This window comes from Girardinichthys multiradiatus, chromosome 1, assembly GCF_021462225.1.
Source record: "Girardinichthys multiradiatus isolate DD_20200921_A chromosome 1, DD_fGirMul_XY1, whole genome shotgun sequence".
In the NCBI taxonomy this organism is placed as follows: domain Eukaryota; kingdom Metazoa; phylum Chordata; class Actinopteri; order Cyprinodontiformes; family Goodeidae; genus Girardinichthys; species Girardinichthys multiradiatus.
In genome coordinates, this window is record NC_061794.1 from 40,834,989 (window position 1) to 40,906,430 (window position 71,442).

The following is a 71,442-nucleotide window of genomic DNA, read 5'->3' on the forward strand; positions in this document are numbered from 1 at the left end:
TGATGGCCTCCACAAGCAAATCCAACTAACAACCACCTGAAGTAGCTAAAAATCACTGTTCAGCTGAAAACTGATGATTTATAAAAACTCTTATCAAGTTAACTTTTAAAAATAACTGAGGTGGCTCTGTGACGTACAATCTTTTAAAATTACTTAAGGAGTGTGTGAATGTAAAAATATGGACACACACACAAGTTTCTATGCTAAAAATGTTTTGGCTATAATAATCACTTAGAGGATTAAGGCTAATAAATACTGCAGTTATGTGTTGTTGGTAATATGAAGGCTAATATTTTCTGAATCAAATGACATTTTATTTATGTCTTTCAATTTATAATTTATACATATAATTTAAGACAAAGCGTCAGCATGAATTAGTCACTGGTAGGTTAATTAGTTGAAGTTTGAACATAACAGAATTTGATGGTTTTATAAAAACCGTGTAAACCCTACAGGTACCTTTCAGCATTCCACCTCCTCCTGTCCTGCTGTCCTATAATTATCTAAATAAATGTACATCTCCATATATTGGAGTATCATCAAAAGTTGAAGTGAAACTTTTCTATAGATTTATTAAACACAGAGTGATATATTTAAAGCATTCTCAGAAAATTGCAATATTGCATAAAACTAATTTTAAAATGATTTTTAAAACAGAAATATTATGGCCATAGGATAGGTTATACCATTAGGGGTGAGATTTCTGACTGGACTGTTGTCCAGTAGGCAGTCAGACACACTCCACAAGGAAGGTAAGCCACATACGGTCATTACTAAGAAAGCTGGATGTTCTAAGTGCTGTAACATAAGAATGGAAAGTTGAGTGGAAGAAAAAGTCTTAACCACTGTCTTGCCCATTGAAGAATTTGGTTGAGATGTTAAGAGGGCATGAACTACACAGATGCCTCCAGGACATGGGTTACAACTGCAGCATTCCATGTGTTAAGCCACTCTTAAGCCAAAGATATCATCAGAAGGGTCTAACGTGTCTAGTCGAAAAATGACAGGACTTCTCAGTGGTCCAAAGCATTTCTTTCAAATGAAAGAAAATTTTGCATTTATTAAAGAAATCAAGCTCCCTACGTCTAGAGGAAGAGTGGAGAGATCAGAATCCGACCTGCTTAAGGTCCAGTGTGAAGTTTTCACAATCAGTGAATTTTGGGAACCATGTCTGCTGGTGTTAGTCCACTAAAGTCCAGGTACCAAGTCCAAAGTTTGTGAGGTCAAATCATGACATTTTAGAGCTCTTCCTGTACGCATCAACTGATGAGCTTTATAGAAAAGCTGATTTAATTTTCCTGCAGGACTTGGCAGAATGACCTGTTTTTATTTGATTCATAACATTTATCAAATTACAACATATAAATGCTCTGACTTCTTTAGATGTGTCTATGTATGATAATAGGAGTTTTGGGGATGGATGTACAGCTGCTGTGTAAACAAATAAAGCAAAGAAAATCCACACTAAAGAGTTAGGAGATTAAAATGTTAGACTCAGTGTTAAATGAGTTCAACAAGAATACTGATCAGAAAACATTTTCTGATTTGGGAGATGTCATAATTCAAAAAACAAAACAATCTCAGTAACAGGACTCATTCATTAATTATAGGTTCTTCTGTTTGAGCCTTAAAGAAAATTTCAATTATCTGTCTCTTATTGTCACATTGTTCTTCTGAGGTCACACTCATTTTGATTAGACTTCATATCATCTCTTTTTACTGTAAACACAATGCTCAATGATGAGGCTAACTTACCAATCAGAACAATAATCCCTGGTGAAAGCCCATTCCCGTTGTCTATGAAAGGCAAGACATAAGAACAGAGTCAAGAGAGAAAAGACCAATCAATATTTCATTTTTCATTTTTGATCTTAGGTATAGTTATAGTTAGTACTATATTTAACTGTGTGTTCTCTAAGAATATGTGCGACCAAAGTCAAATTCCTTGCTTATGTGCAGAAACCTGGCCAAAGAAGCTGATTCTGATTGTCAAAGCATCTCTAGTTCTGGAGATGTTCTGACCCAGTCATCGCAATATGGCCCTTGTCATACTGGTTTAAATCCTCAAGCCCATTTTTTCAGCTTCTAACATGTCAACTTTAAGGACAACATTCACTTGCTGCCTATTACTGTTTAACCCAACCCACTAACAGGTGCCATGATGATGAGATAGAGTCATTTACTTCACCTGTCAGTGGTCATAATGGTGCACCTTATCAGTGTCATTGGGTTTTTTTTACCCTTCAATTAGAGCAGCTACATTGCAGCTCCCACATTCACATCTCTCTCGTCTATATCAAATCTCAAAATAAGAGGTTGGGTTTTTTCACAAGGAACTTTTAAAAGTTAAGCTTTGTACCTGGGGTAGGAGTAGCAGTAGTCGTAGTAGGCATAGTTGGCCCACGGTCTTCTACAAAAACAAGGGCATCAATGTTAGTGTACACATAATTGCTGGCATTTCAAAAAATAAAACAATCTAGGCTTAATAGCCTGGAGTTCAACATTTGAAGCACCGACTAACCTAGCTTAAAACAAAAAACAACTCACAAAAGGTCTGAAATTCTCTTACCAAGTTCTTTCAAATAGGAAAAATCAAAACTCAAAATAAGAGGTTGGGTTTTTTCACAAGGAACGTTTAAAAGTTAAGCTCTGTACCTGGGGTAGGAGTAGCAGTAGCAGTAGTAGGAGGAGGAGTAGCAGCAGGAGGAGGAGGAGGAGGAGTAGTAGTAGTCGTGGTATTAGTTGTAGTAGTTGTAGTCGTAGTAGTAGGCATAGTTGGCTCAGGGTCTTCTACAAAAACAAGGGCATCAATGTCAGTGTACACATAATTGCTGGCATTTCAAAAAATAAAACAATCTAGGCTTAATAGCCTGGAGTTCAACATTTGAAGCACCGACTAACCTAGCTTAAAACAAAAAACAACTCACAAAAGGTCTGAAATTCTCTTACCAAGTTCTTTCAAATAGGAAAAAGTACTTCATGCAACAATCATACAATTCAGTAAAATTATCAAACCGACTCATCTTTGCCTAAATCAAACTTCAAATAAAGCTGTCAAAACTCATCTGTTCTGCTCTCCTGTTGACAGCAAATTTTAATCCATAAATATAAATTACCCAAGAAATAGAAGTTTTATATTTTCTACAAATATATGATTTTGAGCAGTTTTTCTTTAAACAACTGGCTCACCCGAAGCTCTAAAAATATCTGTACTTAATTATTACTAGTAACAAATATTTAACAAAGTTTAAAAATAAAATTCTGCTATATTTCTGTAATTCTTTTCTTTCAGTTATATATCGTATCATCGGTTTTTGTCGTATCATCAGACCTTCGGCCGCATGTTTTGGACACTCTGGTGAAGAGAGGGGCTGAGGTGTCCACTGATCATCACCTGGTGGTGAGTTGGATCCGTTGGAGGAGGAGAAAGCCAGACAAACGTGGCAGGCCCAAGCGCATAGTGAGGGTCTGCTGGGAACGTCTGGCGGAGCCCTTGGCCAGGGATGTATTCAACTCTCACCTCTGGGAGAGCTTTGACCAGATTCCGAGGGATGTTGGAGACATAGAGTCAGAGTGGACCATGTTCTCCGCATCTATTGTCGTTGCTGCCGCCTGTAGCTGCGGCCGTAAGGTCCGCGGTGCTTGTCGCAGCGGCAATCCCCGAACCCGGTGGTGGACACCGGGAGTAAGGGATGCTGTCAAGCTGAAGAAGGAGTCCTATCGGCTGTGGTTGGCTTGGGGGACTCCTGAGGCGGCTGACGGGTACCGTGAGGTCAAGAGTGCTGTGGCCCGGACGGCGGCAGAGGCAAAAATTTGGGCCTGGGAGGAGTTCGGTGAGTGCATGGTGAAGGACTACCGGTTGGCCTCGAAGCAATTCTGGCAAACCGTACGACGCTTCAGGAGGGGGAAGCAGTGCTTCGCCAACACTGTTTACAGTGGGGGTGGGAGGCTGCTGACCTCGACTGGGGACATTATCGGGCGGTGGAAGGAGTACTTCGAGGATCTCCTCAATCCTGCCATCACGCATTCCCTGGAGGAAACAAAGGCTGGGGACTCGGGGTTGGACTCTTTCATCACTCAAGCTAAAGTCACCGAGGTGGTTAAAAAGCTCTGCGGTGGCAGGGTTTCAGGGGCGGATGAGATCCGCCCTGAGTACCTCAAGTCTCTGGATATTGTGGAGCTGTCATGGTTGACTCGCATCTTCAACATTGCGTGGCGGTCGGGGACAGTGCCTCTGAACTGGCAGACTGGGGTGGTGGTCCCCCTTCATAAGAAGGGTGACCGGAGGGTGTGTTCCAACTACAGCCTCCCTGGTAAGGCCTACGCCAGGGTATTAGAGAGTAGAGTCCGGTCGGTAGTCGAACCTCGGCTTCAGGAGGAGCAGTGTGGTTTTCCTCCCAGTTCTATACCCTCTACAGGGTACTTGAGGGTTCATGGGAGATTGCCCAACCGGTCCACATGTGTTTTGTGGACCTGGAGAAAGCATTCGACTGTGTCCCTCATGATGCCCTGTGGGGGGTGCTCCAGGAGTATGGAATCGGGGGCCCTTTATTAGGGGCCATCCGGTCCCTGCACGAGCGGAGCAGGAGTTTGGTTCGCATTGCCGGCACTAAGTCGGACCTGTTCCCGGTGCATGTTGGGCTCTGGCAGGGCTGCCCTTTGTCACCGGTCCTGTTCATAACTTTTATGGACAGGATTTCTAGGCGCAGCCAAGGGCCGGAGGGGGTCTGGTTTGGGGACCAGAGGATTTCGTCTCTTCTTTTTGCAGATGACGTGGTCCTGCTGGCCCCCTCTAGCATCTATACCGGATGCCTCCTGGACGCCTTCCTCGGGAGGTGTTCCAGGCACGTCACCAGGAGGCCCAGGACACGCTGGAGGGACTATTTCTCTCGGCTGGCCTGGGAATGCCTTGGGCTCCCCCCGGAGGAGCTGTCTCAGGAGAGGGACGTCTGGGTGTCTCTGCTGAGTCTGCTGCCACCGCGACCCGGTCCCGGATAAAGCGGAAGACGACGAGTACGAGAATATTTTAAGTTTAAGGAATGACTTTTAGAATCTCTATTCAGATTCTAATAAGCATTATTTTATTAACCTTTTTTATGTACCCAAGTATTTTTAATGCTTGACTTACTTGTGCATTTTGGTAAGGGCGATGACCACTGACTGTTTAACAAGCACATCAGAGTAGAGGTTCCTTCAATCACATATCCAGGTTTACAGGAATATTTCACTGAAGCCCCGTATCTGTGTGGAGGCCGGGAGCCTTCAACAAATTCAGCATTTTCAATCACAGGATCTTTACATTCAACCCCTAAAGCAAATAGAAAGAAAAATATTATGGTAACTACAGTAATCAGTCATAATGATGGTATCAAATGTGAGAGTAAAAACAGGACAGCACTAACAGACACAGGTTGGAGGGGCAGGGTGGAATGTCCCATCTTCAGAGCAGGTTAATTCTCCTGATCCATTAAGAGTCACGTCTTTGTTGCAGGAGTACTGCACAACGTCTCTGTAACTATAGAACTCCTTTTCTGGACTAAATGTGCCGTTTACAATTCCTGCTGGTGTAACACACTGAACCGCTGCAAAAACAAAAATACGTTTTCTTTAGACTCAAAACATATTTCAGCTCATTTTCATTTCTAATACGATGAGAAAAACACAAAGATCACTGACCTTCACAAACTGGCAACCTGCCTATCCATCCATCGACGTCGCATCTGATTACTACTGACTGCCCAACTGAGATGTAACTAATTAGTTAGGGGGAAAGGAAAAGCAAATAAATGAATTTGCTAAATTAAAGTTACCAACACTCACAGAGAAGCACATAGAATGAACAGTCACTTTGATCTCACACCAAAACCATTCTTTAACCTCTCAGGTTTTAAAGGCATACATGTACATTGTCAGATTTCAGAGATAAATACATGTTTTACAGAGTATTTATTTAACAAAAACATTAAATGCTGCCAATTACTTACCACCATCAAGCGGATTGAGCATCAACTCAGTCGCTACACTTAATTAATCAACATTAGATGTTTTGACTGGAGATTTTTCTATAGCATTTAGGTGCATGTTAACACAATGACAAGGAGGAAAGATTTAAGCTATCATCTTAGTGGAGTTTGAAATCCATGATTGCGCAGTAAAACAGATTATCAGCAAATAGAAAACACCTAAAACATGTTAAGGTCAGACTGTACAAGCCTCAGAGCTCCTTCTCAGACTCCGATTCTTTGATGGTATAGTTATAAAGAAAAAAACTCTGAGGCAAAGTATTTTTGTAGGGATAAGACTTAAGAGCAATGGATGGCTTATTATCCTTTGTGCCATAATTGTTTAAAGAATACACAACATATCCAGACAAACAGAGCACATGAAATAACGAGGCCAGCAGTAAGAGCCTGATAGTTTGAACTTGTTTTACAGTCACCAATCTTTTACACTTTACAGTCATTGAATTAAAGTCAAACTTGTATACTAAGATATTTAAAAGATGAAATGTAGGACATTCTGTCTGACAGCTCAAGCTTAGAGGTATTCACTTAGAGCACAGAGCCTGATGTTGGCTCAAGAACCGACCTCCGACACAGCAAAAACTCCACAAGAAAGCAGCAGAAAAGTTAAAGAATCAAAGTGCTGCAATGACAAAGTCCAGACCACAACAGACTACTATACTGTGGCAAGACTATAAGAGATCTGAGCAAAAGCAATTATATCCTAATGTAAAATGAAAATTGCAAACTGAAGCCACCTTGTAGGACAGAAGTAAGTAAAACTTGCAACACAATCACTTAAGACTGAAACGATCATACAATGACAATGACTGAAAGGGTTATACGAGAGATTATTCTACAGAATGGTGAATCATGGATGTTTTTTCAGACTGGTTCGTTTTACATTTCGTTTAGAAACATGTATAGTAAAATTTTACTGCTTACAGATACAACAGGTACATTTTCTTAGCTGACTGTCAGAACAAAACAAGTTATAACTTTGCTACTAACCCTTGGTTACAAATGACCACAGCTGTATCACCAAACTCAGTCCCGTTCCTATACTCAATATAACCATTATTCACATCTTCAAGAGCGCCACAGTTCTTCCCTGGAACAAGAAAACTCAGGCAATTACACTCTTAAACTGCAACATTTTAAGAAAAATATTTAAAATGAATAAAGTAGTAAGTAAAACAAATCAGCACTTTTATGTTGGTCCAATATAATTTACTCAAGTGTTTGACTTTTGAGAATATGTCAATTTAAAATGGTCACTAAAATAGTTGTGATACTGCATGCTGTAGAATTGCAAGGCGTAATTAGACAATAATATTCACTCTCGCATCTCAGCTGCACAGGACTCCACACGCCAGCACTGCATGTGATCTTAGAAGATCCTCCAGCAGATGTGTAGCCGGGATTACAGGCAAAAGAAACAACGGTTCCATTTACAAATGTGTCCTGGTTAATGAAATCGTCCTTCAAACTCATGTTGGCTTCACCGACGGGTTTAGAACATGATTGAGCTGGAAAACATTTTTATAAATGGTGAAATTAGTAGAGAAAATGGACGTCAGGATTGAAAGCACTTTAATTACTGACAGGTTGCGCATGCTCAGTGTACCCGTTTGAACTCACCTTCAGCAGTGATGGCAAAGCCAAGAACGCTCAGTAGAAAAAGGGCAGTAATACCCATGGCAGGATCTGTTACAGTAACCCAATGACAACAGGCTCTTTCTGGAAAAAGAAACAAGCAAAGTAAACTGGAAAGAGGTCTAACTAAAAACGATTAGACAGCGTGGCTTGGAGGTACAACAACAACATTATTTGCAATTAGTTTCTGTCCATTTTTAAAAACTCTTATCTGTAACCTTAATTACTCTTTTATAGATTAAATCAAACAGATAAGTTTAATTACAATAGATTCGGACTTACCAAAATTAAACACCTCGCTGGCAAACACGAGTCAGTATTCTGATGGCAACTTCCTGTTGGTGTTGGTGTCTGTGTTACCAGGTGAGAAATGTAGGATTATCGTACTAGATACATACAATTATCGTATTTTGAGGGAAATTACCGTACACTCGTCATAATCAAAATAACAAGTCTGTTGATGTGTTGAATAGCGTCTAACAAGCACTCACAGCTTTGTGGCGTCAGTACGGAATAGATTTATCAACAGGTGCAGCCCCACACAGCGCCATAGAAAGAGAGAGAGTTACGACACTCCCATTGTCTTCTATAGGAAGAATGGAATCCGGAAGTCACGTGGGTCATGGACCTGCCGGCCCTGTCCCAAATCTCCAGAGTCGTCCTTAGCCCCGCCCCATTTGTGCCCCACATCCGCCCTTCGGCGAAGCCGCATCTAAGCGGACTTTGCCGAAGTATATTACCCATAATTCACTGCTGCAGTTTACGTTCTGAGCAAAAACCAATCACACCCATCAACGTAACCAGCCATCAAATCAGAATAATAAGAATTGCGTAAACTTTAGGCAGCAAGCCGACAAATATATTTTTTTACTGGTTTTCCAGGCTCAACATTGTAAGATACCACTGGGTTCAGGGTGAGTCTGGGCAGTCAGTAGCCCATAAAACTGAAGTTACCTTTCAAACAAACACTGGCGCAGCGAGAGTCTGTTGTATAAGCCTCCGTCACTTCCTGCACTTTCTTCTCCTCAAAACAATTGCTTGTTGCAGTTTTAAATAGTTGTTTTAGCAGCAGGACTGTGGAAACATCGCCGGTTCCCGCCCTTTTTGATGTTGCAGTTACGATGCAGAGGTGCAAGTCGATGACATAACCCCTACTGTCCCAATTCTCCAATTTGGCACGCTTGTAACCTGCGCACTTCAACCCTTACATGCACTTGTACAAAGTAAACACTTCATAGAGGGGCGTAGGGTGTAGTGTGGGAATTGGGACAGGGAGTAATAGTTCCAAACACCAGCAGCTCCCTTCGTTCTTTTCCCATGATTCATTGCGGGTCGAAGTGGTTTGGTCAGCGCCGTAGAAAGAGTCACGACACCCTTTGAACTTGCCGATAGGCGGTCACGTGGTTCATGTAGCTCTCAATAGTTCCAAACATCTCAGTGGTGTCACTCAGGTTGAACGGTTTCAGGCGCGACATCACGCAAAAAGCGACTTTTTTCACTCTTTCCTGTGACTTTTGGTAATTAAATAATAATGAACTGATTACTGGCTACTAAATCATAATTTGAAAAGCCTGACAGAAGTAACAATACCTATTATAAATGCTCTTTCTGATCTCCTCCGCATGCTAGCACATGCTAGCATGGGAATGCTATAACTATTCTGTGCCAGCAGTTAAGAGCTCTGATCAAACTTACCTTCGGATCTACAGGTCCTTCTCAAAATATTAGCATATTGTGATAAAGTTCATTATTTTCCATAATGTAATGATGAAAATTTAACATTCATATATTTTAGATTTATTGCACACTAACTGAAATATTTCAGGTCTTTTATTGTCTTAATACGGATGATTTTGGCATACAGCTCATGAAAACCCAAAATTCCTATCTCACAAAATTAGCATATTTCATCCGACCAATAAAAGAAAAGTGTTTTTAATACAAAAAACGTCAACCTTCAAATAATCATGTACAGTTATGCACTCAATACTTGGTCGGAATCCTTTTGCAGAAATGACTGCTTCAATGCGGCGTGGCATGGAGGCAATCAGCCTGTGGCACTGCTGAGGTCTTATGGAGACCCAGGATGCTTCGATAGCAGCCTTTAGCTCATCCAGAGTGTTGGGTCTTGAGTCTCTCAATGTTCTCTTCACAATATCCCACAGATTCTCTATGGGGTTCAGGTCAGGAGAGTTGGCAGGCCAATTGAGCACAGTGATACCATGGTCAGTAAACCATTTACCAGTGGTTTTGGCACTGTGAGCAGGTGCCAGGTCGTGCTGAAAAATGAAATCTTCATCTCCATAAAGCTTTTCAGCAGATGGAAGCATGAAGTGCTCCAAAATCTCCTGATAGCTAGCTGCATTGACCCTGCCCTTGATAAAACACAGTGGACCAACACCAGCAGCTGACACGGCACCCCAGACCATCACTGACTGTGGGTACTTGACACTGGACTTCTGGCATTTTGGCATTTCATTCTCCCCAGTCTTCCTCCAGACTCTGGCACCTTGATTTCTGAATGACATGCAGAATTTGCTTTCATCCGAAAAAAGTACTTTGGACCACTGAGCAACAGTCCAGTGCTGCTTCTCTGTAGCCCAGGTCTGGGGAATGCGGCACCTGTAGCCCATTTCCTGCACACGCCTGTGTACGGTGGCTCTGGATGTTTCTACTCCAGACTCAGTCCACTGCTTCCGCAGGTCCCCCAAGGTCTGGAATCGGCCCTTCTCCACAATCTTCCTCAGGGTCCGGTTACCTCTTCTTGTTGTGCAGCGTTTTCTGCCACACTTTTTCCTTCCCACTGAGGTGCCTTGATACAGCACTCTGGGAACAGCCTATTCGTTCAGAAATTTCTTTCTGTGTCTTACCCTCTTGCTTGAGGGTGTCAATAGTGGCCTTCTGGACAACAGTCAGGTCGGCAGTCTTACCCATGATTGGGGTTTTGAGTGATGAACCAGGCTGGGAGTTTTAAAGGCCTCAGGAATCTTTTGCAGGTGTTTAGAGTTAACTCGTTGATTCAGATGATTAGGTTCATAGCTCGTTTAGAGACCCTTTTAATGATATGCTAATTTTGTGAGATAGGAATTTTGGGTTTTCATGAGCTGTATGCCAAAATCATCCGTATTAAGACAATAAAAGACCTGAAATATTTCAGTTAGTGTGCAATGAATCTAAAATATATGAATGTTAAATTTTCATCATGACATTATGGAAAATAATGAACTCCTGTACATCCTATACTACGTGGAAAGATCTATTGCCTATGTATTTAAAAAAAAATATCCAAATATTACAGATGGAAAATGAACAGAATTACAATTTTATTTAAAGATTAAATAATTTTTAAAGGAATGAGGAAAATATGTAACTATGAAAATATGACTGAAGACCTAGGATGAATTCTTAATTTTTGTAGAAGACATAACTATACTATTTTTTGCTGTCATGTGAACTGAGTACTTGTATCTATAACAGAGTTGATTGTGCCTGTAGTCTGACAACTGTTGTAAAATTGTCATTTGTTGACTAAAATGTTCATTTAATTGAAAATGTAGTTAAAATCGTATTAGATGACAAAACAACTGAATTGTGCAAAAATAAATGACCAAACAATTTATTGTAAGATATGTAAAATGCAAAACTAGCTTTAATAAGTACTTGCACTACCATTTATACAGTTTATTAATTACATCTGCACCAATAAACTGTATCTGATCAAATCTGGACAAGGTAGAAATGTGCCCAAGTCCGAATGAGGGTTCATCGTCCTTGGCATCATTGGCAGCAGCTCCTTTTGAAGTCAGTCACCACATCTGCTGACCTCCCAGAAAACAATACAGAAACAGTTTAGAGGACTCAGAATCAATCAATATCATAGCTAGAAGGCAAAAAAAAGTTAATGTGTTCCTCTGTAGGTTCAGCAAGTTACCATGGTTGGGTGTGCTGCATTTGGATGCACCAATGGGTCAGAGAAAGGAATCCGTATGTATGGCTTCCCAAAAGATCCTGAAAGAAGGAACAAATGGTTGGTTCAAGTCAGTAGAAGCAACCTCACCATCACCAGAGGTCACAACAACAGGAAACTATGTGCTGTAAGTTCAATCTGCACACTGCACTGGAAAATGCACAAGGGCCTAATGAAATGTGCAAGAAACTAAAAAAATAAATCACTTTACAGGCACACTTTGAAAAAGGACAGTTTTTGAGGGCACAGTCAGGCCAAGTGAGACTGAGGGCTGATGCCGTTCAAACCCTTTTTCTTCATCGCCCAGAACCAAAGAGGAGGAAGGATCCTGCAATGAGAAGTCCAGCAGAACTTCCACTGCATGTTGATCCACTGACCAGTGATCACACATATAGTTCTAAAGTAAACTTTGGTACGAACCATGTTAAATAATACGTCTCAAATTTTTTACCTAATCTTTATGCTAACAGTGCCATTATAATTTCAGAGATGAAGGAAGGAAGAAACAGAAATGAGGCAAGTGAGATGAGGGAAAGTGAAGGGGAAAAAGAAGATGAAATTGTAGCCTCAGAGGACCGGGACATGCCAGGAACTGATGAGCCAGGGTCAACAGGGCAAGAAGTATGCATCAACAGGGAATACAATCAGGAAACCGAGGTGAAAGAGCTGAGGGAGGAATTAGAAAACCAAAAAATTCACATAAGAACAATAGAACTTCACAGACAGAAGAAAATTAATGCAGTCCTACAAAAGAAAAAATTAACAATGGAAAAGAACTTTGGCAGCATTTTCACAAAAGATCAAATGAAAGCTATTGGCATGAAGAGTAAGAGAGGCATTAGATGGAGCAAAAACACATTAAAAAAAGCCATACAACTTTGCTTTTCTGTGGGCTCAACAGGCTACAGGCTTCTTCAGGACATGAGTCTCCCTCTCCCTGACATCAGAACCCGGCAAAGAAGATTGCAACACATTAAGCTGGAACCAGGTGTGCTAGGAGAAGTTTTCAACATGCTCCAACTAAAGGTTGACAGTTTAACAGAGATGGAAAGAGAATGTATACTTACTCTAGATGAAATGGCAATCACCCCTAGTGTGGAGCTGCACCTAGGAACAGGGAAGCTGTTTGGGGATGTGACGCTGCCTGGTCACACAGGAGCTGCAACACATGCATGTGTTTTTATGTTGGCAGGAAGTACAACAAGATGGAAGCAAGTTGTGGCTTACCATTTCAGTGGCAATTCCACAAATGGAGCTAATTACAAGCCAGTCATCCTAGACATCATTGAGAGAGCAGCTTCCATAGGTCTTGTTGTGGTAAACATCACCACTGACATGAATAGCAGCAAAACATTTCTTTAATGAAAGAAAAAAAATTCTGGCCAATGCTGGACATCTTGGAAGTAAAAGCCAGGCAAAAAACACGAAGAAAAAACAATGTCAAACCTCATCTTGCACCCCAACAAACAAGCCCTAAGCAAACACCTTGACTGTTACCACGGACCTTTGATTGTTTAAAGGTATTTTTTGTTACTGTTCTACTGTGTATTGATGCTGATGTGTTTCAATAATAATTCTTAATTTCTTTTTCTGTCTTGAGATAGATTCTAATATCTACTTCAACTTCACCCATGACTGTAAATACCAACTTTGTGAAGGTCTTAAAATCATTTTGTTCAGACATCTTGATTCAGTTGGAATTACAATAAAAATTAGAAAATTAGCAACGCTAAGAATGTAAGCTGTAATGGACATTTTAAAATGCTGAATCAGACACAATGAGATAGACCCGTGTAAACCCGCCATGCTTGCAATGAGCTACTGCAGTTAAAATACAACAAGCGTTAACATGCTTAATTAACTAAACCTGGCAATATAAAATATTATTTCTAAACTGCGATACAGAACAGTAAACTAAAGCTTCACAATATCAAGATAATGTTGTATTTTCATCAACTTATCGTAAAAAAATCCTTACGAAGCACCGAGAATGAACTACGTCCAATGCTGGAGCTGCTGGTGTTTGGAACTATTAGCAGCTCCATGAACCACGTGACGTCCGCATTCCATGTGAAGTTGATTGTCAATCAGTGTTGCTTCCTAAGTGGACAGTTTGATTTCACAGAAGTTTGATTTACTTGGAGTTATATTGTGTTGTTTAAGTGTTCCCTTTATTTTTTTCAGCAGTATATATATATATATATATATATATATATATATATATATATATATACACACCACCAGAACATGACTACTGTATGCAGGCAAGTATAATATTATAGATGTGATTAATGTTTGAGGGGTATAACTAATTGTCATATTTTGTGAGCACCATCTTCTAATTCTGCATATTTCTGATTACATCTTAGTGATGTGGTCCAGCCAGCCCTTTAAACTTGATGACGTGGACCACAGAAAGAGGCATCACAAACATCTGCAGACCACCTGTGTGATGCTTCGTGATGCTTCGCTCACCATCCAGAAAGACAAACCACAGGTCTCAGTTGCAGCATCCCATCCAAGTCTCTGACCTTGCGAGAGATTTAGCCACACCGCCAGAGACTTTCTGTTCAGAAAGACATCTGCCTTTTTGTTCTGTTGAAGAGGTTTTTCCAGGAACCGGTCACTCAGGTTGATCCTGCTGTCGCCATTGTAAATACTTGTACATACTTTTATTTTATGCCTTTTGTCTTGTAATCTTGATCTGTTTGAATGTTGTTTTTTTCCACATTCTGTTTAAAATGCTATTTGTAATTTTCAAAATAAACTGTGTTTAGAAATTTAAATGAAGTTGATATATTGTTAGGTCAAATGGAAATTGTTGAAGTACCCGTTTAAAGAGGCCTTCTGCGTGTTCATTTATTCACCGTAACCTGGAGGAATTCACAACACATTAGAATAAATCACAGCTGTATGTTATTCAAAGTACCTGGACCAGGGGAAACTCTCATGTGATCAGGACACACACCGAGACGACTTCGGAGCTTCTCACTGAGCACATTGCTTTTATTAAAACACACATTAAAATGGGCAGCGCCCTGTTTATAGTTTTTTCTCACATGTAGTCACGTACACAGTTTTCCGGCTTTACCATATTTAGACAGTCATTGTTCCAGCACCTGCACCCCGTATCTACTGATATAAGCAGGGAGTAAGTCAGTCTCTACTTTTCACACACTCCTTCAGTTCTCAGTATTTTTCTGCTTCACCACACTCAAGGCCAAGTTTGTGCAATAACAATTCTGCAGGCCACAATATCTTATACTCACACAGGTTATACATTTTATTTCCCACACTGGTTATGAACATAATAATAATGATGCACACACATAATATATCTCCATAATTTCCCCCTTTTGAAGTCTCCTAAGACTTCACCACTAATTGGAGATACTGCATAAAAGATTTTAACAATCATTACAACCTGTGGAGCAGAAGGAAATGTTTGTCATCACGCTTTTTGACCCTGCCTCCAACGTCACGCCATGTGCCCAGGGACTATTGCCTGTCCGGCCTTTGTAGTCCCAAGGATGCTTACAACCTTCTAAGTCTTGACAGGGAGTATTGACCCCTCTAACTGGAGGGTGTCTATCCGTGCTTTATTCCATAGTCTGTCCAAATATGCCAATGTAATATTCTACCATCCTTCTGCTCCCTAGACAGTAATAAACATCAGACGCCCTGTAATTTACTCTTACGGGTTAATCTTCGTCTTCCTCCTCGTTAGCATCCACCGCAAGCAAAGGCATCATATGGGAAGGAGGAGGTGCGGTTTTCCCTTCAATGGTTGTAGTAATAAAGCGAACAATCAAAGATCTTATACATGGTACACAGCAACATCCACAGGTAACCATAATAGCTACAAAAACAGCAATAGAAATAAACAATGACATAATCAACCCTTTCCAGTGTCCAAACATGCCCGTCATCCAGTCTTCGAACGGATTGTCTATTCCTGAGTGCTCATGCATAGTGGCTGAAAGTGTTTTTAACCCTTCTAAAGCTTTTGAGACGGAACCATCAGGGGCGGTATTATTGGGTATGAAAGTACAACACATGTCTCCAAACATTGCACATACGCCCCCTTTTTCAGCTAACACCATGTCCAGGGCCATCCTATTTTGTACTGCCATAAGGGATGTGGGGCCAGTTTGTTCAGCTAGGCCCTCCACAGCATCTCTAGTGAGGTTGGCCATTCGAAGAACATTGTAATGTATGTAATTAATGCGGTCCACATTTTTATTGGGAGTTACCGGAAAAAAGGCTGCAATAATGGGAAGGTTTTCGAAACCTGCGGAGACTTGGTCCGCCAATTTAAACTCATTGGGTACGCCTCGGGGGACTCCAATTGCGTCAATGTAGGTGGGCGAGCCTTCGGTCAGGTCAAATGGTCTGCTGTAATATATAGTGTTTCTCCACCCCCTACCGCACAAAGGGGTGGGTGTGTCTGCACTTGTGGACTCACAGTGTGTGGAGAGTTCAACATTAGCGCATAGGTAATAGTGAAGCCTCGTCAACCATGTGCTGCCTGAGATTTGGTAAGAGCTACAATTAATAACGTCGCAGAGATCAAATTGGAAAGTCATGGTCGCACCGAGAGTGTAATTTAATTCTACGCCTGGAGGCATTTATCTGGACCCTGGGGTTTGGATTGTCTTTTATTGATCCTGGGATGACTGGAGCATGTCTGGAAAGGAAGTTCACAATACAAACCTAGAATCAATGTGACAATGAAAAATGATAAAACACCTATACCTCCCGTGACCCAACCCAATAGGGGCCTGGGTCCTAGATTTTTATCTCCCATTCTTTTCCAAGGTACCCGCAAAGGAAGATAAGGATCAACAATATGGTGAAACACAAAAGACCTCTTTTTTTTTTTTTTAAAGTTCAGAGTGTTCAGTTAAGTTCTTCGGTGGGAGAGCAGCTACGATCACCAGTGAAAGAGAGGAAAGCTCTATCACATCCGCCTCTTCTGTGTGATGTCCTGGTCTTTACTCACAGGTGTAGACTGACCTGGAGCTAAGTGGTCTCACCAGGGGATTATTCTGCCCCTATTGGTGGGACCACTGATCTGACGGTGCACCTAAGGTGTAGACTAACCTTTAGGTGTAAATGAACGCTTTCTCTCTGCCCCTTGAATTGGGTGAGAAAGGTCTTCTGGTGTGCTGGTGTTGTCCCTCAGGTTCTGCTCTGGCAGCGATCTCTGTGGTGCCTCTGCTGCTGCACACTGGCTCCAATGATACCACGTGTCTCCTTTTCCCTTGACCCTCACCGCATGTGAGGTTCTCTCTGTGACCTGGAATGGACCCGTCCACCTGGGCTCTGACCACTTCCGTTTGATGACATTCAGAAGGATCCACTCCGCGTCTGAGGTGGTGGCTCGAGCCTCGGATGGTTGGGTGGCCACCTGTTTTGAGAATGCTGCAACCAAGCTGTGGAGAGATCTATAGTAATCACGGTGAGACATAGATTGTTCACATTCAGTCAGAAAAGCTAACCTGGTTTTTGGGCCTGGAAAAGGTCTTCCAGTCTGCAGTTCATGGGGCGTCAACCCATGTCTCTGGCTCACTGAGCTTCTTACTGACATCAAAGCTAAAGGTAATGCTGTGACACAATTCACTTTGGTCTGTGCACAGATCTTAGCCAATTTGGTTTTGATTGTCTGGTTCATCCTTTCCACCTTCCCTTGAGATTGGGGGTGGTACACTGTTCCAAAGGAATGTCTCAGTTCCAGGAACTTTTCAACCTCTCTAAGTTCTTCATTTTTGAAGTGTGTGCCGTTATCTGACCTGATTTTTGCAGGAAAACCGTGCCTGGGGATGTAGTGATAAATCAGACACTTCACCACTGTTTTGCTGTCTTCCTTTTTTGCTGGCCAGGCCTCTGGCCAACCGGTGAACGCATCCACGCACACCAGAGTGAACCCATTCACTCTTTCAGTCATGTCTGTGTAGTCTATGATGATTTCCTTACCTGCTACCGGGTCCACAGGGAACTCACCTGGTGCAGGCAAACTTAAAATATTCTCGTACTCGTCGTCTTCCGCTTTATCCGGGACCGGGTCGTGGGGGCAGCAGACTCAGCAGAGACGCCCAGACGTCCCTCTTTCCAGACACCTCCTCCAGTTCCTCCAGGGGGAGCCCAAGGCGTTCCCAGGCCAGCCGAAAGACATAGTCCCTCCAGCGTGTCCTGGGCCATCCCCTGGGCCTCCTCCCGGTGGGACGTGCCTGGAACACCTCCCGAGGAAGGCGTCCAGGAGGCATCCGGTATAGATGCCCGAGCCACCTCAACTGGCTCCTCTCGATGTGGAGGAGCAGTGGCTCTACTCCGAGCCCCTCCCGGATGGCCGAGCTCCTCACCCTATCTCTAAGGGAGTGCCCGGCCACCCTACGGAGGAAGCTCATTTCAGCCGCTTGTATCCGGGATCTCGTTCTTTCGGTCATGACCCAAAGTTCATGGCCATAGGTGAGGGTAGGAACGTAGACCGACCGGTAAATTGAGAGCTTTGCTTTTCGGCTCAGCTCTCTCTTCACCACAACGGACCGGCACAGCGCCCCCATTACTGTGGCAGCCGCACCGATCCGTCTGTCGATCTCCCGCTCCATTCTTCCCTCACTCGTGAACAAGACCCCGAGATACTTAAACTCCTCCACTTGAGGCAGGAACTCCCCTCCAACCTGAAGAGGACAAGCCACCCTTTTCCGGTCGAGAACCATGGCCTCGGACTTGGAGGAGCTGATCCTCATCCCAGCCGCTTCACACTCGGCTGCGAACCGCCACAGCGCATGCTGTAAGTCTTGGCTAGAGGGGGCCAGCAGGACCACGTCATCCGCAAAAAGAAGAGACGAAATCCACTGGTCCCCAAACCAGACCCCCTCCGGCCCTTGGCTGCGTCTAGAAATCCTGTCCATAAAAGTTATGAACAGGACCGGTGACAAAGGGCAGCCCTGCCGGAGTCCAACATGCACCGGGAACAGGTCCGACTTAGTGCCGGCAATGTGGACCAAACTCCTGCTCCGCTCGTACGGGGACCGGATGGCCCCTAATAAAGGGCCCCCGATTCCATACACCTGGAGCACCCCCCACAGGGCATCAGGAGGGACACAGTCAAATGCCTTCTCCAGGTCCACAAAACACATGTGGACCGGTTGGGCAAACTCCCATGAACCCTCGAGCACCCTGTAGAGGGTATAGAGCTGGTCCAGTGTTCCACGGCCGGTACAAAAACCACACTGCTCCTCCTGAAGCCGAGGTTCGACTATCGGTCGGACTCTCCTCTCCAATACCCTGGTGTAGGCCTTACCAGGGAGGCTGAGGAGTGTGATCCCCCTGTAGTTGGAACACACCCTCCGGTCACCCTTCATAAGAAGCGGGACCACCACCCCAGTCTGCCAGTCCAGAGGCACTGTCCCCGACCGCCACGCAATGTTGAAGAGGCGTGTCAACCATGACAGCCCTACAACATCCAGAGACTTGAGGTACTCAGGGCGGATCTCATCCACCCCTGAAGCCTTGCCACCGCGGAGCTTTTTAACCACCTCGGTGACTTCAGCCTGGGTGATGAAAGAGTCCAACCCCAAGTCCCCAGCCTTTGTTTCCACCAGGGAATGCGTGATGGCAGGATTGAGGAGATCCTCGAAGTACTCCTTCCACCGCCCGATAATGTCCTCAGTCGAGGTCAGCAGTCTCCCGACCCCACTATAAACAGTGTTTGCGAAGCACTGCTTCCCCCTCCTAAGGCGCCGGACGGTTTGCCAGAATAGCTTCGAGGCCAACCGGTAGTCCTTCTCCATGGCCTCACCGAACTCCTCCCAGGCCCGAGTTTTTGCCTCTGCCACAGCCTGGGCCGCAGCACGCTTGGCCTCACGGTACCCGTCAGCCGCCTCAGGAGTCCCCCAAGCCAACCACAGCCGATAGGACTCCTTCTTCAGCTTTACAGCATCCCTTACTGCCGGTGTCCACCACCGGGTTCTGGGATTGCCGCCGCAACAGGCACCGCAGACCTTACGGCCGCAGCTACGGGCAGCAGCATCGACAATAGATGCGGAGAACATGGTCCACTCGGACTCTATGTCTCCAACATCCCTCGGAATCTGGTCAAAGATCTCCCAGAGGTGGGAGTTGAATACATCCCTGGCCAAGGGTTCCGCCAGGCGTTCCCAGCAGACCCTCACAATGCGCTTGGGCCTGCCAAGTTTGTCTGGCTTTCTCCTCCTCCAGCGGATCCAACTCACCACCAGGTGGTGATCAGTGGACAGCTCAGCCCCTCTCTTCACTCGAGTGTCCAAAACATGTGGCCGAAGGTTTGATGATACGACAACAAAGTCGATCATCGACCTCCTGCCTAGGGTGTCCTGGTGCCAAGTGCACTGATGGACACCCTTATGTTTGAACATGGTGTTCATTATGGACAGTCTGTAACTAGCACAGAGGTCCAATAACAAAACACCACTCGGATTCAGATCGGGGAGGCCATTCCTCCCGATCACGCCTCTCCAGGTGTCACTGTCGTTCCCCACGTGGGCGTTGAAGTCCCCCAGCAGAATAATGGAGTCCCCGAGAGGGGCACTATCCAGCACCCCCGACAGGGACGCCAAGAAGGCCGGGTACTCTGTACTACCACTCGGCCCGTAGGCTGAAATGATAGTCAGAGACCTCTCCCCAACCCGAAGGCGCAGGGACACGACCCTCTCATCCACTGGGGTAAACCCCAACACGAGATGGCTGAGCTGGGGGGCAACAAGCAAACCCACACCAGCCCGCCGCCTCTCCCCGTGGGCCACTCCAGAGTAGAAGAGAGTCCAGCCCCTCTCAAGGTGATGGGTTCCAGAGCCTACGCTGTGCGTGGAGGTGAGCCCGACTATTTCTAGTCGATATCTCTCGACCTCCCGCACAAGCTCAGGCTCCTTCCCCCCCAGCGAGGTGACATTCCACGTCCCTAGAGCCAGCCTAAGCATCCGGGGTTTGGGCCGCTGAGGTCTCCACCTTCGTCCGCCACCCAATCGTCTTTGCACCGGTCCCTCACGGTTCCCCCTGCAGGTGGTGGGCCACTGGGGGGCTGCTTTTTCTGCATCCTGAAATGACCCATCAGATGCTGGCATAGATAATCCGGAAGTTCCACTGACAGATTCATTCCCTTCTATTGGAATGTCCAAGCCATGCAATACAAGTGTTCCATTTTCTACTTCCAATATGGGGTACAATCCACCAGGGGGCGGTGTGGGCGCACCAGTGAGGGAGCTGCATGGGGAGGGGGCTGTATATGGGGACGGTTCCTCTGGGCTCGTCCCCTGAGCTGATTTTGACCCCTCTTTCTTGTCTCCTTTTCCGGGTTTTTTCCACTGCATTGTGTGAATTCCTCCTTGGTAAATCAAAAGTATATCTCCCCAGAAGCGCTCGTCTTTTTCATATTTATGTATGTTTGTGTTGTGCTTACCTTTGGACCAGACAGAAGCGTCATTCAACTTACCTTGTGCGTCCAGTCTGTTTTTCTTCACTGTGTTCAGTTTCTTTCTAAACCAATCGCCTAAATTCCACTTGTCCGTCAAAGTAATTCCATCCGCCTTCATCGTTTGTCTTACCTTTTTTCGATTTTGTTTTTCATTTTATCAGCGTCATCTTTACCCCTCGTTTGGAGAACCAGTGCTTGTATGTTATTTAATTGTGTTTCTAAATCCACCCATGCTGTTGTGTCCGGAAATTTACCTTCCATGTTGTTTAAAATCTTGTGAAATTAATGTGCAATCAACTCTTCACAATATGCATATAAAATCCGCTTATCACTGTATTGTCCTTTGTTAACAGCGCAAGGTTGAGCAGACAATACAGTGTATTTAATAAACAGCCATGGCAAGCCAACTCTGTGCGGGTGTCACCCAGATACACGCACACATACAATCAGGCTGTCAGCGCTTGTCACAGTCAGTCCCGCTTAATATCAACAAAAACACTTAACATTCACATTTCTTCTATAATCCGCACCACAGATAGTTATATCTAGTACTTTGTCTTTTATTTTACCCCAAATAATCATCCAGCGTCAGTCGCACACAAATTCCAGCTCGTACTGTCTCAATTCAACACAACAGTCTGACACTCGCACACAGGAAATATGCACAAATATGCAGAAACAATCCACTACAAGCCACTTCACCCTATATTCAATAAATGCATTTCATTTTCCCTCAAATAATCAAAAATCCAACCGCATTTTTAAGTCAGAATGCGTGTTCAAAGATTTAACATGGACTGCACTCCCAGTCAGTTGTGTAATTCCTCCGTGTGACCACTAGATGGGCCTCTAACCCTATAGAAGAGCCTCTACCTCTTTTCTGTGAGGACGTTTAACCTCTGTTTTTATAAACTTTATAGCTTGCCAAACTAAGGGACTTAAACCCAGCTTATTTTATTAATTCGTCAATTAATAAGTGAGGACACCACGCCCAGCAATTAGGACTTTAACCTTGAAGGACTGTAACCTTTTTCAGCTTTAAATGAACTTTCAAGCTGCCTTATTTTGCCGACCCTGTCAGCAAATGTTATCTGACTCTATTTTAACACGTCCAGTTAACGCACACTCTTTAACAGTTTTGCAGAGTAGAATGACATTCAGAATCAACTGACACCTGGTTAATTTAGCCTATACATAAATTCAATCGGCAGAATTTAATACAATAGACTTTGCTTACCTTTTAGAAGATGTAATGGGCGCCCGGTGTCAGAAGATTCTGTCTGTCACACTCTCTTTTTGTCCACGTCGGGGGTCACCAAATTGTTGAAGTACCCGTTTAAAGAGGCCTTCTGCGTGTTCATTTATTCACCGTAACCTGGAGGAATTCACAACACATTAGAATAAATCACAGCTGTATGTTATTCAAAGTACCTGGACCAGGGGAAACTCTCATGTGATCAGGACACACACCGAGACGACTTCGGAGCTTCTCACTGAGCACATTGCTTTTATTAAAACACACATTAAAATGGGCAGCGCCCTGTTTATAGTTTTTTCTCACATGTAGTCACGTACACAGTTTTCCGGCTTTACCATATTTAGACAGTCATTGTTCCAGCACCTGCACCCCGTATCTACTGATATAAGCAGGGAGTAAGTCAGTCTCTACTTTTCACACACTCCTTCAGTTCTCAGTATTTTTCTGCTTCACCACACTCAAGGCCAAGTTTGTGCAATAACAATTCTGCAGGCCACAATGTCTTATACTCACACAGGTTATACATTTTATTTCCCACACTGGTTATGAACATAATAATAATGATGCACACACATAATATATCTCCACAAAATAAAATACATTGGTGACAAAAACAATATTGAAATTTATTAGAACAGCTTAAAACTTTAAGAAACTATCTGAACAAAACATTTATTTATTTCTTATATAGCACCTTATTTCAGTACCATTCTTTCTAAGATGGAAAACAGTCTGTCCATTCTCTGTGCCCTCATGTCCTCCCTGATCAACTCCATCATCTCTGTCCCTCTTTCTTTTCTGACCCCTTCCTGCTGGCTCACTGTCTTCCTTCTCCATCTGGTTGCCCACCGCTCCGCTTGGCCCTGGAGTGTCCTCAGGGATGGAGGCAATTAGGACAGGAGGTGTTGTGGAAGACCTCTGTCCCAACACCTCATCCATAAGGACAAATCAGTGCCAGATAGCAGCAGTGGGCTTTTCACTGAAGAAGTATGAAGAAGTATGTTAATCACTGGATGGATATTTATGAAAGTTAGAAAGATAGGAGTTTTTGAAACTGGACAGAAACTGACTGCAAAGAATGTTGTTATTGTGCCTCCAAGCCACGGTGGCTGAGTTTTTAGCTCCAGTAAAAAGGTGGTCATTCTCACCCCTGAGCTTCATAAACTGGCCCGTCTGCTCCTTTATCCCTAAACAATAAAAACAAACCAAAAAAAAAAACATCTTGCTTAATATCAGTGTAAAAAAAGTATTTTTTATTTTTATTTTACATTTGTCTTAATTTGCAGAACATATTAAAATATTTCTATGCAAATGCCTAAAACAAGCTCTTTCAAACTTTTCACTTCTTTACTGAGATTTGTTTGCATTTGTAAATGTATTTCTCTTCAGCTGTACCTGGAATCACTAATTATAATGCTGGCTGAATTATAAATATACTTTTAAAAACACATATAGCACATTTCGTCACCAAATATGAATATTTAAAAGCTTATTTATTCTCAATCACACTCTCCAGCGATACGGTAGGATTAAATAAAATCGACCATTTATTCAGGTTAACTTTAATATCACCTGTAATGTCAAATTGACTGACATGAACAAATGACACAATACATTAAAATAACACTAACATAAACTGTTAGAAATCACTTGTGTTAAACGTTCACTGTGATGACTGCTAGCGGGAGCTCAGTGCCGATAGTCCGGTCAGATCTCTACCGGGTCTAGCTCGCCTCACCGCCGGTAGGACTGGCGAAGCAAACCGGGAGTTACTACGGTGGGAGCGGAAAACTCCGAACACGTAGGAGCACGTTTGAAAGTAAGCGATGTCTTGATAAATCAAGCTGATTTTTCACGTCTACACAGTTATGTTCCCGCACTAAAAACATTGTAAAAGTTCATTTGTGTCACAGAAAGTGTAATTTTTCAGTTTACTCACAGCTTTTGCCACTGTGGTCAACCATGGCTGCCCCTGTTTGACCAAACCACTTCGACCCGCAATGAATCATGGGAAAAGATGGACCGCGAAGGGAGCTGCTGGTGTTTGGAACTATTAGGCCCTGTCCCAATTCCCACACTACACCCTACGCCCCTCTATGAAGTGTTTACTTTGTACAAGTGCATGTAAGGGTTGAAGTGCGCAGGTTACAAGCGTGCCAAATTGGAGAATTGGGACAGTAGGGGTTACGTCATCGACTTGCACCTCTGCATCGTAACTGCAACATCAAAAAGGGCGGGAACCGGCGATGTTTCCACAGTCTTGCTGCTAAAACAACTATTTAAAACTGCAACAAGCAATTGTTTTGAGGAGAAGAAAGTGCAGGAAGTGACGGAGGCTTATACACCAGACTCTCGCTGCGCCAGTGTTTGCTTGAAAGGTAACTTCAGTTTTATGGGCTACTGACTGCCCAGACTCACCCTGAACCCAGTGGTATCTTACAATGTTGAGCCTGGAAAACCAGTAAAAAAATATATTTGTCGGCTTGCTGCCTAAAGTTTACGCAATTGTTATTATTCTGATTTGATGGCTGGTTACGTTGATGGGTGTGATTGGTTTTTGCTCAGAACGTAAACTGCAGCAGTGAATTATGGGTAATATACTTCGGCAAAGTCCGCTTAGATGCGGCTTCGCCGAAGGGCGGATGTGGGGCACAAATGGGGCGGGGCTAAGGACGACTCTGGAGATTTGGGACAGGGCCGGCAGGTCCATGACCCACGTGACTTCCGGATTCCATTCTTCCTATAGAAGACAATGGGAGTGTCGTAACTCTCTCTCTTTCTATAGCGCTGTGTGGGGCTGCACCTGTTGATAAATCTATTCCGTACTGACGCCACAAAGCTGTGAGTGCTTGTTAGACGCTATTCAACACATCAACAGACTTGTTATTTTGATTATGACGAGTGTACGGTAATTTCCCTCAAAATACGATAATTGTATGTATCTAGTACGATAATCCTACATTTCTCACCTGGTAACACAGACACCAACACCAACAGGAAGTTGCCATCAGAATACTGACTCGTGTTTGCCAGCGAGGTGTTTAATTTTGGTAAGTCCGAATCTATTGTAATTAAACTTATCTGTTTGATTTAATCTATAAAAGAGTAATTAAGGTTACAGATAAGAGTTTTTAAAAATGGACAGAAACTAATTGCAAATAATGTTGTTGTTGTACCTCCAAGCCACGCTGTCTAATCGTTTTTAGTTAGACCTCTTTCCAGTTTACTTTGCTTGTTTCTTTTTCCAGAAAGAGCCTGTTGTCATTGGGTTACTGTAACAGATCCTGCCATGGGTATTACTGCCCTTTTTCTACTGAGCGTTCTTGGCTTTGCCATCACTGCTGAAGGTGAGTTCAAACGGGTACACTGAGCATGCGCAACCTGTCAGTAATTAAAGTGCTTTCAATCCTGACGTCCATTTTCTCTACTAATTTCACCATTTATAAAATGTTTTCCAGCTCAATCATGTTCTAAACCCGTCGGTGAAGCCAACATGAGTTTGAAGGACGATTTCATTATCCAGGACACATTTGTAAATGGAGCCGTTGTTTCTTTTGCCTGTAATCCCGGCTACACATCTGCTGGAGGATCTTCTAAGATCACATGCAGTGCTGGCGTGTGGAGTCCTGTGCAGCTGAGATGCGAGAGTGAATATTATTGTCTAATTACGCCTTGCAATTCTACAGCATGCAGTATCACAACTATTTTAGTGACCATTTTAAATTGACATATTCTCAAAAGTCAAACACTTGAGTAAATTATATTGGACCAACATAAAAGTGCTGATTTGTTCTACTTACTACTTTATTCATTTTAAATATTTTTCTTAAAATGTTGCAGTTTAAGAGTGTAATTGCCTGAGTTTTCTTGTTCCAGGGAAGAACTGTGGCGCTCTTGAAGATGTGAATAATGGTTATATTGAGTATAGGAACGGGACTGAGTTTGGTGATACAGCTGTGGTCATTTGTAACCAAGGGTTAGTAGCAAAGTTATAACTTGTTTTGTTCTGAAAGTCAGCTAAGAAAATGTACCTGTTGTATCTGTAAGCAGTAAAATTTTACTATACATGTTTCTAAACGAAATGTAAAACGAACCAGTCTGAAAAAACATCCATTATTCACCATTCTGTAGAATAATCTCTCGTATAACCCTTTCAGTCATTGTCATTGTATGATCGTTTCAGTTTTAAGTGATTGTGTTGCAAGTTTTACTTACTTCTGTCCTACAAGGTTGCTTCAGTTTGCAATTTTCATTTTACATTAGGATATAATTGCTTTTGCTCAGATCTCTTATAGTCTTGCCACAGTATAGTAGTCTGTTGTGGTCTGGACTTTGTCATTGCAGCACTTTGATTCTTTAACTTTTCTGCTGCTTTCTTGTTGAGTTTTTGCTGTGTCGGAGGTCGGTTCTTGAGCCAACATCAGGCGCTGTGCTCTAAGTGAATACCTCTAAGCTTGAGCTGTCAGACAGAATGTCCTACATTTCATCTTTTAAATATCCTAGTATACAAGTTTGAATTCAATGACTGTAAAGTGTAAAAGATTGGTGACTGTAAAACAAGTTCAAACTATCAGGCTCTTACTGCTGGCCTCGTTATTTCATGTGCTCTGTTTGTCTGGATATGTTGTGTATTCTTTAAACAATTATGGCACAAAGGATAATAAGCCATCCATTGCTCTTAAGTCTTATCCCTACAAAAATACTTTGCCTCAGAGTTTTTTCTTTATAACTATACCATCAAAGAATCGGAGTCTGAGAAGGAGCTCTGAGGCTTGTACAGTCTGACCTTAACATGTTTTAGGTGTTTTCTATTTGCTGATAATCTGTTTTACTGCGCAATCATGGATTTCAAACTCCACTAAGATGATAGCTTAAATCTTTCCTCCTTGTCATTGTGTTAACATGCACCTAAATGCTATAGAAAAATCTCCAGTCAAAACATCTAATGTTGATGAATTAAGTGTAGCGACTGAGCTGATGCTCAATCCGCTTGATGGTGGTAAGTAATTGGCAGCATTTAATGTTTTTGTTAAATAAATACTCTGTAAAACATGTATTTTTCTCTGAAATCTGACAATGTACATGTATGCCTTTAAAACCTGAGAGGTTAAAGAATGGTTTTGGTGTGAGATCAAAGTGACTGTTCATTCTATGTGCTTCTCTGTGAGTGTTGGTAACTTTAATTTAGCAAATTCATTTATTTGCTTTTCCTTTGCCCCTAACTAATTAGTTACATCTCAGTTGGGCAGTCAGTAGTAATCAGATGCGACGTCGATGGATGGATAGGCAGGTTGCCAGTTTGTGAAGGTCAGTGATCTTTGTGTTTTTCTCATCGTATTAGAAATGAAAATGAGCTGAAATATGTTTTGAGTCTAAAGAAAACGTATTTTTGTTTTTGCAGCGGTTCAGTGTGTTACACCAGCAGGAATTGTAAACGGCACATTTAGTCCAGAAAATGAGTTCTATAGTTACAGAGAAGTTGTGCGGTACTCCTGCAACAAAGACGTGACACTTAATGGATCAGGAGAATTAACTTGCTCTGAAGATGGGACATTCCACCCTGCCCCTCCAACCTGTGTCTGTTAGTGCTGTCCTGTTTTTACTCTCACATTTGATACCATCATTATGACTGATTACTGTAGTTACCATAATATTTTTCTTTCTATTTGCTTTAGGGGTTGAATGTAAAGATCCTGTGATTGAAAATGCTGAATTTGTTGAAGGCTCCCGGCCTCCACACAGATACGGGGCTTCAGTGAAATATTCCTGTAAACCTGGATATGTGATTGAAGGAACCTCTACTCTGATGTGCTTGTTAAACAGTCAGTGGTCATCACCCTTACCAAAATGCACAAGTAAGTCAAGCATTAAAAATACTTGGGTACATAAAAAAGGTTAATAAAATAATGCTTATTAGAATCTGAATAGAGATTCTAAAAGTCATTCCTTAAACTTAAAATATTCTCGTACTCGTCGTCTTCCGCTTTATCCGGGATCGGGTCGCGGGGGCAGCAAACTCAGCAGAGACACCCAGACGTCCCTCTCCCGAGACAGCTCCTCCGGGGGGAGCCCAAGGCGTCCAGGAGGCATCCGGTATAGATGCCCGAGCCACCTCAACTGGCTCCTCTCAATGTGGAGGAGCAGCGGCTCTACTCCGAGCTCCTCCCGGATGGCCGAGCTCCTCACCCTATCTCTAAGGGAGTGCCCGGCCACCTTACGGAGGAAGCTCATTTCAGCCGCTTGTATCCGAGATCTCGTTCTTTCGGTCATGACCCAAAGTTCATGGCAATAGGTGAGGGTAGGAATGTAGACCGACCGGTAAATTGAGACCTTTGCATTTTGGCTCAGCTCTCTCTTCACCAAAACGGACACGCACAGTGCCCCCATTACTGCGGCAGCGGCACTGATCCATCTGTCGATCTCCCGCTCCATTCTTCCCTCACTCATGAACAAGACCCCGAGATACTTAAACTCCTCCACTTGAGGCAGGAACTCCCCTCCAACCTGAAGAGGACAAGCCACCCTTTTCCGGTCGAGGACCATGGATTCGGACTTGGAGGAGCTGATCCTCATCCCAGCCGCTTCACACTCGGCTGCGAACTGCCCCAGTGCATGCTGTAGGTCTTGGCTAGAGGGAGCCAGCAGGACCACGTCATCTGCAAAAAGAAGAGATGAAATCCACTGGTCCCCAAACCAGACCCCCTCCGGCCCTTGGCTGCGCCTAGAAATCCTGTCCATAAAAGTTATGAACAGGACCGGTGACAAAGGGCAGCCCTGCCAGAGCCCAACATGCACCGGGAACAGGTCCGACTTAGTGCCGGCAATGCGAACCAAACTCCTGCTCCGCTTGTACAGAGACCGGATGGCCCCTAGTAAAGGGCCCCCGTTTCCATACTCCTGGAGCACCCCCCACAGGGCATCATGAGGGACACAGTCGAATGCTTTCTCCAGGTCCACAAAACACATGTGGACCGGTTGGGCAATCTCCCATGAACCCTCAAGTACCCTGTAGAGGGTATAGAACTGGGAGGAAAACCACACTGCTCCTCCTGAAGCCGAGGTTCGACTACCGACCGGACTCTACTCTCTAATACCCTGGCGTAGGCCTTACCAGGGAGGCTGAGGAGTGTAATCCCCCTGTAGTTGGAACACACCCTCCGGTCACCCTTCTTATGAAGGGGGACCACCACCCCAGTCTGCCAGTCCAGAGGCACTGTCCCCATACGCCACGCAATGTTGAAGAGGCGTGTCAACCATGACAGCCCCACAACATCCAAAGACTTGAGGTACTCAGGGCGGATCTCATCCGCCCCTGAAACCCTGCCACCGCAGAGCTTTTTAACCACCTCGGTGACTTCAGCCTGAGTGATGAAAGAGTCCAACCCCGAGTCCCCAGCCTTTGTTTCCACCAGGGAATGCGTGATGGCAGGATTGAGGAGATCCTCAAAGTACTCCTTCCACCGCCCGATAATGTCCCCAGTCGAGGTCAGCAGCCTCCCACCCCCACTGTAAACAGTGTTGGCGAAGCACTGCTTCCCCCTCCTGAGGCGTCGTACGGTTTGCCAGAATCGCTTCGAGGCCAACCGGTAGTCCTTCTCCATGGACTCACCGAAATCCTCCCAGGCCCAAATTTTTGCCTCTGCCGCCGTCCGGGCCGCAGCACTCTTGACCTCACGGTACCCGTCAGCCGCCTCAGGAGTCCCCAAGCCAACCACAGCCGATACGACTCCTTCTTCAGCTTGACAGCATCCCTTACTCCCGGTGTCCACCACAGGGTTCGGGGATTGCCGCTGCGACAAGCACCGCGGACCTTACGGCCGCAGCTACAGGCGGCAGCAACGACAATAGATGCGGAGAACATGGTCCACTCGGACTCTATGTCTCCAACATCCCTCGGAATCTGGTCAAAGCTCTCCCAGAGGTGAGAGTTGAATACATCCCTGGCCAAGGGCTCCGCCAGACGTTCCCAGCAGACCCTCACTATGCGCTTGGGCCTGCCACGTTTGTCTGGCTTTCTCCTCCTCCAACGGATCCAACTCACCACCAGGTGATGATCAGTGGACACCTCAGCCCCTCTCTTCACCAGAGTGTCCAAAACATGCGGCCGAAGGTCTGATGATACGACAAAAACCGATGATACGATATATAACTGAAAGAAAAGAATTACAGAAATATTGCAGAATTTTGTTTTTAAAGTTTGTTAAGTATTTGTTACTAGTAATAATTAAGTACAGATATTTTTAGAGCTTCGGGTGAGCCAGTTGTTTAAAGAAAAACTGCTCAAAATCATATATCTGTAGAAAATATAAAACTTCTATTTCTTGGGTAATTTATATTTATGGATTAAAATTTGCTGTCAACAGGAGAGCAGAACAGATGAGTTTTGACAGCTTTATTTGAAGTTTGATTTAGGCAAAGATGAGTCGGTTTGATAATTTTACTGAATTGTATGATTGTTGCATGAAGTACTTTTTCCTATTTGAAAGAACTTGGTAAGAGAATTTCAGACCTTTTGTGAGTTGTTTTTTGTTTTAAGCTAGGTTAGTCGGTGCTTCAAATGTTGAACTCCAGGCTATTAAGCCTAGATTGTTTTATTTTTTGAAATGCCAGCAATTATGTGTACACTGACATTGATGCCCTTGTTTTTGTAGAAGACCCTGAGCCAACTATGCCTACTACGACTACAACTACCACTACAACTACTACTACTACTACGACTACTGCTACTCCTACCCCAGGTACAGAACTTAACGTTTAAAAGTTCCTTGTGAAAAAACCCAACCTCTTATTTTGAGATTTGATATAGACGAGAGAGATGTGAATGTGGGAGCTGCAATGTAGCTGCTCTAATTGAAGGGTAAAAAAAACCCAATGACACTGATAAGGTGCACCATTATGACCACTGACAGGTGAAGTAAATGACTCTATCTCATCATCATGGCACCTGTTAGTGGGTTGGGTTAAACAGTAATAGGCAGCAAGTGAATGTTGTCCTTAAAGTTGACATGTTAGAAGCTGAAAAAATGGGCTTGAGGATTTAAACCAGTATGACAAGGGCCATATTGCGATGACTGGGTCAGAACATCTCCAGAACTAGAGATGCTTTGACAATCAGAATCAGCTTCTTTGGCCAGGTTTCTGCACATAAGCAAGGAATTTGACTTTGGTCGCACATATTCTTAGAGAACACACAGTTAAATATAGTACTAACTATAACTATACCTAAGATCAAAAATGAAAAATGAAATATTGATTGGTCTTTTCTCTCTTGACTCTGTTCTTATGTCTTGCCTTTCATAGACAACGGGAATGGGCTTTCACCAGGGATTATTGTTCTGATTGGTAAGTTAGCCTCATCATTGAGCATTGTGTTTACAGTAAAAAGAGATGATATGAAGTCTAATCAAAATGAGTGTGACCTCAGAAGAACAATGTGACAATAAGAGACAGATAATTGAAATTTTCTTTAAGGCTCAAACAGAAGAACCTATAATTAATGAATGAGTCCTGTTACTGAGATTGTTTTGTTTTTTGAATTATGACATCTCCCAAATCAGAAAATGTTTTCTGATCAGTATTCTTGTTGAACTCATTTAACACTGAGTCTAACATTTTAATCTCCTAACTCTTTAGTGTGGATTTTCTTTGCTTTATTTGTTTACACAGCAGCTGTACATCCATCCCCAAAACTCCTATTATCATACATAGACACATCTAAAGAAGTCAGAGCATTTATATGTTGTAATTTGATAAATGTTATGAATCAAATAAAAACAGGTCATTCTGCCAAGTCCTGCAGGAAAATTAAATCAGCTTTTCTATAAAGCTCATCAGTTGATGCGTACAGGAAGAGCTCTAAAATGTCATGATTTGACCTCACAAACTTTGGACTTGGTACCTGGACTTTAGTGGACTAACACCAGCAGACATGGTTCCCAAAATTCACTGATTGTGAAAACTTCACACTGGACCTTAAGCAGGTCGGATTCTGATCTCTCCACTCTTCCTCTAGACGTAGGGAGCTTGATTTTTTTAATAAATGCAAAATTTTCTTTCATTTGAAAGAAATGCTTTGGACCACTGAGAAGTCCTGTCATTTTTCGACTAGACACGTTAGACCCTTCTGATGATATATTTCGCTTAAGAGTGGCTTAACACATGGAATGCTGCAGTTGTAACCCATGTCCTGGAGGCATCTGTGTAGTTCATGCCCTCTTAACATCTCAACCAAATTCTTCAATGGGCAAGACAGTGGTTAAGACTTTTTCTTCCACTCAACTTTCCATTCTTATGTTCCAGCACTTAGAACATCCAGCTTTCTTAGTAATGACCGTATGTGGCTTACCTTCCTTGTGGAGTGTGTCTGACTGCCTACTGGACAACAGTCCAGTCAGAAATCTCACCCCTAATGGTATAACCTATCCTATGGCCATAATATTTCTGTTTTAAAAATCATTTTAAAATTTGTTTTATGCAATATTGCAATTTTCTGAGAATGCTTTAAGTATATCACTCTGTGTTTAATGAATCTATAGAAAAGTTTCACTTCAACTTTTGGTGATACTCCAATATATGGAGATGCACATTTATTTAGATAATTATAGGACAGCAGGACAGGAGGAGGTGGAATGCTGAAAGGTACCTGTAGGGTTTACACAGTTTTTATAAAACCATCAAATTCTGTTATGTTCAAACTTCAACTAATTAACCTACCAGTGACTAATTCATGCTGACGCTTTGTCTTAAATTATATGTATAAATTATAAATTGAAAGACATAAATAAAATGTCATTTGATTCAGAAAATATTAGCCTTCATATTACCAACAACACATAACTGCAGTATTTATTAGCCTTAATCCTCTAAGTGATTATTATAGCCAAAACATTTTTAGCATAGAAACTTGTGTGTGTGTCCATATTTTTACATTCACACACTCCTTAAGTAATTTTAAAAGATTGTACGTCACAGAGCCACCTCAGTTATTTTTAAAAGTTAACTTGATAAGAGTTTTTATAAATCATCAGTTTTCAGCTGAACAGTGATTTTTAGCTACTTCAGGTGGTTGTTAGTTGGATTTGCTTGTGGAGGCCATCATTTCTGTTATAACCTGTGTAATGCTTCACGTTGTCAGTAAATACATCTAGTGTTCACTTCCTTACTGCAGATGGGTTTTTTTTATTTATTCAAATACAACAATTGGATCTTTATGTTTTGGGTGTGTCAAACGTCAAACTTTCACATGATTTAGTGTGACATAATTGAACTTTAACTAGGCCTCAACACTCTCCAGCTGTGTTACAGCCATGTTTTGTGGACAAAGATTGATTTGGTCCTGCTAGGATGAATAAACTTGTTATACTTTTCAACCTCATGTAAAAGTAACACAGCTGTGATTGTTGTTTTTGTGGGTGTGTGTGTGTGTATGGGTGACTGCATTGTTGGCAATTGTTTGTGGGGTATTGTTTTTAGATGAGCAGTACAGTGTGTGTGGTGGGTGTAACACCTGTTTACCCTGTTTGGACCTCAGGTTACAGGCCTGCTGCAGGAGGTCTCAGCAGGCTAAACTCTTGCTACTTGGTCTACTTTGTCATAAATATATATATATATACATATAACCAGTATTGACCACACATGGATGGGTTACAGCGCTCGGGGAAGCAGTACTGTCAAAGAGGCTGCAAAAGATGACGAGGATATAGCACTCTCGGTAAGGAGATGACTATCCAAGAACACTTGTGTTAAATAAATACATGATGATATGATGAAAAAGAACACAATGTCATTGTTGGCAGAACTTTTATTGCTACCAAATGTCTTGTAAATGCACAGATCAGCCACATCGGTTCAAAACGTAACACATATTATCAAGATTCATTCCACACCGTGATGTACTCCTAACTTTAATTTGGATTAGTTTAGATTTTTTTGATTATAGCTTCCAGCTAATGAAAACTATGTCTCTCAGAAAAGTATAATGTTGTGCGAGATCAATAAAGAAGGATTTTATTACTGAAACATTATGGTCTACACAATCCTGGGGAGAACTGCAGTGACAGGTGCCCAGCAGGCAGTCACCGACATGCTCCACAAAGAGGGTGAGCTACAAAATATCATTACTAAAGAAGCTGGCTGTTTAGTGTATCAAGGCAAGTGGAAAGTCAAGTGGAAGGAAAAGCTGTTGTAGAAAATGGTGCACCAGCTACAGGGGTAAAAAACAGCCTTAAAATTATTGTGAGGCAAATCCCCTCAATAGTTTTATGGAGATTGGCGAGGTGTAAACTGCAGCTGGATACGTCTGTATACACGTCCACCACACACATACGTATTCAGGAAATGTCTACAACTTGTTTTACGCCACTTGTGAACTAGCAGCATCAGAACGCTTACCTGGACTAAGCAACAAAAAAGTATTGGACTAGTATTTGTAAATTTTAGAGCACTTCATGCTTCCCTCTGCCACTATTATAGCAACCTAGGTTTCCTAAACACCTCAGCAGTTCCACAGACTGATCACTTTCATGCCACTCTGCTTTGATGCAGAAGTTCATGCAACATGAGGCCCAACCATTTATTGAGTGTATATACTGTATTGTCAACAGATATGCTTTTCATGAGGCTGACGTGTTTTTATGAGTTTTATGTAATATATTACATACATATTTTCATTAACTGTACGCCACAATTAAAACACTGACCAAAATTGGAACACATCACTCTTCATGTAATTGATCCACATAATGGGTTTCACTTTTTATACTAAATGACTGAAATAAGTCAACGTTGCGATCATATTATAACTCAGGTGTGCCTATAGTACCGTGGTCTTAGTTGGGCAAGCTTTATATAACTGTTGGTTATGGAGTTAGGACACCTATAGATACTCGCTCTGTTAGCTCTGGTTAGACGTTTTTGACAAATTTCTACTGCACTGCCATCACAGAATATTAAAAGGCTGTGCTATGGGTGAGAAAGTAAGATCTATTAGAAAAATGTATTTTAAAAAGTTCATCAGCATTTGCTTTTATTGAGGTTTTAATGTTGTGGCTGTTTGGATATCTTTTTAACTTTCAGCTCCGCTTTTCTTTCTCTCTTTCATATCAACCTAGGCAGCCACCTATCCTGTTGGAAGACTTCTTCACTCATTCAGAACATTGTTTTCCTAAGTTATAGGTCTACTGTGCAGGTGTACTACTTATCTAGAAGATACTTGATTACTTTTCTTTGTTCCTTTTCTCTTTAGTGAGCATCACAGCCCTGTTGCTTCAAAACTCCTGCATGTAAAAGTGTCGTCAGCAGAAGAGGATTACCCCCAGAAATCTTGAAACTCCCCCTCTGGAAATCAGCCTCTGCACTCAGGACCATTCAAGCAGCTTGTCTGATTAGCCAATAGCAATTTACAGCTTTGACAGGATGCCCATGTCCACTTCTTGTTTCCTGTTTTACTTCTCTGGGCATCATTAAACTCTGCACTGATTTGGAATGTTTGCATTGGAAGCTGCTTTGTAACACAGGCCAATTACAGAGATTATGTTAAACTAGTGAAAAATCTGCTCTCTTAATACTTTATTCACTAAAAGTTTATGTAATAAAAATACTGCTGCTGAATTGAACCACTTAGTCTTAAAAAACTGTTTATAAACTAAACAGTTCTGATGTTGGTGTCTAACAAAAGGCATCATATATGCCTGAATGCAAAACATGCCAAATGCTTTACTTTCTGTGCATTTTTAAAGTTTCCTTAAATCACCTTTTTGGAATATCATCTCCATGATGATGTTAACCTTTTGTGACCATTTTTTGTTTAGTTTTGCTTTTGAAAATCAGCTAATTAGGTTCCAGATTAAACCAAAATGTCCATCAGTGAAATTGTTTCCCTTCTACACTGCAGCATTGTTAATATATTTGTTAACCATCTACTGTCCAGAAGATAATTTGTTTTAGTAGCAGGACTTAATTATCAACTGTGGTCACATAATTTGTATTGAAAGTAATCTTATGAAGGACATTGTATTTGCACTTTCAATGTTTATGGTTGACTTGGTGGAAGACTGGGCTGAATGTTGTAAAGGAGTTTTTCCTGACCATGGAAAATTCTGCATTGTTTTTTTCTCGTTACTTTTCTTGAAAACAGTGGCAAGATGACATTAATGGGAGCACAGTGTCTTCATTGAGAGCAAAGTGGAACCAAAGCCAAATTCCTTTTCATGCGCACAAACTTGGTGAATACAGCTGATTCGGATTCTTCTGATTCTTTCGACGTTCTGCAAACTTAAGAATTTATATAGGTCAAAAAACATCCCTAAATATTTTACAGAAGGAGGCCATAAAGCTGCTCCATCTGTTCTGAAATTATGACTTCCTGTATGAAACACTGATGCCTCATAACAATCTTGACTGAAGTTCAACATCTGACTTGACTGCATACTGAGGAGGTAATCCAGCCATTTTTGTCAGATGTGTTGGACCAAGACACATCTAAAGGTTGCAGGACACCGGCCCTCGAGGACTGGAGTTGCCCACCCCTGCTCTAAGATGTGTTTGGTCCTTGTAACCTTAAAACTTTTTCTGAATTTAAAATAATTTTTCATTGGTGCTTGTCTTTTATTGCTGTTATGTGAAATACACTGCTCAAAAAAATAAAGGGAACACTTAAACAACACAATATAAATCCAAGTAAATCAAATTTCTGTGAAATCAAACTGTCCACTTAGGAAGCAACACTGATTGACCATCAATTTCACATGTTGTGCAAATGGAATAGACAACAGGGGGAAATCTTTGGCAATTAGCAAAACACACTCAATAAAGGAGTGGTTCTGCAGGTGGGGACCACAGACCAGTTCTCAGTACCGATGCTTTCTGGCTGATGTTTTGGTCACCTTTGAATGTTGGTGGTGCTTTCACACTCGTGGTAGCATGAGACGGACTCTACAACCCACACAAGTGACTCAGGTAGTGCAGCTCATCCAGGATGGCACATCAATGTGAGCTGTAGCAAGAAGGTTTGTTGTGTCTGTCAGCGTAGTATCCAGAGCCTGGAGGCGCTACCAGGAGACGTGGAGGAGGCCGTAGGAGGGCAAGAACCCAGCAGCAGGACCGCTACCTCCACCCCCTTTGTGCAAGGAGGAACAGGAGGAGCACTGCCAGAGCCCTGCAAAATGACCTCTAGCAGGCCACAAATGTGCATGTGTCTGCACAAACAGTTAGAAACCGACTCCATGAGGATGGTATGAGGGCCCGATGTCCACAAATGGGGGTTGTGCTCACAGCCCAACACCGTGCAGGACGCTTGGCATTTGCCAGAGAACACCAGGATTGGCAAATTCGCCACTGGTGCCCTGTGCTCTTCACAGATGAAAGCAGGTTCACACTGAGCACATGTGACAGCCATGGCAGAGTGGAGACACCGTGGAGAGCGAACTGCTGCCTGCAACATCCTTCAGAATGACCGGTTAGGCAGTGGGTCAGTAATGGTGTGGGGTGGCATTTCTTTGGAGGGCTGCACGGCACTCCATGCGCTCGCCAGAGGTAGCCTGTCTGCCATTAGGTACCGAGATGAGATCCTCAGACCCCTTGAGACCATATGCGGGTGCGGTTGGCCCTGGGTTCCTCCTATTGCAGGACAATGCTAGACCTCATGTGGCTGGAGTGTGTCAACAGTTCCTGCAAGATGAAGACATTGAAGCCATGGACTGGCCCGCCCGTTCCCAGGCCTGAATCCGATTGAGCACATCTGGGACATCATGTCTCGCTCCATCCACCAACGTCACGTTGTACCACAGACTGTCCAGGAGTTGGCGGATGCTTTGGTCCAGGTCTGGGAGGAGATCCCTCAGGAGACCATCCACCGTCTCATCGGGAGCATGCCCAGGTGTTGTAGGGAGGTCATACAGGAACGTGGAGGTCACACACAGTACTGAGCCTCATTTTGACTTATTTTAAGGACATTACATCAAAGTTGGATCAGCCTGTAGTGTGTTTTTCCACTTTTGTCATTTTGTGTGTGACTCCAAATCCAGGCCTCCATTGGTTAATAAATTTGATTTCCATTGATGATTTTTATGTGATTTTGTTGTCAGCACATTCAACTTTGTACAGAACAAAGTATTCAATGAGAATATTTCATTCATTCAGATCTAGGATGTGTTATTTGAGTGTTCCCTTTATTTTTTTGAGCAGTGTATAAATATATACATATATATATAGAGAGAGAGAGGGGGGAAAATAAGTATTTGAACACCCTGCAACTTTGCAAATTGTCCCACTTAGAAATCATGGAGGGGTCTGAAATTTTCATCTTAGGTGCACGTCCACTGTGAGAGAAATAATAAAAATAAAAAAATCTGGAAATCACAATAATTATTATTAATAATAATTTATTTGTGTGTTACTGCTGCTAATAACTATTTGAACACCTCTGAAAATCAATGTTAATATTTGGTACAGTAGCCTTTGTTTGCAATTACAGAGGTCAAACGTTCCCTGTAGTTTTTCACCAGGTTTGCACAAACTTCAGCAGGGATTTTGGCCCGTTCCTCCACACAGATCTTCTCCAGATCAACCAGGTTTCTGGGCTGTCCCTGAGAGAAACTGAGTTTGAGCTCCCTCCAAAGATTTTCTAAAGGGTTTAGGTCTGGAGACTGGCTAGGCCACTCCAGAACCTTGATAGGCTTCTTACGGGGCCACTCTTTGGTCACCCTGGTTGTGTGCTTCAGGTCATTGTCATGTTGGAAGACCCAGCCACGAACCATCTTCAATGGCTGAGGGAAGGAGGTTGTTCCCCAAAATCTCGCAATACATGGCCCCGGTTATCCTCTCCTTAATACAGTGCAATCGTCTTGTCCTATGTGCAGAAAAACGCCCCAAAAGCATGATGCTTCCACCCCCATGCTTCACAGTAGGGATGGTGTTTTTGGGATGGTACTCATCATTCTTCGTCCTCCAAACACGGCGAGTGGAATTAAGACCAAAAAGTTATATTTTGGTCTCATCTGACCACAGAACTTTCTCCCATGACTCCTCTGGATCATCCAAATGGTCATGGGCAAACTTAAGACGGGCCTGGACGTGTGCTGATTTAAGCAGGGGAACTTTTGTGCCATGCATGACTTTAAACTATGACGTCTTAGTGTATTACCCACAGTAACCTTGGAAACAGTGGTGCCAGCTCTCTTCAGGTCATTGACCAGCTCCTCCCATGTAGTTCTGGGCGGATTCCTCACCTTTCTTAGGATCATTGATACGGCACGAGGTGAGATCTTGCATGGAGCCCCAGTCCGAGGGAGATTGACTGTCATGTTTAGCTTCTTCCATTTTCTAATAATTGCTCCAACAGTTGATCTTTTTTCACCAAGCTGCTTGGTAATTGCTCTGTAGCCTTTTCCAGCCTTGTGCAGGTCTACAATTTGGTCTCTGGTGTCTTTGGACAGCTCTTTGGTCTTAGCCATTTTAGTAGTTAGAGTCTTACTGATTGTGTGGAGTCTTTATGCAGCTAACGACCTCAAACAGGTGCTTCTAATTTAGAATAATAAGTGGAGTGGTATGGACTTTCTCTCACAGTGGACGTGCACCTAAGATGAAAATTTCAGACCCCTCCATGATTTCTAAGTGGGACAATTTGCAAAGGTGCAGGGTGTTCAAATACTTATTTTCCTCTCTCTCTCTCTCTCTCTATATATATATATGTATATATTTATACACTGCTCAAAAAAATAAAGGGAACACTCAAATAACACATCCTAGATCTGAATGAATGAAATATGATGTCCCAGATGTGCTCAATCAGATTCAGGTCTGGGGAACAGGTGGGCCAGTCCATAGCTTCAATGTTTTAATCTTGCAGGAACTGCTGACACACTCCAGCTACAGGAGGTCTAGCATTGTCCTGCATTAGGAGGAACCCAGGGCCAACCGCACTGCTCAGCTGGCTGAGTTAGACTACTTGTTTGAAGAACTCTGGATCCAAAAAAATTAAGTAAGGTCTGATGTTTGTGCAACCGATGACCAGCAAGCTCACAACACAACACAACACAACTCCATTCATAATGCATTCTCTGTAAGGGCTAATTTAAAATAACATTAAGAATCAATTGGCCAAAAGGTTGTTGGTTCCTACTTTGGTAAATCAAAGTAGAAATCAACAAATGTTTTTGAGTAGATCAGACTTTTAAATTTTATTTTACTCGTACTCGTCATCTTCCGCTTTATTCGGGACCGGGTCGCGGGCGCAGCAGACTCAGCAGAGACGCCCAGACGTCCCTCTCCCAGACACCTCCTCCAGCTCCTCCGGGGGGAGCCCAAGGCGTTCCCAGGCCAGCCGACAGACATAGTCCCTCCAGCGTGTCCTGGGCCGTCCCCTGGGCCTCCTCCCGGTGGGACGTGCCTGGAACACCTCCCGAGGAAGGCGTCTAGGAGGCATCCGGTGTTGGAATTATGATTATCGATTAATTAATATTTATCAAAAATTATAATTAACAATTATAATTTGACAAAATTAATTTATTCATTAAGAAAATCCTCATTTATGAATCGAAGACCAGGGATGTCTTCTGGTGTTGTAACTGTGGCTCAACGCCTTTGATAATTACAACCGTTAAATACTCAGTAATAATTGATAACTATTACCAGAGATGTCACTGTTTAATCAATCGTTTCTGCCGAAACGTGTGGAACTTTTAACCTTATTTTGACTGACGAATCACTCTTGCACAAAATAAACACCCACAACTTCTCTTTATCTATGTGAATATTTATTAAATCACAGCCTAATACAATCCACTCTTCCGATTTAATAATCTTCACCTACTCAAACATGCAAAGTTCTACACAAAAAGGGGTAAAATATCTAACTAAACAAAATAAAGCAAAACAGCAGTGAGAGCATATGGAATCAACTAGCAGTTATGGCCAAAGTGATAATATGACAAGGGAATATGGTGTTGAACGAAGCTTCGGGAGCGCAGCCCGCCAATGTAGCTCAGTGAAATGCACAGTCATAAAACATCCCCCAACTTTGGGCGGGGATGAGCACACAAAGAGTTATAAAACTTTTGGCGGCAAGCTAGTAAGCAGTAAAGTTGAAGACAAAGAAAATGGTGAATTTCCCCATTATTATAACAGTTCAGTTTCACAGCGCACCTGCGCGCAGGTGTTTGCAGACACACTTGCGAGACACAGCGGTCTCCGAAAGTACCAGCAAGTTTCAAAACAATGGCATGCACATACAATTCAGAACACATTAGACGCTAAATGGCGACTCTAATCTCACTAAAATTTCCTACTCTATCCTGCCCACACTATCTTTAATAACGAAATAAAGGAAAAAAAAAAAAAAGATAGGTTTTACTTTGTTGGAGTCTTCCTTCTGAGCAGAGGGAGAAAGGAGGACAGGGAAAGTTGGAAGTTAATGTGCGTCCACAGTTAACTTCAGGAAGAGCGGTCGATCTTCGTCCTTTGTCCTCCTCGCGCTCCATTCTTCCCTCACTCGTGAACAAGACCCCGAGATACTTAAACTCCTCCACTTGAGGCAGGAACTCCCCTCCAACCTGAAGAGGACAAGCCACCCTTTTCCCGTCGAGAACCATGGCCTCGGACTTGGAGGAGCTGATTTTCATCCCTGCCGCTTCACACTCGGCTGCGAACCGCCCCAGTGTTTGCTGTAGGTCTTGGCTAGAGGGGGCCAGCAGGACCACATCATCTGCAAAAACAAGAGACGAAATCCTCTGGTCCCGAAACCAGACCCCCTCCGGCCCTTGGCTGTGCCTAGAAGTCCTGTCCAAAAAAGTTATGAACAGGACCGGTGACAAAGGGCAGCCCTGCCAGAGCCCAACACGCACCGGGAACAGGTCCGACTTAGTGCCGGCGATGTGAACCAAACTCCTGCACCACTTGTACAGAGACTGGATGGACCCCAGTAAAGGGCCCTCGATTCCATACTCCTGGAGCACCCCATACAGGGCATCACGAGGGACACAGTCGAATGCTTTCTCCAGGTCCACAAAACACATGTGTACCGGTTGGGCAAACTCCCATGAACCCTCGAGTACCCTGTAGAGGGTATAGAGCTGGTCCAGTGCCCCACGGACGAAAACCATACTGCTCCTCCTGAAGCCGAGGTTCGACTATCGGCCGGACTCTCCTCTCCAATACCCTGGCGTAGGCCTTACCAGGGAGGCTGAGGAGTGTGATCCCCCTGTAGTTGGAACACACCCTCCGGTCACCCTTCTTATGAAGGGGGACCACCACACCAGTCTGCCAATCCAGAGGCACTGTCCCCGACCGTCACGCAATGTTGAAGAGGCGTGTCAACCATGACAGCCCCACAACATCCAAAGACTTGAGGTACTCAGGGTGGATCTCATCCACCCCCGAAGCCTTGCCACCGCAGAGCTTTTTAACCATCTCGGTGACTTCAGCCTGGGTGATGAAAGAGTCCAACCCCGAGTCCCCAGCCTCTGTTTCCACCACAGAATGCGTGATGGCAGGATTGAGGAGATCCTCGAAGTACTCCTTCCACCGCCCAATAATGTCCCCAGTCGAGGTCAGCAGCTCCCCACCCCCAATGTAAACAGTCTTGGCGAAGCACTGCTTCCCCCTCCTGAAGCGCCGGACGGTTTGCCAGAATCGCTTCGAGGCCAACCGGTAGTCCTTCTCCATGGCCTCACCGAACTCCTCCCAGGTCCGGGTTTTTGCCTCTGCCACCGCCCGGGCCGCGGCATGCTTGGCCCCACTGTACCCGTCAGCCGCTTCAGGAGTCCCACAAGCAAACCACAGCCGATAGGACTCCTTCTTCAGCTTGACAGCGTCCCTTACTCCCGGCGTCCACCACCGGGTTCGGGGATTACCGCCGCGACAGGCACCGCGGACCTTACGGCCGCAGCTACGGGTGGCAGCATCGACAATAAATGCAGAGAACATGGTCCACTCGGACTCTATGTCTCCAACATCCCTCGGAATCTGGTCAAAGCTCTCACGGAGGTGAGAGCTTTTTTATTTTAATAAAATATTATTTTTATTTTTTTATCTTATTTGCATTGTGAACTGATTGCTTAAAAACATACAAAGTGATGTTCTTAATTAATTTTAAAATTAATTTGGCCTCATTCCACATGCCTCAAGACAAACCTTGGTCCTTAAACATAAATATCCACATTGAAATGTGATGTCATTGCATAATTTTATTGGATTCAGCTTTATTCTTTGTTCCAGTTTCTTTAATTCTTCCTTAGTAGTTTAGTTGAATGTTATCAGTCTAGCTAAAAAGTTTGTTAATTGAAGCATGTTAACCTGAAGCTGAATTATTTTTGTAATTAAATTCTGGAAAGTTGTTTTTTCTACAAGTGATATTTCCCCAAGTTGTTTCCTAAGTTTTACTTAGAAATTGTTCTTGATCAACATTAAACTGATAGAAGATTTTTAACTAGATCCAAATGTTCAAACCAGTCCTGTTTTCATTTTAGTTTTCCCTTAGATATTATATAATTTTATTGTCCTGTATGTTGATCCAACTTTGATGTAATGTCCTTAAAACAAGTCAAAACGAGGCTCAGTATTGTGTGTGGCCTCCACGTTCCTGTATGACCTCCTTACAACGCCTGGGCATGTTCCTGATGAGATGGCGGATGGTCTCCTGAGGGATCTCCTCCCAGACCTGGACTAAAGCATCTGCCAACTCCTGGACAGTCTGTGGTGCAACGTGACGTTGGTGGATGGAGCGAGACATGACGTCTCAGATGTGCTCAATCGGATTCAGGTCTGGGGAACGGGCGGGCCAGTCCATAGCTTCGATGTCTTCATCTTGCAGGAACTGCTGACACACTCCAGTCACATGAGGTCTAGCATTGTCCTGCAATAGGAGGAACCCAGGGCCAACCGCACCCGCATATGGTCTCAAGGGGTCTGAGGATCTCATCTCGGTACCTAATGGCAGACAGGCTACCTCTGGCGAGCACATGGAGGGCCGTGCAGCCCTCCAAAGAAATGCCACCCCACACCATTACTGACCCACTGCCTAACCGGTCATTCTGAAGGATGTTGCAGGCAGCAGATCTCTCTCCACGGTGTCTCCACTCTGCCATGGCTGTCACATGTGCTCAGTGTGAACCTGCTTTCATCTGTGAAGAGCACAGGGCACCAGTGGCGAATTTGCCGATCCTGGTGTTCTCTGGCAAATGCCAAGCGTCCTGCACAGTGTTGGGCTGTGAGCACAACCCCCATTTGTGGACATCGGGCCCTCATACCATCCTCATGGAGTCGGTTTCTAACTGTTTGTGCAGACACATGCACATTTGTGGCCTGCTAAAGGTCATTTTGCAGGGCTCTGGCAGTGCTCCTCCTGTTCCTCCTTGCACAAAGGTGGAGGTAGCGGTCCTGCTGCTGGGTTGTTGTTCTCCTACGGCCTCCTCCACGTCTCCTGGTGTACTGGCCTGTCTCCTGGTAGCGCCTCCAGGCTCTGGATACTACGCTGACAGACACAACAAACCTTCTTGCTACAGCTCACATTGATGTGCCATCCTGGATGAGCTGCACTACCTGAGTCACTTGTGTGGGTTGTAGAGTCCGTCTCATGCTACCACGAGTGTGAAAGCACCACCAACATTCAAAGGTGACCAAAACATCAGCCAGAAAGCATCGGTACTGAGAACTGGTCTGTGGTCCCCACCTGCAGAACCACTCCTTTATTGAGTGTGTTTTGCTAATTGCCAAAGATTTCCCCCTGCTGTCTATTCCATTTGCACAACATGTGAAATTGATGGTCAATCAGTGTTGCTTCCTAAGTGGACAGTTTGATTTCACAGAAATTTGATTTACTTGGATTTATATTGTGTTATTTAAGTGTTCCCTTTATTTTTTTGAGCAGTGTATTTCACATAACAGCAATAAAAGACAAGCACCAATGAAAAATTATTTTAAATTCAGAAAAAGTTTTAAGGTTACAAGGACCAAACACATCTTAGAGCAGGGGTGGGCAACTCCAGTCCTCGAGGGCCGGTGTCCTGCAACCTTTTGATGTGTCTTGGTCCAACACATCTGACAAAAATGGCTGGATTACCTCCTCAGTATGCAGTCAAGTCAGATGTTGAACTTCAGTCAAGATTGTTATGAGGCATCAGTGTTTCATACAGGAAGTCATAATTTCAGAACAGATGGAGCAGCTTTATGGCCTCCTTCTGTAAAATATTTAGGGATGTTTTTTGACCTATATAAATTCTTAAGTTTGCAGAACGTCAAAAGAATCAGAAGAATCCGAATCAGCTGTATTCACCAAGTTTGTGCGCATGAAAAGGAATTTGGCTTTGGTTCCACTTTGCTCTCAATGAAGACACTGTGCTCCCATTAATGTCATCTTGCCACTGTTTTCAAGAAAAGTAACGAGAAAAAAACAATGCAGAATTTTCCATGGTCAGGAAAAACTCCTTTACAACATTCAGCCCAGTCTTCCACCAAGTCAACCATAAACATTGAAAGTGCAAATACAATGTCCTTCATAAGTCTATCTATCTATCTATCTATCTATCTATCTATCTATCTATCTATCTATCTATCTATCTATCTATCTAATGAATGACGAAGTGAGGCCTCGTCACTGATGTCAAGATGCACTAATGTTGCTTCTGGGTCTATTTTTGCTGCACTGAAAAGTACATACAAAAAGCTGTTTTTATGACTTCATTGAATGGAGAACTGCTTTCTAAATCAACCTGGTTCCATTAAATAGACCATCTATCCATCATGCAGAAAACAAAAACACTTGCGTTTTCATTTATTTTAATTACAAAAAGAATTATAGTTTCACAACTGCCTGCACAAAATTTAAAATCTGTCGTCATTTTAATAAATACAAAGTGCACACCTCTTTGAGATTACTTTCAATACAAATTATGTGACTACAGTTGATACTTAAGTCCTGCTACTAAAAAAAATATATCTTCTGGACAGTAGATGGTTAACAAATATATTAACAAGGGAAACAATTTCACCGATGGAATTTAAAAAAAATCTGGAACCTAATTAGCCGATTTTCAAAAGCGAAACAAAACAAAAAATGGTCACAAAAGGTTAACATAATCATGGAGATGATATTCCAAAAAGGTGATTTAAGGAAACTTTAAAAACGCACAGAAAGTAAAGCATTTGGCATGTTTTGCATTCAGGCATATATGATGCCTTTTGTTAGACACCAACCTCAGAACTGTTTAGTTTATAAACAGTTTTTTAAGACTAAGTGGTTCAATTCAGCAGCAGTATTTTTATTACATAAACTTTTAGTGAATAAAGTATTAAGAGAGCAGATTTTTCACTAGTTTAACATAATCTCTGTAATTGGCCTGTGTTACAAAGCAGCTTCCAATGCAAACATTCCAAATCAGTGCAGAGTTTAATGATGCCCAGAGAAGTAAAACAGGAAACAAGAAGTGGACATGGGCATCCTGTCAAAGCTGTAAATTGCTATTGGCTAATCAGACAAGCTGCTTGAATGGTCCTGAGTGCAGAGGCTGATTTCCAGAGGGGGAGTTTCAAGATTTCTGGGGGTAATCCTCTTCTGCTGACGACACTTTTACATGCAGGAGTTTTGAAGCAACAGGGCTGTGATGCTCACTAAAGAGAAAAGGAACAAAGAAAAGTAATCAAGTATCTTCTAGATAAAGTAGTACACCTGCACAGTAGACCTATAACTTAGGAAAACAATGTTCTGAATGAGTGAAGAAGTCTTCCAACAGGATAGGTGGCTGCCTAGGTTGATATGAAAGAGAGAAAGAAAAGCGGAGCTGAAAGTTAAAAAGATATCCAAACAGCCACAACATTAAAACCTCAATGAAAGCAAATGCTGATGAACTTTTTAAAATACATTTTTCTAATAGATCTTACTTTCTCACCCATAGCACAGCCTTTTAATATTCTGTGATGGCAGTGCAGTAGAAATTTGTCAAAAACGTCTAACCAGAGCTAACAGAGCGAGTATCTATAGGTGTCCTAACTCCATAACCAACAGTTATATAAAGCTTGCCCAACTAAGACCACAGTACTATAGGCACACCTGAGTTATAATATGATCGCAACGTTGACTTATTTCAGTCATTTAGTATAAAAAGTGAAACCCATTATGTGGATCAATTACATGAAGAGTGATGTGTTCCAATTTTGGTCAGTGTTTTGATTGTGGCGTACAGTTAATGAAAATATGTATGTAATATGTAATATATTACATAAAACTCATAAAAACACGTCAGCCTCATGAAAAGCATATCTGTTGACAATACAGTATATACACTCAATAAATGGTTGGGCCTCATGTTGCATGAACTTCTGCATCAAAGCAGAGTGGCATGAAAGTGATCAGTCTGTGGAACTGCTGAGGTGTTTAGGAAACCTAGGTTGCTATAATAGTGGCAGAGGGAAGCATGAAGTGCTCTAAAATTTACAAATACTAGTCCAATACTTTTTTGTTGCTTAGTCCAGGTAAGCGTTCTGATGCTGCTAGTTCACAAGTGGCGTAAAACAAGTTGTAGACATTTCCTGAATACGTATGTGTGTGGTGGACGTGTATACAGACGTATCCAGCTGCAGTTTACACCTCGCCAATCTCCATAAAACTATTGAGGGGATTTGCCTCACAATAATTTTAAGGCTGTTTTTTATCCCTGTAGCTGGTGCACCATTTTCTACAACAGCTTTTCCTTCCACTTGACTTTCCACTTGCCTTGATACACTAAACAGCCAGCTTCTTTAGTAATGAAATTTTGTAGCTCACCCTCTTTGTGGAGCATGTCGGTGACTGCCTGCTGGGCACCTGTTACTGCAGTTCTCCCCAGGATTGTGTAGACCATAATGTTTCAGTAATAAAATCCTTCTTTATTGATCTCGCACAACATTATACTTTTCTGAGAGACTTATAGTTTTCATTAGCTGGAAGATATAATCAAAAAAATCTAAACTAATCCAAATTAAAGTTAGGAGTACATCACGGTGTGGAATGAATCTTGATAATATGCGTTACGTTTTGAACCGATGTGGCTGATCTGTGCATTTACAAGACATTTGGTAGCAATAAAAGTTCTGCCAACAATGACATTGTGTTCTTTTTCATCATATCATCATGTATTTATTTAACACAAGTGTTCTTGGATAGTCATCTCCTTACCGAGAGTGCTATATCCTCGTCATCTTTTGCAGCCTCTTTGACAGTACTGCTTCCCCGAGCGCTGTAACCCATCCATGTGTGGTCAATACTGGTTATATGTATATATATATATATATATATTTATGACAAAGTAGACCAAGTAGCAAGAGTTTAGCCTGCTGAGACCTCATGCAGCAGGCCTGTAACCTGAGGTCCAAACAGGGTAAACAGGTGTTACACCCACCACACACACTGTACTGCTCATCTAAAAACAATACCCCACAAACAATTGCCAACAATGCCGCCAACAACACACCCACAAAAACAACAATCACAGCTGTGTTACTTTTACATGAGGTTGAAAAGTATAACAAGTTTATTCATCCTAGCAGGACCAAATCAATCTCTGCAACTTTGTCCACAAAACATGGCTGTAACACAGCTGGAGAGTGTTGAGGCCTAGTTAAAGTTCAATTATGTCACACTAAATCATGTGAAAGTTTGACGTTTGACACACCCAAAACATAAAGATCCAATTGTTGTATTTGAATAAATAAAAAAAACCCATCTGCAGTAAGGAAGTGAACACTAGATGTATTTACTGACAACGTGAAGCATTACACAGGTTATAACAGAAATGATGGCCTCCACAAGCAAATCCAACTAACAACCACCTGAAGTAGCTAAAAATCACTGTTCAGCTGAAAACTGATGATTTATAAAAACTCTTATCAAGTTAACTTTTAAAAATAACTGAGGTGGCTCTGTGACGTACAATCTTTTAAAATTACTTAAGGAGTGTGTGAATGTAAAAATATGGACACACACACAAGTTTCTATGCTAAAAATGTTTTGGCAATAATAATCACTTAGAGGATTAAGGCTAATAAATACTGCAGTTATGTGTTGTTGGTAATATGAAGGCTAATATTTTCTGAATCAAATGACATTTTATTTATGTCTTTCAATTTATAATTTATACATATAATTTAAGACAAAGCGTCAGCATGAATTAGTCACTGGTAGGTTAATTAGTTGAAGTTTGAACATAACAGAATTTGATGGTTTTATAAAAACTGTGTAAACCCTACAGGTACCTTTCAGCATTCCACCTCCTCCTGTCCTGCTGTCCTATAATTATCTAAATAAATGTGCATCTCCATATATTGGAGTATCACCAAAAGTTGAAGTGAAACTTTTCTATAGATTCATTAAACACAGAGTGATATACTTAAAGCATTCTCAGAAAATTGCAATATTGCATAAAACTAATTTTAAAATGATTTTTAAAACAGAAATATTATGGCCATAGGATAGGTTATACCATTAGGGGTGAGATTTCTGACTGGACTGTTGTCCAGTAGGCAGTCAGACACACTCCACAAGGAAGGTAAGCCACATACGGTCATTGCTAAGAAAGCTGGATGTTCTAAGTGCTGGAACATAAGAATGGAAAGTTGAGTGGAAGAAAAAGTCTTAACCACAGTCTTGCCCATTCAAGAATTTGGTTGAGATGTTAAGAGGGCATGAACTACACAGATGCCTCCAGGACATGGGTTACAACTGCAGCATTCCATGTGTTAAGCCACTCTTAAGCCAAAGATATCATCAGAAGGGTCTAACGTGTCTAGTCGAAAAATGACAGGACTTCTCAGTGGTCCAAAGCATTTCTTTCAAAGGAAAGAAAATTTTGCATTTATTAAAAAAAATCAAGCTCCCTACGTCTACAGGAAGAGTGGAGAGATCAGAATCCGACCTGCTTAAGGTCCAGTGTGAAGTTTTCACAATCAGTGAATTTTGGGAACCATGTCTGCTGGTGTTAGTCCACTAAAGTCCAGGTACCAAGTCCAAAGTTTGTGAGGTCAAATCATGACATTTTAGAGCTCTTCCTGTACGCATCAACTGATGAGCTTTATAGAAAAGCTGATTTAATTTTCCTGCAGGACTTGGCAGAATGACCTGTTTTTATTTGATTCATAACATTTATCAAATTACAACATATAAATGCTCTGACCTCTTTAGATGTGTCTATGTATCTGTAGAGACATCTTAGGAAAAGCTCATGGGATGGGCACTGCCTTTCAAGAGTAGTACTTACAGTAAATCCAGAATAGAGTATTTTTGTATCGCCTTATTTTGACCTTTATTGGTTGTAATCCTTGCTGCCAAACGGTGGCGCTAACATGCTACATTGTCAGTTATAAGGAACTTAAAACTGTTCCGGCTGTTTCAGAGTCTTCAAGCACTTTAGCACCGTGATTATTCAGTAAAATCTGTGTTTTGAACTCAGAAACCAATGTTTTAATCAAAAGATGTCCATCAAGGTTCTGTTTAAAACAACTTTTAAAATAAAAACAGAAGAGATCCATAGCATAAAATATCAGGAAATGGTTGTTAAGTACTTAATGCTGCATTTCCACATAAGCAGTTACTGGTTTTATTTGTTTGACGGCAGAAGCTATAAGCCAATGATGGACATCATCTCTAAGATAATGGCTTCGCTAGTGGCAGCGCTGGTAACTTCTGATCATCTGAAGCTGCACATGTGAACAATGTGGGGAAGTAGGTGGAGGGAAATTTTGATGTAATTTCCTCTTGAAATGCCCATCCCTACTTCAAAGTGCAAAAACCTTCAACATGCAACAGAGAGAAAGCTCAGACAGGAAGCAAAGGCCCATAATCACACAGTTAATGGCCAGGCTGAGGACAGAAAAAAAGAGAGACAAGGAGCCCATAATACAAAAAAAGGCGATGTCAAGAGTTAGTTGCCATAGACAAAAAAAAACGTACCGTTTCTTTCGATAGATGAAGACTGCGATGATGATGATGAAGAAAATTATGATAACTATTTTGATGAGAAAAACATTGAGATGTTTGAAGATGATAATGTTTGAGTATGAGTTTCAAACGTATAACAATATCCTGATATATAATCCCCTGTCACTCCGGGGGGAAAAGTTTTTTCGTAGAACGTTAAATAGAAAGCTCTACTTGAAAAATTTGAAATAAATTCCAAACTGCCGGTTGAAAAACAAAAAATGGTCTTCATCACTTCGAAAAGCAAACACTTAACATGATCTCTTAAAATGATTTGAGTGAAAATGGGACTGAATAAAAAAAATTTTTCAAAAAAATAGAAAAATCAGGTCAAAGCTGAATGCTTTATTGTGAACATGATCAAACTCAGCTGCAATATCTCAGAAAGACATGAAATGTGTGTTCAAGTCTGAGAAGTTTGGAGAGGTTCAAAAAACAGAACATATTCCCATAAAAAGAATAAATATCATTACAGCATTTAGTTAAAAGGTTTGGTGTACCACCAATTTAGTTATATTTGACTCCTGAATAGTGTATGATAATAGGAGTTTTGGGGATGGATGTACAGCTGCTGTGTAAACAAATAAAGCAAAGAAAATCCACACTAAAGAGTTAGGAGATTAAAATGTTAGACTCAGTGTTAAATGAGTTCAACAAGAATACTGATCAGAAAACATTTTCTGATTTGGGAGATGTCATAATTCAAAAAACAAAACAATCTCAGTAACAGGACTCATTCATTAATTATAGGTTCTTCTGTTTGAGCCTTAAAGAAAATTTCAATTATCTGTCTCTTATTGTCACATTGTTCTTCTGAGGTCACACTCATTTTGATTAGACTTCATATCATCTCTTTTTACTGTAAACACAATGCTCAATGATGAGGCTAACTTACCAATCAGAACAATAATCCCTGGTGAAAGCCCATTCCCGTTGTCTATGAAAGGCAAGACATAAGAACAGAGTCAAGAGAGAAAAGACCAATCAATATTTCCTTTTTCATTTTTGATCTTAGGTATAGTTATAGTTAGTACTATATTTAACTGTGTGTTCTCTAAGAATATGTGCGACCAAAGTCAAATTCCTTGCTTATGTGCAGAAACCTGGCCAAAGAAGCTGATTCTGATTGTCAAAGCATCTCTAGTTCTGGAGATGTTCTGACCCAGTCATCGCAATATGGCCCTTGTCATACTGGTTTAAATCCTCAAGCCCATTTTTTCAGCTTCTAACATGTCAACTTTAAGGACAACATTCACTTGCTGCCTATTACTGTTTAACCCAACCCACTAATAGGTGCCATGATGATGAGATAGAGTCATTTACTTCACCTGTCAGTGGTCATAATGGTGCACCTTATCAGTGTCATTGGTTTTTTTTACCCTTCAATTAGAGCAGCTACATTGCAGCTCCCACATTCACATCTCTCTCGTCTATATCAAATCTCAAAATAAGAGGTTGGGGTTTTTCACAAGGAACTTTTAAACGTTAAGTTCTGTACCTGGGGTAGGAGTAGCAGTAGCAGTAGTCGTAGTTGTAGTAGTAGGAGGAGGAGGAGTAGCAGGAGGAGGAGTAGTAGTAGTAGGAGGAGTAGTAGTAGGCATAGTTGGCTCAGGGTCTTCTACAAAAACAAGGGCATCAATGTCAGTGTACACATAATTGCTGGCACTTCAAAAAATAAAACAATCTAGGCTTAATAGCCTGGAGTTCAACATTTGAAGCACCGACTAACCTAGCTTAAAACAAAAAACAACTCACAAAAGGTCTGAAATTCTCTTACCAAGTTCTTTCAAATAGGAAAAAGTACTTCATGCAACAATCATACAATTCAGTAAAATTATCAAACCGACTCATCTTTGCCTAAATCAAACTTCAAATAAAGCTGTCAAAACTCATCTGTTCTGCTCTCCTGTTGACAGCAAATTTTAATCCATAAATATAAATTACCCAAGAAATAGAAGTTTTATATTTTCTACAAATATATGATTTTGAGCAGTTTTTCTTTAAACAACTGGCTCACCCAAAGCTCTAAAAATATCTGTACTTAATTATTACTAGTAACAAATATTTAACAAACTTTAAAAATAGAATTCTGCTATATTTCTGTAATTCTTTTCTTTCAGTTTTATATCAATGAGCCTGAATTTCTAAATACAATTATCACCAAAAATATTTTAAGTTTAAGGAATGACTTTTAGAATCTCTATTCAGATTCTAATAAGCATTATTTTATTAACCTTTTTTATGTACCCAAGTATTTTTAATGCTTGACTTACTTGTGCATTTTGGTAAGGGCGATGACCACTGACTGTTTAACAAGCACATCAGAGTAGAGGTTCCTTCAATCACATATCCAGGTTTACAGGAATATTTCACTGAAGCCCCGTATCTGTGTGGAGGCCGGGAGCCTTCAACAAATTCAGCATTTTCAATCACAGGATCTTTACATTCAACCCCTAAAGCAAATAGAAAGAAAAATATTATGGTAACTACAGTAATCAGTCATAATGATGGTATCAAATGTGAGAGTAAAAACAGGACAGCACTAACAGACACAGGTTGGAGGGGCAGGGTGGAATGTCCCATCTTCAGAGCAAGTTAATTCTCCTGATCCATTAAGTGTCACGTCTTTGTTGCAGGAGTACCGCACAACGTCTCTGTAACTATAGAACTCATTTTCTGAACTAAATGTGCCGTTTACAATTCCTGCTGGTGTAACACACTGAACCGCTGCAAAAACAAAAATACGTTTTCTTTAGACTCAAAACATATTTCAGCTCATTTTCATTTCTAATACGATGAGAAAAACACAAAGATCACTGACCTTCACAAACTATTAATCTGCCTATCCATCCATCGACGTCGCATCTGATTACTACTGACTGCCCAACTGAGATGTAACTAATTAGTTAGGGGGAAAGGAAAAGCAAATAAATGAATTTGCTAAATTAAAGTTACCAAAACTCACAGAGAAGCACATAGAATGAACAGTCACTTTGATCTCACACCAAAACCATTCTTTAACCTCTCAGGTTTTAAAGGCATACATGTACATTGTCAGATTTCAGAGAAAAATACATGTTTTACAGAGTATTTATTTAACAAAAACATTAAATGCTGCCAATTACTTACCACCATCAAGCGGATTGAGCATCAGCTCAGTCGCTACACTTAATTCATCAACATTAGATGTTTTGACTGGAGATTTTTCTATAGCATTTAGGTGCATGTTAACACAATGACAAGGAGGAAAGATTTAAGCTATCATCTTAGTGGAGTTTAAAATCCATGACTGCGCAGTAAAACAGATTATCAGCAAATAGAAAACACCTAAAACATGTTAAGGTCAGACTGTACAAGCCTCAGAGCTCCTTCTCAGACTCCGATTCTTTGATGGTATAGTTATAAAGAAAAAAACTCTGAGGCAAAGTATTTTTGTAGGGATAAGACTTAAGAGCAATGGATGGCTTATTATCCTTTGTGCCATAATTGTTTAAAGAATACACAACATATCCAGACAAACAGAGCACATGAAATAACGAGGCCAGCAGTAAGAGCCTGATAGTTTGAACTTGTTTTACAGTCACCAATCTTTTACACTTTACAGTCATTGAATTCAAACTTGTATACTAAGATATTTAAAAGATGAAATGTAGGACATTCTGTCTGACAGCTCAAGCTTAGAGGTATTCACTTAGAGCACAGAGCCTGATGTTGGCTCAAGGACCGACCTCCGACACAGCAAAAACTCAACAAGAAAGCAGCAGAAAAGTTAAAGAATCAAAGTGCTGCAATGACAAAGTCCAGACCACAACAGACTACTATACTGTGGCAAGACTATAAGAGATCTGAGCAAAAGCAATTATATCCTAATGTAAAATGAAAATTGCAAACTGAAGCAACCTTGTAGGACAGAAGTAAGTAAAACTTGCAACACAATCACTTAAAACTGAAACGATCATACAATGACAATGACTGAAAGGGTTATACGAGAGATTATTCTACAGAATGGTGAATCATGGATGTTTTTTCAGACTGGTTCGTTTTACATTTCGTTTAGAAACATGTATAGTAAAATTTTACTGCTTACAGATACAACAGGTACATTTTCTTAGCTGACTTTCAGAACAAAACAAGTTATAACTTTGCTACTAACCCTTGGTTACAAATGACCACAGCTGTATCACCAAACTCAGTCCCGTTCCTATACTCAATATAACCATTATTCACATCTTCAAGAGCGCCACAGTTCTTCCCTGGAACAAGAAAACTCAGGCAATTACACTCTTAAACTGCAACATTTTAAGAAAAATATTTAAAATGAATAAAGTAGTAAGTAGAACAAATCAGCACTTTTATGTTGGTCCAATATAATTTACTCAAGTGTTTGACTTTTGAGAATATGTCAATTTAAAATGGTCACTAAAATAGTTGTGATACTGCATGCTGTAGAATTGCAAGGCGTAATTAGACAATAATATTCACTCTCGCATCTCAGCTGCACAGGACTCCACACGCCAGCACTGCATGTGATCTTAGAAGATCCTCCAGCAGATGTGTAGCCGGGATTACAGGCAAAAGAAACAACGGCTCCATTTACAAATGTGTCCTGGTTAATGAAATCGTCCTTCAAACTCATGTTGGCTTCACCGACGGGTTTAGAACATGATTGAGCTGGAAAACATTTTTATAAATGGTGAAATTAGTAGAGAAAATGGACGTCAGGATTGAAAGCACTTTAATTACTGACAGGTTGCGCATGCTCAGTGTACCCGTTTGAACTCACCTTCAGCAGTGATGGCAAAGCCAAGAACGCTCAGTAGAAAAAGGGCAGTAATACCCATGGCAGGATCTGTTACAGTAACCCAATGACAACAGGCTCTTTCTGGAAAAAGAAACAAGCAAAGTAAACTGGAAAGAGGTCTAACTAAAAACGATTAGACAGCGTGGCTTGGAGGTACAACAACAACATTATTTGCAATTAGTTTCTGTCCATTTTTAAAAACTCTTATCTGTAACCTTAATTACTCTTTTATAGATTAAATCAAACAGATAAGTTTAATTACAATAGATTCGGACTTACCAAAATTAAACACCTCGCTGGCAAACACGAGTCAGTAATTCTGATGGCAACTTCCTGTTGGTGTTGGTGTCTGTGTTACCATGTGAGAAATGTAGGATTATCGTACTAGATACATAAAATTATCGTATTTTGAGGGAAATTACCGTACACTCGTCATAATCAAAATAACAAGTCTGTTGATGTGTTGAATAGCGTCTAACAAGCACTCACAGCTTTGTGGCGTCAGTACGGAATAGATTTATCAACAGGTGCAGCCCCACAGTGCTGTGCTCTGCTTCTTCTTTTTCCTCAATAATGGGCGGGCCGTTGTTCTGAGGCCAACGCATCACGTCACACGTAGGTCACATTTAGAAAAGCACGATTGGCTGGAATTTCCAGTATTTGTTTCCAGTATGAGGGCCACTAAAAAAAAAAAAAATTATTTAATCTCAGAATTCTGACTTTTTTCTCAGAATTGAATATAGGGTTATTAGCTGCTGATTGCTGGAATTATCCAAAAAAGTGTTGGTTGTGTTTTATTTTATTGTTCTTTGTGTTGAATGTTTTCCAAGGAAATTAACCAGTAGTTGAATTATAGAGGCTAACCACCTGCCAACATGAGAAATGTATTTGATGCGTTCAATTGAGTAACTTTTCGTACAGCAGAGGAGAGAAACTTGAATGAAATTGAAGGTGAAATACATGTTTATATATATTAATCAGGAAAATGGATGGCTTGCATAAACAGCTGCCGATCCCCGATTGTTGTTCTGATTGTGGTTGACTAAAGATCCTCTCAAACCATTCACTAGCACCAACTAATGTTGTGCAAATAACTATATATAGGCTATGTTAGTGGTACAATGTCGGAAAAATATATAAACTGTTAAAATGTCAGAATCACAAAATAATTTTCCTGCTCTGTGTTAAAGGGGCCAGCTCAAGACTTAAATTACATTTTATACTCTGAGCTACCCTCATTGTTGTCAGTGCAGTTATCGCCAAGGTGCAGAAATGGTGGGCTACAGTTCACTAAATCAAACTTAATACACTCATTAATGTTTCTTATAAAACAGTAAAACTAAAATTGCTGGTTGGGGAGCACAGCCGCCTTGAACTTTGACCACAGGGTGATGTGATGTTGTTCGCACAACCAATGGAAATGCAAAATGATGTGATGGATGAATGGATGGATGGATGGATGGATGGATGGATGGATGGATGGATGGACGGATGGATGGATGATCCAATTGCTGTTCCAAATAATGATATACAATGTTTTCATTGTGTGTAATACCCTTTATTAGACTGTATATTAATGAATCGGTGTTATTGTACCGACATGATAATCAATCCAATCCTTTCATTTTTAAATAAAGTAGAGGATGGTCCATTTACTGAAAGGCTATGCTTTAGCTCCTTCTTTCACCATTGTATGTCTCCCTAAAACAGTATTTAGCTTTTATGCTATTTAAAGTCAGTATTTTCCTATTGGCATAAGGGTGATCTTAACACTGATTTGCAGGGAAGACTTTGAAAAAAATAATTGTGTTTTCTGTCTCTTTTTGTGCAGATTGATTGGGATGTCATGGCGCTGATGGATGACGCAACTCTGGCAAATTACATCCCTTCCTATGGAGACCGAATTGCCCTCTTCAATTTGTGCAAAAGCAAACAACCACTCTCAAAAAGAAAACAGGGTCTTCTGCCAAGAGTTCCTCTTTCAGAGTGAGAGACACAGTTCCTGAAATGTCAGATTTGGATGATCTAGTCAGACTGTACTTCAGACTTTCTTTGCAATTCTTGCAATTTTAGCACACAGTCATCAGACTATAATAAGTGTTCGAACTCTAAAGAGAATTTGTAAAAGACTTGGGCTGTTCAGATGGAAGAATCAGTCAGACCTGGAAGGTCTTGGTCCAACAAGAAATCATGACCAGTGGTCAGATGCAAGGTTATCGTTGGCTACATCTTCGTGCAGTTCAGTGTGGAATTGTGGTGTCACAAGATACTGTAAGACGCATAATTAAATTGGTTGACCCTAAGGTGTGGAACTGAGACGAGCTCGACGATTGAGAAGACGTCAGTACAACTGCAAAGGACCAAATGCACTTTGGCACATGGATGGCTACGATAAACTAAAACTCTATGGCATTGCTATTAGTGGCTGCATAGACGGTTTTAGTCGCTACGTTTTATGGATGGAGGCTTATGTCACAAACAATGACCCTAAATTGATTGCAAGTTATTTTCTGAAAACAGTTTCATGCATCAATGGATGTCCAGAGAGGATACGTGCTGACAGAGGCACAGAAAATAGATGTGTCGAACAAATGCAGATGTTTCTGCGGAGAAACCACACAGACAGTTTTGCAGGGGATAAAAGTTTTGTTTATGGAAGAAGTACAGCCAACCAACGCATAGAAGGGTGGTGGGCTACCCTCCGCAAACAGAGTGCACAGTTTTGGATGAGCTTATTTCAAACCTTTCAGGATGATGGTCACTTCACCGGAGACTTTTTGGACAAAAATCTTATCCAATTCTGCTTTCTTAATCTTATTCAGATAAAAGGGTGTACACATGCTCTGTAATGTCTGTTTCAAAAATTGAACATGTAAATGTTCCGGTAGTGTTTTTAGAAATATTAAAAGGTCATTTGTGAATAAAAGACATCACCGACCCCCTCCTGGACCCCCTGCAGTTTGCCTACAGAGCCAACAGGTCTGTAGATGATGCAGTCAACCTAGCCCTTCACTTCATCCTCCGGCACCTGGACTCCACAGGAACCTACGCCAGGATCCTGTTTGTGGATTTCAGCTCTGCCTTCAACACCATCGTCCCAGTTCTGCTACAGGAGAAGCTCTCCCAGCTGAGTGTGCCCGACTCCACCTGCAGGTGGATCACTGACTTCCTGTCTGACAGGAAGCAGCGCGTGAGGCTGGGGAAGCACGTCTCTGACTCCCTGACCATCAGCACCGGTTCCCCCCAAGGCTGTGTTCTCTCTCCTCTGCTCTTCTCCCTGTACACCAACAGCTGCACCTCCAGTCACCAGTCTGTCAAGCTTCTGAAGTTTGCGGACGACACCACCCTGATCGGACTCATCTCTGATGGTGATGAGTCTGCGTACAGATGGGAGGTGGACCATCTGTTGGACTGGTGCAGCCAGAACAACCTTGAGCTCAACGCTCTAAAGACAGTGGAGATGGTTGTGAACTTCAGGCAGAACCCAGCCCCACCTGCCCCCATCACCCTCTGTGACTCCACAATTGACACTGTGGAATCTTTCCGCTTCCTGGGAACCATCATCTCCCAGGATCTCAAGTGGGAGCCAAACATCAGCTCCCTCATCAAGAAAGCCCAGCAGAGGATGTTCTTCCTGCGGCAGCTGAAGAAATTCAACCTGCCAAAGACTATGATGGTGCACTTCTACACAGCCATCATTGAGTCCATCCTCACCTCCTCCATCACCATCTGGTACGCCGCTGCTACAGCCAAGGATAAGGGCAGGCTGCAGCGTGTCATTCGGTCTGCTGAGAAGGTGATTGGCTGCAGTCTACTGTCGCTCCAGGAACTGTACACCTCCAGGACCCTGAAGCGGGCAGGGAAGATTCTGGCTGATCCCTCCCACCCCGGTCACAGACTCTTTGAGACTCTCCCCTCTGGCAGGAGGCTGCGGTCCATCCGGACCAAAACCTCACGCCACAAGAACAGTTTTTTCCCATCTGCCACCAGCCTGGTTAACAAAGCCCGGAAACCACCCTGACACTCTCCCTTTCCCCCACACCCCCCCTTTTTTTGCTGACAGGACACCTGTAACCTGCAACTCTATGTGTTACATTAACGCTCAGCTTGGACTCCTGCTTTACTTGCACTGCTTTACTTGCACAATGATCACCTGCACTGTTGTATTGCTCTTGCATCTTATACTGCTCTATATTTACTCTCACTCACTTAAAACTGTGCACATATATTTATATTATATTGTAGATATGTTTATACTGTTTAATTTGTACTGTATTGCACCGACTACGCCAAAACAAATTCCTTGTATGTCCAAAAACGTACTTGGCAATAAAGCTTTTCTGATTCTGATTCTGATTCTGAAAATGAGTTTATTTTCATTTTAATAATTTGATGGAATTTATTTTGTCATTAGACATAACTACACCTTTCTCAGCACATGTTTTTCTCAGCAAATTTGTTTTTATTGCCAAATGTTTTAAATTAGTAGGGAGTCTGTTCCCCAGTGCTCCCTTGGGTCTGGTTTCAGAAAGCATTTTTATCAGTAAGTTAATGCTACATATGAAATTAGGGATCATACAGTTTAAAGTGTTGCACCTCTCTGTGTGCATGTGCTGTTTGCTGAAAGTGCTATTTTGTTGTTGTGCTTGGTATTAGATGTCACTTTCTTTTTGTATTAATTACTTAATAAGCCCCAACCTTGGGAAAAGTTATTGTTCCATTATGTGTTTTATACATTTACACTGTGCTGTTTTTATGCAGGATGAACTTGATGACGTTGTGCACACATGGAACTCACACAAAATCAGGCCAAGTGGTGGTGCATCATCGGGTCGACCAGTAGTGATGTATTCTTTTCCAGAGCTGCACAGGGCTGAGGATAGACTGAAACCTGTTTTCATGGATGAGATCACTGTGTGCATGGAAGAGTGTACACCAAAAGGCCAATATCCCTGCGATGAAACAGTGTTTGAACTTTGTTGTCTGCTTATGGTAGAAAATGAATGGAATGCCCCAAGAGATCCACTTGTTGCTGCTGATCTGTATATAAGGTTAAGAGAAAAAATACTCCAAAGTGTTTAAGAAATTTCTGTTGTCAAAAAGAGAAAAAACAGTGTTTCTTTTTATCTTGATTATGTGAGTAGTTGTCATGTCTTACAGGTACCCTATATGCAGGTATTCTTGCTTTGTATCAAATGAAAGACATTTTGGGGGCAAGCAAACATGTCATTTTTTACGTCATTCTGTCAGAATATTAATGGTTATTACTGGTATAATGTAAATGCAGTGTTTTGATATGAGTTCAGCTTAGTCTTTCAGCTACCATTGTACTGATCAAAGTAAAAAAATGTTTGGTTGACATCTTGTCCCAATATATAGTTTTTTTTTACTTTTACACTCAGTCATTAGAAGTAGCAATGCTCATTTCTTACTTGTCAAAGCTAGATAGTGTGATGTGATCATCAGTTATGTAACAAATTCTTCTAACTAGCTATGCTTTCAGCTGCATAAACAAATGTATTTTTTCTTCTAACACAATTCTGTATTCCCCTCCTTGAACCGTCACCTTAACGTGGTGGAGGGGTTTGAGTGCTCAAATGATCCTAGAGGCTATGTTGTCTGGGGCCTAAATGCCCCTGGTAGGGTCTCCCATGGCAAACAGGTTCTAGGTGATGGGTCAGACAAAGAATGGTTCAAGAACCCCTCATGAAGAACACAATATCGAGGCACGTGACGTCGCCCGGTACGGCGGAGCCGGGGTCCCACCCTGGAGCCAGGCCTGGGGTCGGGTCTCGTCGGAGAGCGCCTGGTGGCCGGGTTGCTCCTCGCGGGACCCGGCCGGGCCAAGCCCGAACGAGAGACGCGAGGCCATCCCCCAGTGGGCCCACCACCTGCAGGGGGAACCGTGAGGGACCGGTGCAAAGAGGATTGGGTGGCGGACGAAGGTGGAGACCTCAACGGCCCGATCCCCGGATGCTTAGGCTGGCTCTAGGGACGTGGAATGTCACCTCGCTGGGGGGGAAGGAGCCTGAGCTTGTGCGGGAGGTCGAGAGATATCGACTAGAAATAGTCGGGCTCGCCTCCACGCACAGCGTGGGCTCTGGAACCCATCTCCTTGAGAGGGGTTGGACTCTCTTCTACTCTGGAGTGGCGGGCTGGTGTGGGTTTGCTTGTTGCCCCCCAGCTCAGCCGTCTTGTGTTGGGGTTTACCCCAGTGGATGAGAGGGTTGTATCCCTGCGCCTTCGGGTTGGGGAGAGGTCTCTGACTATCATTTCAGCCTACGGGCCGAGTGGTAGTGCAGAGTACCCTGCCTTCTTGGCGTCCCTGTCGGGGGTGCTGGATAGTGCCCCTCCCGGGGACTCCATTATTCTGCTGGGGGACTTCAACGCCCACGTGGGGAACGACAGTGACACCTGGAGAGGCGTGATCGGGAGGAATGGCCTCCCCGATCTGAATCCGAGTGGTGTTTTATTATTGGACTTCTGTGCTAGTCACGGATTGTCCATAACGAACACCATGTTCAAACATAAGGGTGTCCATCAGTGCACTTGGCACCAGGACACCCTAGGCAGGAGGTCGATGATCGACTTTGTTGTCGTATCATCAGACCTTCGGCCGCATGTTTTGGACACTCGGGTGAAGAGAGGGGCTGAGCTGTCCACTGATCATCACCTGGTGGTGAGTTGGATCAGCTGGAGGAGGAGAAAGCCGGACAGACTCGGCAGGCCCAAGCGCATAGTGAGCGTCTGCTGGGAACGCCTGGCGGAGCCCTCGGCCAGGGATGTATTCAACTCCCACCTCCGGGAGAGCTTCGACCAGATCCCGGGGGATGTTGGAGACATAGAGTCCGAGTGGACCATGTTCTCTGCATCTATTGTCGATGCTGCTGCCCATAGCTGCGGCCGTAAGGTCTGCGGTGCCTGTCGCGGCGGCATTCCCAGAACCCGGTGGTGGACACCGGCAGTAAGGGATGCTGTTAAGCTGAAGAAGGAGTCCTATCGGCTGTGGTTGGCTTGTGGGACTCCTGAGGCGGCTGACGGGTACCGTGAGGCCAAGCGTGCTGCGGCCCGGGCTGTGGCAGAGGCAAAAACTCGGGCCTGGGAAGAGTTCGGTGAGGCCATGGAGAAGGACTACCAGTTGGCCTCGAAGCGATTCTGGCAAACCGTCCGGCGCCTCAGGAGGGGGAAGCAGTGCTTTGCCAACACTGTTTATAGTGGGGGCGGGAGACTGCTGACCTCGACTGAGGACATTATCGGGCGGTGGAAGGAGTACTTCGAGGATCTCCTCAATCCTGCCATCACGCATTCCGTGGTGGAAACAGAGGCTGGGGACTCGGGGTTGGATTCTTTCATCACCCAGGCTGAAGTCACCGAGGTGGTTAAAAAGCTCCGCGGTGGCAAGGCTTCGGGGGTGGATGAGATCCGCCCTGAGTACCTCAAGTGTCTGGATGTTGTAGGGCTGTCATGGTTGACACGCCTCTTCAACATTGCGTGGCGGTCGGGGACAGTGCCTCTGGACTGGCAGACTGGGGTGGTGGTCCCCCTTTATAAGAAGGGGGACCGGAGGGTGTGTTCCAACTACAGGGGGATCACACTCCTCAGCCTCCCTGGTAAGGCCTACGCCAGGGTATTGGAGAGGAGAGTCCGACTGATAGTCGAACCTCGGCTTCAGGAGGAACAGTGTGGTTTTCGTCCCAGCCGTGGAACACTGGACCAGCTCTATACCCTCTACAGGGTGCTCGAGGGTTCATGGGAGTTTGCCCAACCGGTTCACATGTGTTTTGTGGACCTGGAGAAGGCATTCGACTGTGTCCCTCGTGATGCCCTGTGGGGGGTGCTCCAGGAGTATGGAATCAGGGGCCCTTTATTAGGGGCCATCCAGTCCCTGTACGAGCGGAGCAGGAGTTTGGTCCGCATTGCCGGCACTAAGTCGGACCTGTTCCCAGTGCATGTTGGACTCCGGCAGGGCTGCCCTTTGTCGCCGGTCCTGTTCATAACTTTTATGGACAGGATTTCTAGACGCAGCCAAGGGCCGGAGGTGGTCTGGTTTGGGGACCAGTGGATTTCGTCTCTTCTTTTTGCGGATGACGTGGTCCTGCTGGCCCCCTCTAGCCAAGACCTACAGCATGCGCTGTGGCGGTTCGCAGCCGAGTGTGAAGCGGCTGGGATGGGGATCAGCTCCTCCAAGTCCGAGGCCATGGTACTCAACCGGAAAAGGGTGGCTTGTCCTCTTCAGGTTGGAGGGGAGTTCCTGCCTCAAGTGGAGGAGTTTAAGTATCTCGGGGTCTTGTTCACGAGTGAGGGAAGAATGGAGCGGGAGATCGACAGACGGATCGGTGCGGCTGCCACAGTAATGGGGGCGCTGTGCCGGTCCATTGTGGTGAAGAGAGAGCCGAGCCGAAAAGCAAAGCTCTCAATTTACTGGTCGGTCTACGTTCCTACCCTCATCTATGGCCATGAACTTTGGGTCATGACCGAAAGAACGAGATCACGGATACAAGCGGCTGAAATGAGCTTCCTCCGTAGGGTGGCCGGGCACTCCCTTAGAGATAGGGTGAGGAGCTCGGCCATCCGGGAGGAGCTCGGAGTAGAGCCGCTGCTCCTCCACATTGAGAGGAGCCAGTTGAGGTGGCTCGGGCATCTATACCGGATGCCTCCTGGACGCCTTCCTCGGGAGGTGTTCCAGGCACGTCCCACCGGGAGGAGGCCCAGGGGACGGCCCAGGACACGCTGGAGGGACTATGTCTCTCGGCTGGCCTGGGAACGCCTTGGGCTCCCCCTGGAGGAGCTGGAGGAGGTGTCTGGAGAGAGGGACGTCTGGGCGTCTCTGCTGAGTCTGCTGCCCCCGCGACCCGGTCCTGGATAAGCGGAAGACGACGAACGGACGAACAATTCTGTATTGTTAAATGAAATCCAATGACAATGTATGTGTGAAATGTGAATGAAATGGCAGTATGAGTACAGCAAAAAGGATATTATAAAATTTGTAAACCTGCCTTCCATTAAATATAAACATCACTGTTTTGTTGCCAAGCATTTGTGAAGTATAAACTCACTAGCTATCCGTTGCATGATGTTGCCAACTTTTTTTCTTACTATTCATGACTGGCAATCCAGATCGGTATTTGTAAGCCTTGTGTGTATCAGCAAATTACCCATGCATTAACTCGGGAGGAGGGGCAAGTTCAGCCCTCGAGAGCTACTGTCCTTCATCTTTTAGGTGGATCCCTTCTCCATCATACCTGAATAAAATGAATAGCTTGTTATCAAGCCTCTTCAGGGCTTCCCAGGGCATCCCTGCACCTATGTGACAAAACAGTGCCCAAAAGAAGTTCCAAGTTATTGTCCCATCAAGTCTGAAACCATTTGCAATTATCAAATGTGTATCTAACTTTTTCTAATGACATGTTAAAGACAAATAAATGGCATTCAGCTCTGTTACTGAGTTCCTTTGAATTCTGATTCCATTCTTTTCATTTTCTCACAATAAATGATTTACCTTAGGGTTATTCATTATCCTGTAAAGTTAAATATTTCTCTCAATTAAATTAGCTGATCACAGTCTTTAATTTGGTCGATGAAAGCCAAGCCACATGTTAAATCTTTCTTTCATTTACAGCCAACACATATTAAAAGCCGGAAATAAGGGGATAGATTTGACGCCTGTTCAAATGGATAAGGAGCTAGATCAACATATTAAAAACCATGATAGAATTTTATTTTAAAGTAACATTTTATTAGCAAAACTTTACAAGAAACATTTTCTTGCTAATCCCAACAACATGGCCATTAGAATGAGCCAACCTTTAAAAACAGAAACTAGATCTAATACAACCCTGTGTTATACATCAGTGACAGTGTAAAAAATTAACACTATTGCTCTTGTATCAAAAATAATAAGAGTCATCTAGGGTGTAGAGATAAAACAAGTGCTAATTGTTGAGGAAATGCAGAAACAAAAATTGGATATATTCTGTTCACCGATCACTGCACTGCATTGTATACTTTCTATTTATAACATTAGAAACCAGTACATTTCTTCAAAACAGACTGAATCCATTATGCAGTGGATTATTGGTGGATGAGAAACACACATGCTTAGAATCAATATGACATTTAGAAAATACTGGAAAATATATAAATATATTTTCTGTAACTTTCAATTGTACTTTAACAGCAAATACTAAAAATTTAAACCTCGGCCTAACTTAGCTAACAATTGCATAAGCTGTAAAGAAACATACTGTCAGACATGACTAATTCAAATATGTAAAATTGAACAGATAACATTTACAATGTAACAATGTTTGAGTTTTATTCGAGACCCAATAACAAAATATCTGGATTAATAAGTCTGACTCCTTACTTACAAGAGTATTTGATTTAGCTTAACTGCTACAAAACATGAGGCACTAAAGAAGCTTAAAAAATAAGCTTCATTACATTTTCTTTAGATCTCTTGAAATAATTTTTCTTGTTGCTGCTACAGGTTTCTTTCATGCAGCAGGAGAACTCAGATCTGGTGAAGACAGATCTGGATATAGTAATAAACAGTGTACTCATTCTTTTTTTTTACCACGTCATTGTGTCGTGTGAAACTAGGAATGATAAAAGAAACTGGAATAATTTCAGTCAAAACTGGTCTTCTGACATAAATGGACAATTACTCAGATTTTTTTTAAACAGGCGTAATTTTCATAAGTTCAAAATACATATTCTTTATGTCTCTCTGCATCTCTGCTCTAGTCTGCAAGAACCATTTAAATGTAGTGGATTGCAGTAGCTGTCTAAACAATGTCCATTACCCAGACATTACTTTCAAGAACGGCATTAAATTCAGAACGGAAGTCTGGGAAATTTTCATAGCTGTCAGCTATTTGCAGAATACTTCCACATGTGTGACCCACTGGTCTTCTTGTGAATGCCGTCATATCTTGAAATTCCACAAAAATACTGTTTGTTACTATAAGATCAGATCCAGTGCAGAATCGCATAGATTTCTGAAGTTTAATGTCATCCAGCTCTCTGATGAATCTTTTGAGATGATTTCCCACATCTTTTTGCTTTGGAGACAAATCCTCAGCAAATTTCAGCAGTTGGCAGACTTTTTTTGATGTTGGTTGCAGGTCTGAGAACAACTTGATCATTGCCTCTGGACTGAGGGAAATATGTGGATAGATGATCTCTCTCCAGCAGTCAATGATGAACATTGGTTTTTGGACAAGCTCTTTGTGTGCTATTTCATCAAGGATTGTAGGAAGAGACTCGGCAGTTGTTCTTTTTCTACAGCCATAACTGTCAAGAACCTCCACAAGATCATCTTGGTCAACAGCAGAAAAATTCTTGACTGCTTCCCTCAAAACCTCACATTCTTGGCTGCTGACAAACTGTAGAAAATGTGCTTTAAGATCGCTGTAAACGCTACTGAAAAGCAATTGTTCAAGAAAAGGGATTGCAAGTTTATTTGGAAAATACTGACAGTCTTGGTAACCTTTCAAAAGTATTTGTCCAACTGCCTTCCATTTTTCAGCAGGAAAATCATGGCAAATGAAGGGCACTTTAACTGTTGTACCGAGGTTGCATCGCTCATAGAATTCATTCCAGAAGCAGGTGAGACCATCTCTTAGTATCCCTGAGCAACTGCCTGCTTCTTCTGTGTTGTCTGGAAGTATGCGCTTCACATTCAGTGTTTTTCTCATAATATCTGAATCAGAGAAAGCAGTAATAATGTCATGTAAAGTGTTAGTATGACGTACAGTGATTGTTATTACATCATCTGGATTAGCTGGACTGAGGGGTACAAGAAAACCCTCATAGATTAATGCGTCTTTTGTATCTTCCTCAGCATTAAGAATGGGACCAAAGGTAATTTCTGAATCATCTGAAGGTTCTAAACCAGGGTGGGCATCAACAGAAGAACTCCTGATTTCCCACGTTTGCAATGGATTAATTTCACTGCTACTGCTTTCCAAGACAAATATGACTTCAGATGTCTCTCTGTCATCTTCTTCAGGAACTTTTGGCTTAGTTGCAATGTAGAAGCGTAACATTGTCAGCCTCGCTGCTTCATACACATTGCCAATCGTCAGCAGGTGCCATCAGTAAGGTGGTTCTGTTTAAAGTCCCAAACCTCAAACTCAAAATCTGTCTCAGGACCCTTAGTAGACATGCCATCAGGAAAAAAAAGTTTCTTTCCTTCATGAAGAATATCTTTTAATTCAGCATCAGTGGCCATTTGAATTTTTCTAGTCCCACCTCCCTATTTCGATCTCACCTGTTTGGTTATTTTTCCATCACTATGTATCCATCCTATCTCAATATTTGGTGTTGCTTTTTGCTTCTTTGTCTGTCTTGTTCTTTCTTGCGAGGTGTTTTCCTTTGGACTTTCCTTTTTGGTTTTAATTTTCTCACGAAGCTTCTGCAGAAGACCCTGTTTTCTTTTTGAGAGTGATTGTTTGCTTTTGCACAAATTGAAGAGGGCAATTCGGTCTCCATAGGAAGGGATGTAATTTGCCAGAGTTGCGTCATCCATCAGCACTATGACATCACAATCAATCTGCACAAAAACAGACAGAAAACATAATTATTTTTTTCAAAGTCTTCCCTGCAAATCAGTGATAAGATCACACTTATGCCAATAGGAAAATACTGACTTTAAATATCATAACAGCTATATACTGTTTTAGGGAGACATACAATGGTGAAAGAAGGAGCTAAAGCATAGCCTTTCAGTGACAAGGGCCGTATTGTGATGACTGTGTCAGAACATCTCCAGAACTAGAGATGCTTTGACAATCAGAATCAGCTTCTTTGGCCAGGTTTCTGCACATAAGCAAGGAATTTGACTTTGGTCGCACATATTCTTAGAGAACTCACAGTTAAATATAGTACTAACTATAACTATACCTAAGATCAAAAATTCAAAAGGAAATATTGATTGGTCTTTTCTCTCTTGTCTCTGTTCTTATGTCTTGCCTTTCATAGACAACGGGAATGGGCTTTCACCTGGGATTATTGTTCTGATTGGTAAGTTAGCCTCATCATTGAGCATTGTGTTTACAGTAAAAAGAGATGATATGAAGTCTAATCAAAATGGCGAGCACATGGAGGGCCGTGCAGCCCTCCAAAGAAATGCCACCCCACACCATTACTGACCCACTGCCTAACCGGTCATTCTGAAGGATGTTGCAGGCAGCAGATCGCTCTCCACGGTGTCTCCAGACTGTGTCACGTCTGTCACATGTGCTCAGTGTGAACCTGCTTTCATCTGTGAAGAGCACAGGGTGCCAGTGGCGAATTTGCCAATCCTGGTGTTCTCTGGCAAATGCCAAGCGTCCTGCTGGGCTGTGAGCACAACCCCCATTTGTGGACGTCAGGCCCTCATACCATCCTCATGGAGTCGGTTTCTAACTGTTTGTGCAGACACATGCACATTTGTGGCCTGCTAGAGGTCATTTTGCAGGGCTCTGGCAGTGCTCCTCCTGTTCCTCCTTGCACAAAGGTGGAGGTAGCGGTCCTGCTGCTGGGTTGTTGTTCTCCTACGTCCTCCTCCACGTCTCCTGGTGTACTGGCCTGTCTCCTGGTAGCGACTCCAGGCTCTGGATACTACGCTGACAGACACAACAAACCTTCTTGCCACAGCTCACATTGATGTGCCATCCTGGATGAGCTGCACTACCTGAGTCACTTGTGTGGGTTGTAGAGTCCGTCTCATGCTACCACGAGTGTGAAAGCACCACCAACATTCAAAAGTGACCAAAACATCAGCCAGAAAGCATAGGTACTGAGAAGCGGTCTGTGGTCCCCACCTGCAGAACCACTCCTTTATTGAGTGTGTTTTGCTAATCACCAAAGATTTCCCCCTGTTGTCTATTCCATTTGCACAACAACATGTGAAATTGATGGTCAATCAGTGTTGCTTCCTAAGTGGACAGTTTGATTTCACAGAAATTTGATTTACTTGGATTTATATTGTGTTGTTTAAGTGTTCCCTTTATTTTTTTGAGCAGTGTATTTCACATAACAGCAATAAAAGACAAGCACCAATGAAAAATTATTTTAAATTCAGAAAAAGTTTTAAGGTTACAAGGACCAAACACATCTTAGAGCAGGGGTGGGCAACTCCAGTCCTCGAGGGCCGGTGTCCTGCAACCTTTAGATGTGTCTTGGTCCAACACACCTGACAAAAATGGCTGGATTACCTCCTCAGTATGCAGTTAAGTCAGATGTTGAACTTCAGTCAAGATTGTTATGAGGCATCAGTGTTTCATACAGGAAGTCATAATTTCAGAACAGATGGAGCAGCTTTATGGCCTCCTTCTGTAAAATATTTAGGGATGTTTTTTGACCTATATAAATTCTTAAGTTTGCAGAACGTCAAAAGAATCAGAAGAATCCGAATCAGCTGTATTCACCAAGTTTGTGCGCATGAAAAGGAATTTGGCTTTGGTTCCACTTTGCTCTCAATGAAGACACTGTGCTCCCATTAATGTCATCTTGCCACTGTTTTCAAGAAAAGTAACGAGAAAAAAACAATGCAGAATTTTCCATGGTCAGGAAAAACTCCTTTACAACATTCAGCCCAGTCTTCCACCAAGTCAACCATAAACATTGAAAGTGCAAATACAATGTCCTTCATAAGTCTATCTATCTATCTATCTATCTATCTATCTATCTATCTATCTGTCTGTCTGTCTGTCTGTCTGTCTGTCTGTCTGTCTGTCTGTCTGTCTGTCTGTCTGTCTGTCTGTCTGTCTGTCTGTCTGTCTGTCTGTCTGTCTGTCTGTCTGTCTGTCTATCTATCTATCTGTCTGTCTGTCTGTCTGTCTATCTATCTATCTATCTATCTATCTATCTATCTATCTATCTATCTATCTATCTATCTATCTATCTATCTATCTATCTATCTAATGAATGACGAAGTGAGGCCTCGTCACTGATGTCAAGATGCACTAATGTTGCTTCTGGGTCTATTTTTGCTGCACTGAAAAGACAAAGAGCTGTTTTTATGACTTCATTGAATGGAGAACTGCTTTCTAAATCAACCTGGTTCCAATAAATAGACCATCTATTCATCATGCAGAAAATAAAAAACACTTGCGTTTTCATTTATTTTAATTACAAAAAGAATTATACAGTTTCACAACTGCCTGCACAAAATTTAAAATCTGTCGTCATTTTAATAAATACAAAGTGCACACCTCTTTGAGATTACTTTCAATACAAATTCTGTGACTACAGTTGATACTTAAGTCCTGCTACTAAAACAAATTATCTTCTGGACAGTAGGTGGTTAACAAATATATTAACAAGGGAAACAATTTCACCGATGGAATTTAAAAAAAATCTGGAACTTAATTAGTCGA

General features: G+C 42.5%; 4 protein-coding genes and 1 long non-coding RNA gene across 13 annotated transcripts in view; 1 reads left to right on the forward strand and 4 right to left on the reverse strand.

The window, feature by feature from the left end:
- Window positions 1–8,278, reverse strand: part of LOC124870515 (membrane cofactor protein-like) — a 12,498-nt gene extending 4,220 nt beyond the window's left edge. The window contains exons 1-11 of one of the 6 annotated variants that reach the window (XM_047369290.1): window positions 8,150–8,278; window positions 7,941–8,009; window positions 7,644–7,742; window positions 7,343–7,531; window positions 7,014–7,113; window positions 5,677–5,753; window positions 5,403–5,582; window positions 5,129–5,308; window positions 2,656–2,790; window positions 2,360–2,410; window positions 1,756–1,797 (exon numbers count right to left, since the gene is read on the reverse strand). In XM_047369290.1, the coding sequence (XP_047225246.1) occupies window positions 1,756–1,797; window positions 2,360–2,410; window positions 2,656–2,790; window positions 5,129–5,308; window positions 5,403–5,582; window positions 5,677–5,753; window positions 7,014–7,113; window positions 7,343–7,531; window positions 7,644–7,701 (1,012 nt within the window). In that variant the 5' untranslated portion in view covers window positions 7,702–7,742; window positions 7,941–8,009; window positions 8,150–8,278. The remainder of the gene's footprint in view (window positions 1–1,755; window positions 1,798–2,359; window positions 2,411–2,655; window positions 2,791–5,128; window positions 5,309–5,402; window positions 5,583–5,676; window positions 5,754–7,013; window positions 7,114–7,342; window positions 7,532–7,643; window positions 7,743–7,940; window positions 8,010–8,149) is intronic. The other 5 variants (XM_047369365.1, XM_047369548.1, XM_047369439.1 and 2 more) reach the window with 5 other exon arrangements.
- A 16,813-nt stretch (window positions 8,279–25,091) lies between these two features.
- LOC124871260 (membrane cofactor protein-like) lies at window positions 25,092–37,002 on the forward strand. Of its 3 annotated transcripts, none has more exons than XM_047370464.1 (12): window positions 25,092–25,178; window positions 25,319–25,387; window positions 25,586–25,684; window positions 25,796–25,984; window positions 26,214–26,313; window positions 27,568–27,644; window positions 27,739–27,918; window positions 28,013–28,192; window positions 30,989–31,075; window positions 31,638–31,679; window positions 33,987–34,047; window positions 35,581–37,002. In XM_047370464.1, exons 3-11 carry the CDS (start codon window positions 25,627–25,629, stop codon window positions 34,037–34,039), a joined length of 966 nt encoding a protein of 321 aa, XP_047226420.1. In that variant the 5' UTR covers window positions 25,092–25,178; window positions 25,319–25,387; window positions 25,586–25,626; the 3' UTR covers window positions 34,040–34,047; window positions 35,581–37,002. The 3 variants fall into 3 exon arrangements, with proteins under 3 accessions (XP_047226420.1, XP_047226589.1, XP_047226508.1); XM_047370552.1 differs by having other exon boundaries at window positions 25,160–25,240; window positions 25,335–25,387; XM_047370633.1 differs by lacking the exon at window positions 33,987–34,047 and having other exon boundaries at window positions 25,093–25,178.
- A 9,087-nt stretch (window positions 37,003–46,089) lies between these two features.
- Window positions 46,090–52,836, reverse strand: LOC124871423. Its single transcript, XR_007039018.1, has 3 exons — window positions 52,775–52,836; window positions 52,172–52,213; window positions 46,090–46,937 (listed from the first exon to the last, which is right to left on the reverse strand). It is a non-coding gene; the product is annotated as an uncharacterized LOC124871423 (long non-coding RNA).
- Window positions 52,837–52,838: 2 nt separating this feature from the next.
- On the reverse strand, window positions 52,839–56,658 carry LOC124869078 (membrane cofactor protein-like; the record flags this gene model as incomplete). The annotated part of the gene is made up of 9 exons (XM_047366808.1): window positions 56,567–56,658; window positions 56,357–56,426; window positions 56,060–56,158; window positions 55,759–55,947; window positions 55,430–55,529; window positions 54,098–54,174; window positions 53,824–54,003; window positions 53,550–53,729; window positions 52,839–52,894 (listed from the first exon to the last, which is right to left on the reverse strand). Coding segments are annotated over exons 3-9 (840 nt in total), but the record flags the coding sequence as incomplete, so codon positions are not given.
- Window positions 56,659–71,173: 14,515 nt separating this feature from the next.
- LOC124871157 (membrane cofactor protein-like) overlaps window positions 71,174–71,442 on the reverse strand; it is a 7,444-nt gene continuing 7,175 nt past the window's right edge. For both annotated transcript variants that reach the window (XM_047370267.1, XM_047370346.1), the window contains one exon: window positions 71,174–71,442. This exon is cut by the window's right edge and continues 580 nt beyond it. The gene's annotated coding sequence lies outside the window, so the exon portion shown is untranslated.

Bases quoted from the DNA above. Each gene is read 5' to 3' on its own strand.
- LOC124871260 (XM_047370464.1), top strand. From the start codon at position 25,627: ATGGGTATTACTGCCCTTTTTCTACTGAGCGTTCTTGGCTTTGCCATC. The intron at 25,685-25,795 runs GTGAGTTCAAAC...AATGTTTTCCAG, and splicing joins CTTTGCCATCACTGCTGAAG to CTCAATCATGTTCTAAACCC. The intron at 28,193-30,988 runs GTAAGTCAAGCA...TTGTTTTTGTAG, and splicing joins ACCCTTACCAAAATGCACAA to AAGACCCTGAGCCAACTATG.